A 72,089-nucleotide genomic window follows, 5' to 3' on the forward strand; every position below is an offset into this window, starting at 1 on the left:
TAGTTGCATAATTATTCAACTACTCATTGATCTTCACTTATATCTTTCGGAGTAGTTTGTCATTTGCTCTAGTGCTTCACGTATATCTTTTTAGAGCACGGCGGTGGTTTTATTTTGAAGAAATAGATGAACTCTCATGATTCACTTATATTATTTTGAGAGTCTTTAGAACAGCATGGTAATTTTCTTTGGTTATGAATTAGTCCTAATATGATGGGCATCCAAGATGCGTATAATAAAAACTTTCATATAAGTGCATTGAATTCCATGAGAAGTTTGATTCCTTATGATTGTTTTGAGATATGAAGATGGTGATATTAGAGTCATGCTAGTTGAGTAGTTGTGAATTTGAGAGATACTTGTGTTAAAGTTTGTGATTCCCGTAGCATGCACGTATGGTGAACCGTTATGTGATGAAGTCGGAGCATGATTTATTTTTTGATTGTCTTCCTTATGAGTGGTGGACGGGGACGATCGATGGTCCTTTCCTATCAATCTATCCCCCTAGGAGCATGTGTGTAGTACTTTGTTTCGATAACTAATAGATTTTTGCAATAAGTATGTGAGTTCTTTATGACTAATGTTGAGTCCATGGATTATACGCACTCTCACCCTTCCACCATTGCTAGCCTCTCTAGTACTGCGCAACTTTCGCCGATACCATAAACCCACCATATATCTTACTGAAAACAGCCACCATACCTACCTATTATGGCATTTCCATAGCCATTTCGAGATATATTGCCATGCAACTTTCCACCATTTCGTTTATTATGACACACCCCATCATTGTCATATTGCTTTGCATGATCATGTAGTTGACATCGTATTTGTGGCAAAGCCACCATTCATAACTAGTAAGCTTGCACGTGCAATGCACATCTTGCTTGCACATGCAAAGGTAAATAACGACAAACCATGATTAGATCAATGGTGGGCATAGGGTCCATTGATTTCTCAAGAAACATACTATGAGCAGAAAATAGATGTTATATAAATGAATAAAGAATTGGTAAGAAAAAATATGATCCGAATAAAGGTTGCATTATGATGGAGAAGAATGTAACATATGTTTTGGATAACAGTGCCCAACCATATTATGAGTTTCATACAGGCACTTGAAATTTGATTGTGAGATATTCTCTATTCCTAGTCGATAATGCATAAAAATACAACTGAAAAGGGGTATAAAAACCAAGCAATAATCAGCTTGGGCAACATTATCTCATCTCTGTTGAGATGTCTTCACAAAGATTTCGTTCTCTGCTTTCTCTTTACCCAACTTAATTACTGGAAAGGTATTTAAGTTGCTCATTGGTCAGCACACTACGTGGGAGATCAATAATGCTACCACTACAAATCACTAAAAGGAGAGGACACTTCGCAAACATGTCTCATATTTCAGTATACTACTTTAGTACTTAACGCACGTGTGGGAAGATGACAACAACAATCAAAAAAAGGTTTCTTGTCCCTGTAAAATCAGTGAATTGTTATATCTAAATCACATATTTGCTCCATTCAGTTGAACTAATTTTGACGAAGATCAATTTCAGGTCTAAAATTTCAAGCCTAATGAAAAACAAAATGCAATAGACATAACTGAATAATGGGTACATGATAGTAGGTTAAATAAGCCCATACAACTTGTGGTCTATGGAAATAAGAATTAGAATTCAAGCTCATACAAGTAAATAAATAGATTATCAAAAAGCTATATCAGGTTACAGAGCAACAGTAGTGCTACCATGAGGTTGCAGTGAGGAATAGTGGAAAAGGAATAAAAAAATTGTGTAAGCATGAGAGCAAACTTCCTCCAATAATTTTTGTGTCAGTCACATAGCAGGTGCATTCCTGTTCTGATTAAATCAGATAACCAATGATGGAATAATCCCATTAAAGGGGATAGTTGCATTATTGTTCATGTTTTTCTTCACCGCAAAGATCATATATCTAAGTGTAGCCTCTGCAGCTAACTTTCATCACCTCCCGGACCGTCGTGGTAGGTTGTTGATAACAACAACAGTAACACAATTGCCGCGAGAAAAATGTGTGATGCAGCACAATGGTGACACCAACGCCTCCCGGCCGTGCCCACCTGTGGCAACTGCCACACCCCACTGCCACCGGACGGCGCCCCATCAAGGAGTACACAAGTTGCCCCACGCCAAGCGAGATCTTTCAAATCTTCTCTATCGTTGTCATTGCAAAAGGACTTTCATCAGTGGCTCGCTGACAATCTCCCCCAAACCCTAGAAGAGATTCAAGTAAGTTTAAACTTCCATTTTGCACATGTGCAATTGAGTCACTCACCTTGCTAGATTAGGTCAAATCTATTATCCATACCCAAGCCCTCCGAATTATTGTATTTTCCTGGCCAGATAATGGATCAACAAGCTTGTCCCTTCATATTGTCAAACACGGGCTGACTGGATCATCTACTTTGGTCATTCAAATTATAAAACACAATCATGATATTGAAATATCATCTCATTCCATCACGTGAGCTTTTCCCAGTTTTTTTAAAGAGCTTTTCTCAGTTTTGGACAAACTAAATGACGGTGACGATTTGTATATTGTAGCTTTTTCTTTCATACGCTTCACTGGGTAGATGGGAGAGCATGCTCTGCCCCTATGTTCAACCACAAAAACCTTGATTCAAGGTTTGTAGGTCATAGTAGTTGTCATCACTCGCAAGCTTGCTTGTGCACTTTTAAAAACTGCATGACGAAGCACATCAAGAGCAGCAAAGGTGCTCTCAAGTTGTTATGCATATGATATGGCACATGTTGGACAACAAAATGACAGTCATCAAGGAAAATATATAATTACCAAATCAACCCCAAATCAGCACTCGCATCTCCATCTATGTATCAGACTACTTGGAACTGAACTGAATGTAAAGCAAGATTTAGTGTTGACCATTAGTCCTCAATGTCCCAAGTGTTCTCCATCCTGCTCCTGATTTTACTGTCCTACTCTAGTTCGTAGTCTAAATTTAGTTACTGGTTGCACTCACCCCTAAGTGAACACTAAAAGTTTTAACAGGATAAATCACACAGATATATCATTAATTACCTTAGTCAATAGAGTCCTGGAATTGGGTTAAAAGATCCTGACAAAACTGACCGGAGTTTTCGTAGTTCTCTGAAACTTTTCATGTCTGGTTCGCTACTACTCACAGTTCTTTCTTGGATTAAATAAGCCCCATGAAAGAAAATTTTCTTGGGGTATACGACTGAAAAGAAGGTTGTAAAATTCATCAAAATCATCTAGAACAAAACAGTATGACATACTTTTTGCGCAAGTATTGTAAAACAAGTATTACCTGTCCTAGCCTTTCTTTCTCAACAGTCTCTGGCTTGTACTGAAAAAATAGTATGACGTACTTTTTTACTCCTACAACTACCTTCGTGATGATCCGAAGAAAGTGTCACAGACACTATGCACATTTATTTTGTTGGATTGTACAGATCCAATTGAGCAGTCCCTAAAGCTGGAAGGACTTGAGAGAATTCAATACACTATTATTAGGAGCCAACAATTCCGTTTCAGAACACAGTTGCTATAGATATATGATGCTGAAAATTCCGTTCTTAAAATATCCTTCATCTTTAAACTCGACATATCTAGAAAATGAGAGCTTTGGCCTTCTTCTATTAACATGAAAGTAGCAGCTAGCAGCCATGTTGCAACTCCATATTTTAGACGCTTTCAATGAATACACAAGACATGCAAGGACCGCTCATAGTTTCGGCGGCAATGTGAGCAAAACAAGTCAGCAAGCACATAATGATTTCTAGGCTGAGAAGAGTGTAGATAGATGTGCATAACAAGTATTCCTATATATGACCCTTCACCACTTATCTGCTTCTAAAACAAACCATATACTAAAAGATGGAATATAGATCACGAAAATGTTGCGATAATTCTGATTTTTGCAGTTGACAGAACAGTATTAGTAGAAGGTAAGTAGTATTGTTCTGGAAATTTAGTGAAACGGAAGCATGATTAGCATATCAAAATACCGTATTAATCGACCCATTGTATCTGGAAGAATAGGGAGGCATGTCTCACGGGGTCATCCATGATCGCAGTGGATGTAAATCGCTTGGTGATCGGTGATGAACTGGGGCGAGATGGATGCACCCGATGGACGTTTTGAGCACAGTACTTGACACAATAGCCTTGATCTTTGCGACTCCTCTCCAAAGCTGCCTTTCTATCCTGAAATCTCCCGAAAAAACCAAACTCTGAGACAGATGTTAGCCGGTGAGGTGAACTGACCACATGCTTCTGAAGTAAGCCTCTGCTTTTTATGTTCCGAGAGGTCAAATTTCAGGCTGGTTCTAGTGATACTTATCAGCCTAAAACTACTTGGTCACATATGGACATGAAGTCCAACTGATTGTCCGGTAGCTGAATAGTTCAAACTTTTTCACTACACAGTTTGTGACTAATAAGTCAGTCATATGTTAGTACTACACGGTGGTTAATGACATTTTAGTTTTTTTGCAAAAAAAAATAATTATAGCAATTGGAGTTCACTTGTTTGCTTTTTCTCTAACTAATGAGAAACAAATAGGATCTGCTTTCTTGCTAAAAATTCTTTAAGCAAGGGATCAACATAACTTCCGTCAAATTCTATGAAATCATGTGATGCTAGATAACAATAACAGCATCAAACTCTACAAAATAAATGCCTCGGCATTTAAAAAAATCCATGATGAGCTCATTGATGAGAAGCAGACAAACACTATGCCAATAAATAATTACCACTACCTAAGCATCATTGAGCTACATACTATGACACTCTTGTTTATTCAGTAGAAGAGCAAGAAAAGTCTTCCTTTCAGCGTGATAATTGGAAATATTTCAGATGCAGAAGAGTAGGAAAAGAATTTACCAATGGACGAACAGTTTCAATATGAAAATACTTATGTGCATTATAAAGATTATTCAGTTTATGGAACTTTAAAAAGTAATAACATGGCAAAAGCTTGTATATTGTCTTCAGAGGATAAAACAACCATGCATGTTTGAAAAAAGTTCAGAATCATGTTGTAAACCAGATACCTTTCTAGTTGCAATACCTCCTTCAGCATCCTCTTTCTTGTTGTAGGAAAAAATAATCTTGAATAATGATCCAAGAGCAAAGGCGTTGGGACTATCAGTGCCACCCATCAGCAGCATTGTCGACTTATATTTCTTCCTCATTGGACCATCACATACTATGTTCTTCTTAACTATCACCTACTCAAGGAAGTTGCAGAGATTTGCATATAATTTCATATTATTTCAACATAAATAGCACAACTTATCAAATAACCCAGTATAAAGAGATATGCATGAATTTCAGCACAACACAAAGATCTAAACTTCATGCTTTTACAAGGGTAGTAGTAGATGAACACTATACCACTACAATAACTGACAATAGTATCTGAATTGTGGAGCACGACCACAATGTTCATAAAAGACGCATGACATTTACCTGAACATGGATAACCTGTTCATCAATCAAGAAGGCATGTCTCTTCAGAGAATAATATTCAGTTTCGCTGGTTAAAACTGCTTCTTGCTTTTAACTGCATTTCGCTCAAATTAGCCTAACCTCAAAACTGAGGACAGACCAGTCTACTGCTATTGTAGCAAGCAAAATGAAATTCATTCAAAGACAGAAGATAACATAGAGAGCAAGCATGACATGGTGGATAAAATGCGACAGATCAGTAGCTGGTACACCCTCTGTAAACTAATATAAGAGCATTTAGATCATTAATATAAAACTGGTTCAATGTGATACGAATTGCAATAGATGTCAACACCTATGAAGCTACAGATGGGAAACTCCCAGTTCATTGAAGTATACCACAACTGTATATATACTGCTAAGGACATACAGAGATTAGAACCAAGAATAGGAAGTGGTGGTAACCTGACTGTAGTTGTGACTGCGGCGGTTTCAAGACGGCCTAGGCGAGGCGGCGGAGAACCGGCAGGCATCGTGGGGAGTGTGGTCGCGAAGGGTCGGCGGTGGGGCGTCGTGGTCGCTGTTCGGGGATGGCCTGAGTTGGGAGAGGCGTGCATTTGTGGAGTGCGACTGGGGGTGGGCAGCAGCCGGCGTCACCGTGCGCGCCGCAAGGAAGCAGAACCCGGCGGCCACCTCGACCCTCCTCGCCGCCTTCCGTCTCCGCCTCCACCTCGACCGCGCGCACCGTAAGGAAGCAGAACCCGGCCTCCACCTCAACCCTATGCACCGCAAGGAAGCAGGACCCGGTGGCCATCTCGTTACTCCCCCGCCTCCACCTCGCCGCCTTCCGGGACACCGCGCTCACCCTCCACCTCCTCGTGCACGGTGGAGGAGGCCAAGCTGAGCGGCGGTGGCGGAGGAGGGCGAAGATTTAGGGCGGCGGGCGGCAGCGGAGGCCGAGTGGAAGGCGGGCGGCGGGCAGCGGACGGGGCGGATGACGGGGGAGGATCGGTGTCCGCTGGGAGGTGGAGCGGGCGAGGTCGTGGTGCGGGTGTGGTACGGGCGTGGCGTGCGGAGCAGTTTTTGTTTTTCGAAGCAGCGGGTACGATTAGCGATCGATAGTGTGGGTGTGGCTTAATTCTGTGGCTTGCAGCGTTAAACACGAAATGATTAGGAGCCATTAGATCTTGTAGATGAATGGATCTGATTGTTTGGATCTGCCTCTGTCTTCCTTTTATAGGGGTAGTAGATTCTTTCATACATGTCACTCTTGATTCATCGCATATCCCGGTACACCGCCTGAGGCACTCACATAGAGTCATATTTTTGTTCTAAGTATCGAGTTTTAATTCTTGAGTTGTAAGTAAATAAAAGTGTGATGATCATCATTATTAGAGCATTGTCCCATGTGAGGAAAGGATGATGGAGACTATGATTCCCCCACAAGTCGGGATGAGACTCCGAACGAAAAAAAGAGGCCATAAAAAAGAGAATGCCCAAATAAAAAAATAAAAAAAATGAGAGAAAAAGTGAGAAGGGGCAATGCTACTATCCTTTTATCACACTTGTGCTTCAAAGTAGCACCATGATCTTCATGATAGAGAGTCTCCTATGTTGTCACTTTCATATACTAGTGGGAATCTTTCATTATAGAACTTGGCTTGTATATTCCAATGATGGGCTTCCTCAAAATGCTCTAGGTCTTTGTGAGCAAGCGAGTTGGATGCACACCCACTTAGTTTCTTTTTGAGCTTTCATACACTTATAGCTCTAGTGCATCCGTTGCATGGCAATCCATACTCACTCACATTGATATCTATTGATGGGCATCTCCATAGCCCGTTGATACGCCTAGTTGATGTGACACTATCTTCTCCTTCTTTTTGTCTTCTCCACAACCACCGTCTATACCACCTATAGTGCTATGTCCATGGCTCACGCTCATATATTGCGTGAAGATTGAAAAGTTTGAGAACATCAAAAGTATGAAACAATTGCTTAGCTGGTCATCGGGGTTGTGCATGATTTAAATATTTTGTGTGATGAAGATAGAGCATAGCCAGACTATATGATTTTGTAGGGATAGCTTTCTTTGGCCATGTTATTTTGATAAGACATGATTACTTTGTTAGTATGCTTGAAGCATTATTATTTTTATGTCAATATTAAACTTTTGTCTTGAATCTTATGGATCTGAATATTCATGCCACAATAAATAAGATTACATTGATAAATATGTTAGGTAGCATTCCACATCAAAAATTCTGTTTTTATCATTTACCTACTCGAGGACGAGCAGGAATTAAGCATGGGGATGCCTGATACGTCTCCAACGTATCTATAATTTTTGATTGTTCCATGCTATTATATTATCAAGATTGGATGTTTTATATGCATTTATATGCTATTTTATATGATTTTTGGGACTAACCTATTAACCTAGAGCCCAGTGCTAGTTTATGTTTTGTCCTTGTTTTTGAGTATCGCAGAAAAGGAAAATCAAACGGAGTCCAATTGACCTGAAATTTCACGGAGATCATTTTTGGACCAGAAGAAGCCCACGTAGTACTGGAGATGGTCCAGAAGAGTCCCGAGGCCACCACGAGGGTGGGGGGCGCGCCCTACCCCCTGGGCACGCCCCCTACCTTGTGGCCGCCTCGGAGACCCCCCTAACTTGTCCCCGATGCCAACACCTCTTATATATATAGAAACCTCCAGAAAATAACCTAGATCAGGAGTTTCGCCGCCGCAAGCCTCTGTAGCCACCGAAACCCAATCTAGACCCGTTCTGGCACCCTGTCGGAGGGGGGAATCCCTCTCCGGTGGCCATCTTCATCATCTCAGCACTCTCCATGACGAGGAGGGAGTAGTTCACTCTCGGTGCTGAGGGTATGTACCAGTAGATATGTGTTTGATCTCTCTCTCTTGTGTTCTTGATTTGGCACGATCTTGATGTATCGCGAACTTTGCTATTATAGTTGGATCTTATGGTGTTTCTCCCCCTCTACTCTCTTGTAATGGATTGAGTCTTCCCTTTGAAACTATCTTATCGGATTGGGTCTTTAAGGATTTGAGAACACTTGATGTATGTCTTGCATGTGCTTATATGTGGTGACAATGGGATATCACGTGATCCACTTGATGTATGTTCTGGTGATCAACTTGCGAGTTTCGTGACCTTGTGAACTTATGCATAGGGGTTGGCACACATTTTCGTCTTGACTCTCCGATAGAAACTTTGGGGCACTCTTTGAAGTTCTTTGTGTTGGTGGAATAGATGAATCTGAGATTGTGTGACGCATATCGTATAATCATACCCACGGATACTTGAGGTGACATAGGAGTATGTAGGTGACATTAGGGTTTTGGTTGATTTGTGTCTTAAGGTGTTATTCTAGTACGAACTCTTGAATAGATCGGTCAGAAAGAATAACTTTGAGGTGGTTTCGTACCCTACCATAATCTCTTCGTTTGTTCTCCGCTATTAGTGACTTTGGTGTGATTCTTTGTTGCATGTTGAGGGATAGTTATATGATCCAGTTATGTTATTATTGTTGAGAGAACTTGCATTAGTGGAAGTATGAACCCTAGGCCTTGTTTCCTAGCATTGCAATACCGTTTACGCTCACTTTTACCACTTGCTACCTTGCTATTTTTATATTTTCATATTACAAAAACCTATTTCTACCATCCATATTGCACTTGTATCACCATCACTTCACCGAATTAGTGCACGTATACAATTTACCATTGTATTGGGTGTGTTGGGGACACAAGAGACTCTTTGTTATTTGGTTGCAGAGTTGTTTGAGAGAGACCATCTTCATCCTACGCCTCCCACGGATTGATAAACCTTAGGTCATCCACTTGAGAGAAATTTGCTACTGTCCTACAAACCTCTGCACTTGGAGGCCCAACAACGTCTACAAGAAGAAGGTTGTGTAGTAGACATCAGTATTATTCTTTTAGTACCAAAAAAACCGAGTTTTCAAATAACTATTAAACTGCTCTGCCTTTTAAAATTAAACTTCTTGGTTTAATTCTTTTGTATAGAGAAAACATTGAGTTTTTAATATGCATTGAACTACTCCATTTTTTAAAAATTGAACTTCTTGGTTTTATTCTTTCGTATCGGAGAAAATCTAAGATTTTTATAAACATCAAACAACTTCATTTTTAAAGGACTTCTTTGTGTTATTCATTAGTAAAGGGAAAAGTGCTAGCTATGTAATAAACATCGACCCACTCACTTATTTAAATTTGAACCTCTAGATCTTTAAAAAGAAACAGGGGAAGATCCATGTTTACAAACTTTTTAAATTGCTCATTTTTTATTTGAGCTTCTTGGTTTTGGAATAACATTTTGAACTTCTATGTTATTTAAAATATTATTTCACCATCTTTTTAGTAATATGTAGAAACACCTTTTTCTATAAACTTTTTGAACTGCTCCATTTTTTATTTTTGAACTTCTTGGTTTATTCTGTAGTAACGAAAAAAATCACAGGTTTGTAATAAAAAGTGAACCGCCCTATTATTTAAATTTGAACTTCAAGGTATTTTTTAGAATGGTTAAACTTACAAAACAAAATTATGGTTTTTGTCCACTTTCTACTAACTTACTAGGTTATACTATCTTGTGAATTTTTTTTGTCTCGCGGTATTTTTTGCTGTCGGTGAAATGGCTGAGGCGGTCCTTTTTCTCATTGATGAATTTTTCGGTATGTGGTACATGTGAACTTAGGAATTTCTGAAACATGAACTTCACATGCTATTGAAATTCAAGAAAATTACACACAACAATACATACACCTCGTGTGCTACATGCACAACCCATCATCAAGTGTAGCACACCAATACATCATCAAGCTTGGTACCAACATGAATAAGTAGCATCACACTAATTTTATATTGTTTTTGTTCTGATCATTCAGAATGCTGAACCTTCCAAGGGGATGGAGAATGATATATCGTACTCTAAGGACAATAAAGCGTACGACAAAAACTCTGCTCTGTTTCACGATTGACATAAACGACGACAACACCAAGCAGTGCCGAACTCCAAGAGGGTTGTCGAGCAATGGGATGGCACTTGACCTCGACATGGACACCACGGCAGTCTATGGGCAACGTCGACGTCGTTTTTGTGTAGCTCCTCCATGTTGCTTATCTTTTTGTTCTAGAGTATGGTGAAGTTTGATTTGTCCTGCAAATTTGTAGTAGCATAACAAGGCAAGCATCAACAACCATCATTGCTGAAATAAAATAGGTGAAAATTACAAAACATACAAAATCAAACGTACGAGGCCTAGATCCTTCTTAGTTGGCACGGGAGCGGTGGGATTCGGGGTCGCTGCGACTGCGAACCTCCGGTTGCCGCGTACTTGACGGCCTGAGGCGGCGGCCCCTAAGGTTCAGTTTGCTTTCATTAACGACTGAAGAATGCAGAACAAAAAACTCAGAGTTTAGAAACAAGAGATGGGATTGCCATACAATGCTTTCTACTTTGAGAAATAAATACAAACATCTTGCGGCCACACATACCACGTTTTTCAGCTACGAACGATGATTGGAGCAACGATGAAAGGAAAATGTAGGCTCACTCGTCACTCCCATAGCACCTCTGTATGTCCCCTGCCATTTATACTCTGTGCACAACAAGGAGGAGCAGCGTCAGAATGGCCTGCCTGCCACTCGAGAGGATGGAGCAGGTGGGGAGTTGGCTAGGTTGGGGCAGTAGAGGAGTTCGCAAGCTGCTCCATGGGGTTGCTCGAGCCGGCGCAAGGTGCATCGTAGGATGACGCTAGCTAACTGAAGATGGGGCGTGGCAGAGGATGGCGCTAGCTAACTAAAGACGAGAGCAGCTGCTGCAGTTTACACGCGCGCGAGGTAGCATGGAAAGTAGCGCAGGCTGGAGGGCCATGTCGGGTGCATACCGCGGAGGCGCGGGGCTGTGGCTACCATTGGTGGACTTGCGCACACGATCGAGTTGAACTACCGTGCAGCGCAAAGGCCAGCGGCACCCCCATGGCGAAGAGCGCGCTGGAGCAGAGTGTGGCCACGTTGTAGGAGAGCGGGTGGGAGAAGAAGACGGGCCATGCCGGGGGAGAGGTTGGGTGCGGCTAGCACGTAGGTGGACGGGGCGGAGGGCGACGATGGAGGTTGTTGGGGCAGGCGATGGCGGAGGTGGCCGAGGTGGCGGTGGAGAAGCTCGACCACAGCGGCGGGCGGCGGAGCGCGGCGCACGGGGAGGCGGTGGCACGCGGAGGAGCTGGGGTTTGGCGGTGCACCAGGGAAGAGGGCAGGTCCGGCGGCGCGCCGGTAGGAGGCGGGGACGAGGCGTGCCGGAAGGAGGCGGGAGTGCTCAGTGGTGGCGCGCCGGTAGTAGGCGGGGTAGGCAGCAGCGGCGATGGGATCAGGGGGAGGTTGGGGATCGGGGGTGGACGAGCGGTCGTGGGTGGGATTTATTTATATTTTTTTGCAGTGCGTCGGGGAGTTCGGGAGGGAGCAGTCAGGTACTTATAGGGCTAGCTGTGATCCAAATAACTATTCTAATGCTGGGATTAGAATAGTGGTGTCATATGTGTGTTATTCTGTATGCAATCCTACACACAACACACACGCCTTATTATCAGCAATCTTCTGTGTTATTATCGATCTTCGCACACATTTCTGATTACAGACCTGTTTGCCGTGTAACTCACACACATCTTGTTATATTGAACCGTTTCAATTCTCTTGCCTCAACGCAAACAGATCATCCGAGTGAACCGCATGCCGTATATTGCACACACCTTAATCTGGCTGACCATTTCATTTGTTTCGCCTAATCACAAACAGTTCATCCGAGTGAACCATATGTTGTATATCACACACACCTTCATCTGGCTGCCCATTTCTTTTGTTTCTCCTCATCGCAAACAGATAATTGAACTAAAATGTATGCCCTGCATCGCACACACAACTAAAATCTAAACCGTGTTTGATGCATCGTCATCGCAAATGTTTTGCACCTTTTTTGACATTTTTTACACCACCATTTACAATTATTGCATCGTACACAGTTTCGTCGAAGGGTCTCTGATCGTAGTGTCGCATTAGCAGCATTCTGCAGTAGTGTGAGGACAACTAATTTGCATCGAGTAGTATAAAACATAAATAGATATATTCTATAAACATAACCAAGTAGTTCATATCAGCAAGTGTAAGAATAAGTGTTATAGGAGATGGTGTATCTTCTCATAACACATTGAGATAACAGACAATTGGAAACGATGTTCTGGAAACATCAACATCAACGGTACCTTATAGATGATCATTATTGATAACTCTACTTTCTCTTTCCAAGTTTTGAGGCAAAGCTAATTAGTAGTGGATAATACTTGACAGGCTTCATCATCCTAATGATAAGTATGAAAACTCTATAAATAATATCAGAATTAGCTCATGAACTTAGGCACTATGCATGCTCCACCTCCGTTGTTGGTGTTATTATCGTTAGCTGAACCTGGCAAAGTCCCAAACATACCAGCTGAAGACAACGAATCACCTTACCAAGGTAGATAACATTTGAAACCTATCTCTGTGACTAAAGTTAAAATCATGATAGCTCACCAAAGTCTAACTACAAAATCAGTAAAAATGAACGTTACCACAAAAATGATGTGTAATTCCACCATAAAAATAATGCATGTAAGTACAACTCAGGGGACCTCATACGTCAGTCTTAACCAAAGCAAGCATTTCTCTTCAAAGAATTATTGCAGAAGTTGCACATCACATATATCGGAGGAATGCATAGAACAAGTGGGATGTGAAAAACTATGTGATACGTCTCCAACGTATCTATAATTTTTGATTGTTCAACGCTGTTATATTATCAATCTTGGATGCTTTATAATCATTTTATAGTCATTTTATATCATTTTTTGGTACTCGCCTATTGACATAGTGCCAAGTGTCAGTTGATGTTTTTTCCATGTTTTTTACATCGCAGAAAATCAATACCAAACGGAGTCCAAACGCAACAAAACTTTACGGAGATTTTTTTGGACCAAAAGGAACATAATGGGCCCTGGCTGCGCCTGGGAGTGCTCCGAGCAGAGCACAACCCACCATGGCGCGCCAGGAGGCCCAGGTGTGCCCTTGTGGGTTGTGCCCACCTCGCCCCCCCCCCCAGACCACCTCTTTGCTCTATAAATACCCCAATATTCCCAAAACCCCAGGGGAGTCGACGAAATATTAATCCAGCCACCGCAGAGTCCAGAACCACTAGATCCAACCTAGACACCATCTCGGATGGGGTTCACCACCTCCATTGGTGCCTCTCCGATGATGCGTGAGTAGTTGTTTGTAGACCTTTGGGTCCATAGTTAGTAGCTCGATGGATTCCTCTCTCTCTCTCTTGATTCTCAATACAATGGTCTCTTGGAGATCCATATGATGTAACTCTTTTGCTGTGTGTTTGTTGGGATCCGATGAACTTTGATTTTATGATCAGATCTATCTTTTTATACCCATGAAAGTATTTGAGTTTCTTTGATCTCTTTTATGCATGATTGCTTATAGCCTCGTATTTCTTCTCCGATATTTGGTTTTGTTTGGCCAACTCGATCTATTTATCTTGCAATGGGAAGAGGTGCTTTGTAGTGGTTTTGATCTTACGGTGCTTGATCCCAGTGACAGAAGGCGAATCGACACGTATGTATCATTGCTACTAAGGATAAAACGATGGGGTCTATCTCTACATAGATGGATCTTGTCTACATCATGTCATCGTTCTTATTGCATTACTCCGTTTCTCCATGAACTTAATACACTAGATGCATGCTAGATAGTGGTCGATGTGTGGAGTAATAGTAGTAGATGCAGGCAGGAGTCGGTCTACTAATCTTGGATGTCATGCCTATGTAATGATCATTGCCTGGATATCATCATGAGTATTTGAAGTTCTATCAATTGCCCAATAGTAATATGTTCACCCACCATTTTCTATTTTTCTCGAAAGTAGCCACTAGTGAAACCTACGGCCCCCGGGTCTCTTTCTCATATATTTGCCTTTGTGATCTACTTTTCCTTTGCATTTATTTTTAGATATATTAAACCAAAAATACTTTGCTGCACTTTATTTTATTTGTGATCTATTTATTCAATCTACTACAACTTTCTCACGTCCACGCACCAATTTCTGGCGCCGTTACTCGAAAGGGATTGACAACCCCTTTAACACGCCGGGTTGCGAGTGGTTGTTATTTGTGTGCAGGGGTTGTTTACGTTGTGTTGCTTGGTTCTCCTACTAGTTTGATAACCTTGGTTTCATATATGAGGGAAATACCTACCGCCGATGTGCTGCATCATCCCTTCCTCTTTGGGGAAATACCGACGTAGCTTCAAGCGACATATAACTATGGCTCGCGGAAGTTCAGGTAATAAAAACACACGGTTTGACAGTTCAGCAGCTGATCAGATAACCGAATCATCTACTCTACCCACAACCTAGCGCTAGCAGTTGGCAGCTAATGCTATTTGCAGTTAACCAAGAGAGTATCTTGTGAAAATACATTAATAGCATGTCAATGATAATGAACTTCTGACGATATCAATTAGGCATCCACACTATATGGGCACACTACATGAAGTAAATTTTGTGTTTATATAGATAGTCATCGAAGAAGAAACATGGAGGAGGAGAGAGTTGTACCTGCTTGAGCCTGCCCCTTCTCTTGAAGAGGATGATGATCTGGTCATTGAGCTTCTTCTAGGCGCCATTCATGAAGCAGATCTCGATGATCGGTGGACTTCCTGCCGCTGGCCAGGTGGCACTACTTATCTGCGCTAATGAGAGACTTGACCGTCGCATCAAGGCTGCTGCCCTCCTAGTTACACGACACTTTGGAAGTTAACATATATTACATGAAGGGTTACAACGCAAGTACTAGCATTTCACATAACAGAGAAGGCCACACATTGCAGTACTGCACATGAATAGCCAGCCATGCACATAGTGATACCTCAGTAATGGTATTTGGTGGACTAATCCTTGGGAGTAATCACTAGAGCTCAGGCAAATACTTGTGATGGTAAGGTGGCTCAGCAATAGTACTGCAAATAGAAAGTGGCACCGTCAGAACATCAGTTTTCAACTAATTAAGCCAGGTGAGAACGAACAATTAGATTGTAATGACATACTAAGATGAAAGAAGAAACGAATATTATGCAAGAACTACATAAAATTAGATAGCAACTAATGTTAAGCTTGTAATGACATACCAAACCACAATATCAACTCGTCTTCCTTGAGAAAATTCCTAGTTGCATTGAGCATGGCCAACATCATGAGAGTGATCCATCGCTCGGCTTCGAACATGATGGATGAAATATGAATGATGCCTTCATCACCCTTGGCCGGATCTGCCAATTAAGCAAACGACACAATTGCTGAAGCAACATACCATAAGATATGAAAAATGAACTTAAGTAAGATGGGAGCACTTTAATTAACCCTCCATCTAAGTACATGTACTTTTTGTGACCTATAACACACTATGGCAGTAAGATCCTTCATGCTGAATACCTCAAGTAGCTCATGGAAACAAATCAATAGATGGAATGAAAATTAAGATAACTAATTAAGATCCTTCATGCACAATACCTCAAGTAACTCCTTGGATCTATGTAGACCTAAGATTCTCTTCAGCAGGTAGAAAATCCAGCACTGAAACAAAGGAACCTAACTAAATCCAAGGATCTACTCCATGGTAAGGCATCATCAAAACAAGAAAGTCCCCCAAAAAATTCCTGTGGCACAAGAAGAAAGCCAAGACATTTTTACAGCAACCTAGCTAGTCCTACCAAATGGTAAATGAACATAAGAGGGGAAGGAGCTCACCCAGCATGAACATGACCGGTGCAGCCGTCGACGGTAGAGGCAAAGGAAATATTGCACAAAATCGCCCGTGAAAGGAAGAACCCAACAACACGACATATGCGAGTAGCACTGGCAAACAAACCAGTAGGTTACTTCCAGGACAAGCAGAAAGGGTACAAAAGAACCAAGGTCCTACCAGGATCCAACGAAGGAACAAAACACACACATACCTATATTTCACCAAAAAAAGCAAAGATGAAAAAGAGGGCACACAAATACAAGAAGGGAATACTCTTAGACTGTCATCTACCACCCATTGACCAGCCTGCGCACCAACAGGAACGGCAAGAAGAAATAGACTGAATCTTACATGAACTACAGATAATCAAGCTGAGAAAATGGCTGCAAAAATGCAAGCCTTGTCCTAGAAAGCAGAGAACATGAGAAGAAAAGGGGTCAACCTGCAAAGTGGTGGACAAAGATGCAGTAGGCTGGCTCATATGGAACTACGAACTGACAAGACCAGCAAACAAAGGACCAACACGGCAAATCAGACAATGAGAGGTTGGACCTGACAGACGACAATGAGAAAACTACTGGCAGAGGCGATGGCGCGCGTAAGCAAACATACGGACTTGTTTCAGAAGTGTGGCTGGTGCGTGAGGGTGGCCTCGAGCCCGGCCAGCACGGCGGCCAGGTCGACCCGCTGATACGTCTCCGACGTATCTATAATTTATGAAGTATTCATGCCATGTTTACAATGATTCCATAGGATTTTGGTAAGATTTGATTAGAACTAACCCGGACTGACGTTGTTTTCAGCACAATTACCGTGGTGTTGTTTTTGTGCAGAAATAGAAGTCCTCGGAACAAGCTGAAAATTAACAGAGGATTTTTCTAGAAAATATGAAAAATACCGAAAGAAAAAGATACGGAAGAGGAGTCCCAGGGCCACCACAAGGGTGGGGGCCTGCCCCTCTACCTTGTGATCGCCTCGTGGGGCCCCTTGACGTGAAACCGACGCCAACTCCTATAAATCCAAAAAAATAGAACATAAGAGAGATCAGAAGTTCTATTGCCGCAAGCCTCTGTAGCCACGAAAAACCAATCTAGGCCCTCTCTGGCACCCTACCGGAGGGGGCCAACATCACTGGAGGCCATTGAGGAGGAAGCCGGAGGGGTCACCATCGTCATGGAGGCCAAGGACCAGAGGAAGAACCTTGCCCCATCTAAGGGGGAGGCCATGAAGGAGGAAGTATAAAGGGGAGAACCACTCCCACTATCTCTTGGTGGCACTAGAGTGCCATCGGGGGAATCATCGCCGCGGGGATCGTCTTCATCAACATCACCTTCATCATCACCATCCTCATCTATTTTACGCGGTCCACTCTCCCGCACCCCGCTGTAATCCCCTACTTGAACATGGTGCTTTATGCCACATATTATGATCCAATGATGTGTTGCCATACTATGATGTTTTGAGTAGATTTCTTTTGTCTTTTGGGTTGATTGATGATCTAGATTGGTTTGAGTTGTATGTTTTATTTTGATGCTGTCCTATGGTGCCTTCCGTGCCGCGCACACATGAGGGATTCCCGCTGTAGGGTGTTGCAATAAGTTCATGATTCGCTTATAGTGGGTTGCTAGAGTGACAGAAGCTTAAACCCGAGTAAGGGGATTGTTGCGTATGGGATAAAGGGGACTTGATATGTTAATGCTATGGTTGGGGTTTACCTTAATGATTTTTAGTAGTTGCGGATGCTTGCTAGAGTTCCAATCATAAGTGCATATGATCCAAGAAGAGGAAGTATGTTAGCTTATGCCTCTCCCTCATATGAAATTGCAATGACGATTATCGATCTTGTTAACAATTGCCTAGGACAATCCCGCACACAGACCCATCATTATTCCACACTCGCTATTTATAATATATTCTAACTTTATGTTAACAGCAACTATTTATATTTTAGTTCTCCGATATCATGCAAAGTTATCCTCTTCATACCCACAATGTAGTTTTATTTCTCGTTTCTAGATGGAAGCAAACGTTCGGTGTACGCAGAGTCGTATCAGTGGCAGATAGAACTTGAGAGAATATTGATCTTACCTTTATCTCCTTGTGGTTTCGACACTCCATACTTATCACTTCCACCTTTGGAAATTGCTACGATGATTCCTTGCACCTAGGGATTATCAAGCTCTTTTCTGGCGCCGTTGCCGGGGAGCAATAGCGTGGGATTGATATTCTCGTGTATGCTTGTTTTCTTTCTTCACTAAGTAGATTTTATTTCCCCTTTTTGTTTTTGTTTATTTGTGGGTGAAAAAAACAAAAAAATACAAAAAATTTACATGCCTCTTATGCCTAAAAACTTTTTCAAAAAGAGAAGTGATTGGAAGGTTATGCATTGGAGAAGTGAGGGTCGACCTTGTACACTTGTGTTCATGCTCATGGAAACAATGTAGAATTTTTCATGGAAGTTTCTCAAAAATAAGTATCCCCTTGTATATATCCATTGCATTAAAATAATGTGTCATGGTTTGGCTTTAGAGTGTTTAAATTGCTTGTTTGGTGTGTGCAGCAGAAAAACAGAAACTTCTGCTGTAGTCTTTTAATTTTCAATTTTTACTGGAGCACGATAAAATCTTGAAATTTTGACACAATTCTGCTCTGCAAATTATTTAGATTTTCCTAAGTTTTTAGAATTTTTGAAGTTACAGAAGTATACGAAAGTTCCAGATCGCTACAGACTGTCCTGTTTTTGACAGATTCTGTTTTCTATGTGTTGTTCGCTTATTTTGATGAATCTATGGGTTGTATCGGGGGGTATGAACCATGGTGAAGTTGGAATACAGTAGATATAATGCTAATATGAAATTGGAATGAGTTTACAACAGTACCTAAAGGTAGTGATTTGCTTTATTATACTAACGGATCTCACAAAGTTTTTTGTTAAGTTTTGTGTGGATGAAGTGTTCGAAGAACGAGGAGCTACCGATATGAGAAGAATAAGGAGAGGCAAGAGTTCAAGATTGGGGATGCCCAAGGCACCCCAAGTAAAATATTTCAAGGATACTCAATCATCTAAGCTTGGGGATGCCCCGGTTGGCATCCCATGTTTCTTCTTCAACAATTATCGATATACCTCGGTTTTTGTTTTGTTCACATGATATGTGTCTTTTGAGTTTATTTTTCCTTTCTTTTCTTTTATGCTCCATGCTAGTGTGAGATAGCCCTGCATTTATTTGTAGAATTCTCTTTGTGTTTCACTTAAATATTTTGAGTATGTCTTCATATAATGTTCTTTGTGCTTCACTTAAATCTTTTGAGCATGGCTTTATAGAATGCTTCGTGTGCTTGACTTATATATTTTGAGCTTGTATGTTGTTAAATCTATATTAATTGTGGAATGCCCCATGAACTTCACTAATATATTTTGGAGTATGAATAAAATTATCATCGGAATTGGGCTTGAAAGAGTATCATTAAATTATCATGCCTAGCTAAAAAGGCATTAAAGAAAAGCGCTTGTTGGGAGACAACCCAACACCATTACCTACTGTTTTTGTGTGTTCACATGATTAAGCTACTGTAGTAATCATGTTTTATAGCTTTAGTTTCAATAAAGTGCCAAGTAAGCCCTTTGGGATGGCTTACGGTGATAGTTGATTTGATCTTGCTGAAAAACAGAAACTTTTGCGCTCAGGAATACAATTCTCAGTTTTAACAGAAGCATGATAAAATACCGATTCTTTTTGCAAAAGATAATAGAAAATTGCTTAGGCTTTCTTAGTTTTTCAGAATTTTTAGAATAGCAGAAGTATGGTTGTTGTTCAAATCATTACACACTGTTCTGTTTCTGGCAGATTCTGTTTTCAATGCATAGTTTGCTTGTTTTCTAGTTTCTATGGCTTATATTGCTCAATATAAATGGTGGAAATGATATGGTATAGTAGGCATTGTGTGAAAAAAAATATGAATCTTGTCTTTGACAGTACCAAAGTGAATTATTTACTCTTTATCATACTAACCCATCTCATGAAGTTCCGTTAAGTTTCGTGTGATTGAAGTTTTCAAGTTTTGGGTGAGATATCAATACAAGGAGAATAAGGAGTGGAAAGACCCTAAGCTTGGGGATTCCCAAGGCACCACAAGGTAATATTCAAGGAAGACTCAAGCGCCTAAGCTTGGGGATGCCCCGGAAGGCATCCCCTCTTTCGTCTTCAAAACCACTGGTATACCTTACTCGGAGCTATATTTTTATTCGTCACATGATATCTATTTTTCTTGGAGCATATTTTAATTTTACCTGCTGTTTGAATAAAATCATTGGATCTGAAATCTTGAATGAGAGAGAGTCCTCCCATGGCTAGTTAATTACTTGACTACTCATTGTTCTTCACTCATATCTTTTTGGAGTAGTTTTGTCATTTACTCACGTGCTTCACTTATATCCTATGAGTAAATGTTTGAATGAATTGAATTTCATAAATCTGAATTTATATATGCTTCATATTCTTATACCATGGGGAGTAATGACTTCACACATAATAAGTATAGGTGGTAAATTTATTGAAAGTTAGCAAACATAGTATTGGTCACTTGAACAATTCATGAAAGAATATTGAAGGAAGAGAGATTTCGCATATAAATATACTATCTTGGACATCTTTTGTAATTGAGAGAACTAATTAAAATATGACATGCTAAAAGGTTGATGTTGGACAAGGAAGAGAACATAATGGGTTATGTTTTCCTATATCTGAATAGAAGTTATATTGTCATGGATCCTCCAACATGTTGAGCTTGATTTTCCCTCTCATTCTAGCTAAATTCTTTGCACCAAGTAGAGATACTACTTTGTTGAGGAACGCAGTAATAATTCAAAATTTTCCTATGGGTCACCAAGATCAATCTAGGAGATTCTAGCAACGAGAGAGAGGGAGTTCATCTTCATACCCTGGGGAAGATCCGATCCAAGCGCCGAACGGACGGCGCCTCCGCGTTCAAAACACGTACAACCCTGGGGACATCTCCTCCTTCTTGTTACAGCAAGGGGAGAGGAGAAATTGAGGGAGAACTCCGGCAGCACGACAGTATGGTGGTGGAGCTCGTGGTTCTCCGGCAGAGCTTTGCTAAGCACTACGGAGGAGGAGGAGTTGGAGGGGGAAGGGCTACGCCAGGGGAAGGGGTGCGGCTGCCCTCCCACCCCCCACTATTTATAGGGTGAAGGGGAGAGGGGGCCGGCCCCCCTAGATGCATGATACGTCTCCAACGTATCTATAATTTTTTTATTGTTCCATGCTATTATATTATCTGTTTTGGGTGCTTAATGGGCTTTAATATACCTTTTTATATTATTTTTGGGACTAACCTATTAACCAAAGGCCCAGTGCAAATTGCTGTTTTTTTGCCTATTTCAGTGTTTCACAGAAAAGGAATATCAAACGGAATCCAAACAGAATGAAACCTTCGGGAGAGTTATTTTTGGAACTAACGTGATCGAGGAGACTTGGAGTGGACGTCAAGAAAGAAGCAAGGAGGCCACGAGGCAGGAGGGTGCGCCCGGGGGGTAGGCGTGCCCCCCACCCTCGTGGGCCCCTCGCAGCTCCACCGACGTACTTCTTCCTCCTATATATACCCATATACCCTGAAAACATCCAGGAGCACCACGAAACCCTATTTCCACTGTCGCAACCCTCTGTACCCGTGAGATCCCATCTTGGGGCCTTTTTCGGCGCTCCGCCGGAGGGGGAATCGATCACGGAGGGCTTCTACATCAACACCATAGCCTCTCCGATGATGTGTGAGTAGTTTACCATAGACCTTAGGGTCCATAGTTATTAGCTAGATGGCTTCTTCTCTCTCTTTGGATCTCAATACAAAGTTCTCCTCGATTCTCTTGGAGATCTATTCAATGTAATTCTTTTTACGGTGTGTTTGTCGAGATCTGATGAATTGTGGGTTTATGATCAAGATTATCTATGAACAATATTTGATTCTTCTCTGAATTCTTTTATGCATGATTTAAATATCTTTGCAAGTCTCTTCGAATTATCAGTTTGGTTTGGCCTACTAGATTGATGTTTCTTGCAATGGGAGAAGTGCTTAGCTTTGGGTTCAATCTTGCGGTGTCCTTTCCCAGTGACAGCAGGGGCAGCAAGGCACGTATTATATTGTTGCCATCGAGGATAAAAAGATGGGGTTTATATCATATTGCTTGAGTTTATCCCTCTACATCATGTCATCTTGCCTAATGCGTTACTCTGTTCTTATGAACTTAATACTCTAGATGCATCCTGGATAGCGGTCGATGTGTGGAGTAATAGTAGTAGATGCAGAATCGTTTTGGTCTACTTGTTGCGGACGTGATGCCTATATACATGATCATGCCTAGATATTCTCATAATTATTCGCTTTTCTATCAATTGCTCGACAGTAATTTGTTCACCCACCGTAGAATCTGCTATCTTGAGAGAAGCCACTAGTGAAACCTACGGCCCTCGGGTCTATCTTCCATCATATTATTTTCATATCTATTTGTTATTTCTATCCTAGTTTATTTTGCAATCTTTACTTTCCAATCTATATCATAAAAATACCAAAAATATTTATCTTATTATCTCTATCAGATCTCACTTTCGTAAGTGACCGTGAAGGGATTAACAACCCCTTTTATCGCGTTGGTTGCGAGGTTCTTGTTTGTGCAGGAACTAGGCGACTTGCATGTTACCTCCTACTAGATTGATACCTTGGTTCTCAAAACTAAGGGAAATACTTAAGCTACTGTGCTGCATCACCCTTTCCTCTTCAAGGGAAAACCAACGCATGCTCAAGAGGTAGCAAGAAGGATTTCTGGCGCCGTTGCTGGGGAGGTTGCACAAGTCAAGACATACCAAGTACCCATCACAAACTCTTATCCCTCGCATTACATTATTTGCCATTTGCCTCTCGTTTTCCTCTCCCCCACTTCTAAAATGATTTTCGAAAACCTTTGCCTTTTCTTCGCCTTCTTCTCGTATGTATCTTTGTTTGTGTTTCCATGCGCCTTCTATTTGCTTGCATATTTTCTTGCTAAAAATCTATTGATATGGATCCACTTAAAGTGTTCTACTTGGATCATCTTTAATCCTTTTGCTCTCGTGCTGAAACCCCAACTAGCCTAGTTGATGGGAAATCTTTAGATGAGCATGCTCATTTTGTGCATCACCGTTTGTCTGAAAAAGGGAGACTCTTATGGGATCAAATAAATAGATTGTTGTGTTATGCTTGGAATCTTTGTGAAATTTATGATTTTACTTGTTGCTCTAAGAACCCTAAAAAACACCTCCCCTACCTATGTGAGTTTAATGATAATGAAATTCTATCTTCTTATGCAAAGGGTGTTTATGGTTACTATGGTATCGAACAAATTGAAGAATTTGTTGCTTTTAAGGGTGCTTATGAAGTTGCTTCTTTGATTGAAAAGTATGATATTACTCTCTACGAATCTGAAAATTTTGACATACGTAAATATTGCTATGAAAACTATGCTCATAATGTCTATGTCAAAGAATTTATTGAAAGAATGACCATTGCTTTGGAAGAAAATAATGATATGCATGAATCTATAGATAATTATGATTCCGATGATTTGATTGAAATATCCCATGATGAACATGATGCTTGCTATTCTTGTGTCCATGATGCCAATATTTATGAAGATGAATTTGCTATAGTTCCTTATGTTAAACATGAGATCACTGTCGTGGTACTAAGTCTGACAGTAGAATGGGGGGTAGGTATGAGGAGGCAAGATCCTAGCTACGGTGAAGTTGTGCATGCAAGATTTACAAGTTCAGGCCCTTCTCAGAGGAAGTAACAGCCCTACGTCTTGGTTCCCGGAGGCTTGATCGATTGGATTATGTGTGAAGTTACAGGGGGTGCGAACCCTTGTCCCTAAGGAGGGGTGGCTTATATAGAGTGCGCCAGGACCCCAGCCATCCCCCGTTACATAGGGTTCAATGTACATAAAGAGGGGACGTTATTGGTAATGTCAGCATTAAAGTGATATAAATGACCCTTAAGTCTACAGAGTGAATGCCCAACCGTTGCCATCCAGAGTGACCTTAGATCTTCTGTACTCCGAGTGGTTTCAGATGTGGTCGAATGATTATATCCTGGTCGAATAGAATTGGGTGCTCCGAGTGGAACTCATGGTCGAGTGGGTTGCATATTGAGGTGATTCCAGTCGGTAGCATTTGCTGTCCTTTGAATGTTTTTGACTGTAGGGCAGTGTCCTTGGGAAGGGTGCTTAGATCGGGTCTATTGCCCTACCCTAGGTACATGTCATCATCATTAGCCCCCGAATGGTTCTAGGCCCGAGTGGGGATGGAGTTGAAGATGGTTCCGACTCAATGTTCATGCTTCGAAAGCTTTTCACTTGGATTGATGAACCATGTAAAAATTCTGACTTCATTTCCAATCACCTTGAGCCATTCAAAGGTTGTCGAGTGAACTTTAGCTGATAAGCTTCGAATGCTGATATGGCATAAAATCATTGGCGTGATCGACTGCATTGCCGTTCTCGGATCTCGCGGGATTCAAAATTTGGGGAAGCGCGCGGGACGGAGAGTGCCGCAGTAAGTGGGGCGGATTAGGGAGGGGCGCCTTGATCCCCGCGCCACCTTTTTCACCATGTATTGATCGCGCGACTGTTGCGGGATTTGACAGGATTACCTGGGTTCACAAGTCAGTCACTCGGGGAATGGGGCCGTATAACGCGTCTGGACCGGGGTCTTTGCAAAGTATGCCACATTTCCCCCCTTCTTCCTCTGCTTCTCTACTACTACATCCTCCTCTACCCTTGGTGCCGCCGCCCAGTCCGAACTCAACCCGCGACAATGGGGAAGGACAAGACGGTGTCTCCAGAGCACGCGAAGAAGGTGACGGCGAAGGTGAAGGGCAAGAAGATGAGTCGGGCGGGGTCGTCGTCGAGAACCGGTCTGCCGCACGGATGGATCCAGGGCGACTGGATCCGGTCGATGATCCAGCGAGAAGACATGGAGGATCTGGTTGACGGAGGATTGATTCCCCACAAATCTTGGTGGCTTCCGGAGGACGAGACCGAGCCGCGACCGCAAGAGGATGAGTACGTCCTTCTTGTGACCCATGTCGACCGCGGTTTCTCTTTGCTTTCGCATCCTTTCTTCCAGGGTTCTCTGAACTTTTTTGGAGCCCAACTTCATCACTTTTCTCCCAGCACCATCACATACCTTGCCGCATACGTGTCCATGTGTGAAAACTTTCTGGGTTGTCGACCGCACTGGGGTCTCTTCAAGCACATTTTCACATGTCATTCTCAGTCTATAAAAAAGGCCAATCCGAGTGATGAGAGGACACACGTGATCCACATGTGTGGAGGTCTGGGGATTCAGATGAGAAATAAAATCACTTTCCCCGCCATGATTCTTCCTGAGTCAGTCAGAGGGTGGCAGTCGACCTGGTTCTATTGTAAGGACCAACCGACCCCGGGTCAGTCGACTGGCCTTCCCCTGTTTTCCATAGAGCGAGTAGAGAAGCCTTCTCCTTTGAGAGTGACTCCAGCTGAGAAAGCGAAGGTGAATATGTTGGTTGAGCGAGTACTCCAACTTGTCCGCGATGGTGTGACTGGCATGGACTTGCTAGAAGTTTTTCTCAGTCGACGCATCCAGCCACTCCAAGCCCGTGATCACCCAATGTGGATGTACTCGGGTGTTGAAGACAGCACCCGGATCCACCCGGAGGAAGTCGATGAGGGGACGATGGCGATGTGGCTGCAAGGTATTACTGGCAACAAAGACAACCCCAGGGGGTCTAGGAGGGTTCCTCCACTCGACAACACCACCGAACCCGACAAGGTCTGACCCTTTTCTTCCGAGTGTCTTTTGCTCTGATAGGTATTTGTTCTCGAAACTGATTGATATCCACTCGCCCCCATGTCTTGCAGATCTACACTGATATGTACTCGATGCCCAACGGAGAGCGGGAGGAGGAGGGAGAGGCGAGTGGGGGCGACAGTGGCGATTGGCATTCTGACGGACGAGGAGACAAGGAGAGTGAGGACTTGAGCAGTGGTGAGGAGGTTGACTCCCCTCCTCGCACGGAAAGACGCTCCAAGCACAGGCATGACCCAGCAAGTGTCCGTAGCAAAGCGACTCCGCCGACTGAACAGACCTCCAAGCGCAGTCGAACATCCTCTCCTATGCCGACTAAGAAAGCTCTGAAGCAGCTCAAAGTCGTGCCATCGAAACCCCGGAAGGCCTTGCCCAAGATTAAAGTGGACGTCCCTATCGCTTCTGGGTAATCATTGAGCTCGACCTCCTAGTTTTAGCATGACTCGATCTTTGGTCAACTCGCTTTCCTGTTTTAACCGAGTGAATTCTGAAATTTGCAGTGCTGCCTCTGGGACTTCCATTTACCAAGATGATGATGAGGAGGAGATGGAAGACGCAGTCACCTCCCACGCGGGTATAACTTTTTTCATTTTGTCTTTACTTTATCAGCCATTTTGATGGTCGACTGAACTCTTGTAATTGATTGCTTTGTAGCTCCACCCAATGTCATTGAACTTCCAGATGACGATGAAGATGTGCCACAGAGAGCCATGGGAAGGAGGGGCAAGACTTCGAGCAGGAAGGCACTAGCTGGCAAGACGTCCCAGTCGACGCTAATGACGGAACCAGTGATTCAGCAGTCTGGAGACGTGAACCAGGCTTCTGTTACTTTTGTTGTTCTAGTGTCGAGTGAACGCCCTTCATCGTCGACTGTACAAGTCCCTGTTTCATTTGTCCAACACCACACCTCGGATCCTCAAGCTGCCGCGATTGGACCCACGTCTCCGCTGTTCGTCACCCATCATGTTTCGGAGGACCAGGCAAGCGCTGCTACGGAAGCTATACGCCAAGAAGGTCTGATGATGGAGCAGATGAATACCGTGCACGAGACTAGCCAAGCTGCATATGATGCCAGTGCAGCCCTCCGAGCCAATGTCCAGGTTAGTTGGTTTCCGACTGATCTCATATCTTGACGCTTGTTCTGTTAGGATATGCTACCTAAAAACTTTTCATTGTGCATCCATTTGTCAGTCTGTTCTTCGCATCTATACACCCACTGGGTGTTTCAATTTATGCTGAGTAATTTTTCCAGTTGAGTCGACTAGGTTACGTCAATTGTAACTTTGGACTAGTGGGGGCACGCAGAGTGCACCCACTGGGTGTAGTCCCCGAGGCCGCCGTCGAATGTGTGATTCGGCGGGGGTCTTGATAAAAATATCTTGTTCTTCCACTCGGTCTGGGCGGACCATGTCGAGTGGAACTTGAACCAGTGGGGGCACGCTGAGTGCACAAACTGGGTGTAGTCCCCGAGACCGCGGTCGACTGTGGGCAGTCGGTTGGGGTCTGAGAATAATTGTCGCCTTTCTTTTTCCTTTTTTTCTTCCACTCAGTCTGGGCGGACCAAGTCGACTGGAACCTGGATCAGTGGGGGCACGCTAAGTGCACCCACTGGGTGTAGTCCTCGAGACTACTGTTGAATGTTTGATTCTGCAGTAGTCTTAGAACTCTTTTCACTCGGAAGCGAATAATCTTTGATGTATCTTTTACTGTCTTCAGAAATCCTGTGAGCTCATCTCCAAGATTTTGCTGAATTCAAGGAGAAGCAGAGACAGCTCAACCTTGACTTGGAGTTCGCCAAGCAGAACTTGCAGAAGGCCAAAGGCGAAGCAGCTGGTATGGAAGGTAACAAGTTGTCGACTATGGAATTGGATTGTTTCTCCAGTCATCTCCTCATTCTTCTCTCTGAACCGAGTGCTTGTTTGTTGTATATATATATATATATATAGAGAGAGAGAGAGAGAGAGAGAGAAAATGAGGCAGTCTATGGCACAGAAGGATCTTGATCTTGCCGCAGCGCAGAAGGAGGCTCAGGAGAAAGCAACACTTGTCGATAAGAAGCTAGCTTCAGTCGGGGCGCTAGAGGAAGACAACGCCAAGCTGAAGACATCTCTTGCTGAGGCCAATCGAGAAGTGACCCATCTGAAGAAGGACAAGGTAGCTTTGAATGACAAGATTGAAGACATTTCTTGTAAGAGAAATGACCTGGAGGCCTATCTGGGAGCACTTGCCAAGAAGTTATTCCTTATGCTTGAAGGTATCTTTCCTTGTCTGACTGTTTTGCTATCGTCGAGTCACCATAAATCAGTCGACTCATTAGTTCTTTGTGGTTGTAGAATTCTGTCAAAACTTTGAGGAAGAAACTGGGCGAATCAAGACGAGCTTGGACCCCATCCATTCCCTTGTCAATGATGAAGCTGCCATGAACATGCTCCGACTGGAATCCCATCTTGCCAGCGTTACAGACTACCTCGCTCGCCTAAAGGTTGTGGTGTCATGGATCGACACGGCGCTTTGGCCAAAGGAGACGCTCCAACATGACCTTGAGTCCTTGATGACTCGACTCAATGAGATCCCTGGTCGAGTGCAGGAATGGAAGAAGTCGTCTGCTCGATGTGTGGTGCTGATGTTGCTCTGTCTCTTGTTCGAGTTCATTACAAGGAGGCCAAGGAAGAAAAGTTAGCGGCGATCAAGGTTGCCAACACCAAGAGACTCGACTTCCAGTCTTTTATGGAGACCTTCATTGCTACCGGTACTCGAATTGCAGATGGAATCGACCTGGATGAGTTCGTCAAGCCTGCCAGTCCCCCTCCTGCGGAGTGAACAAACTTTTTATGATCCCATTAAATTTGCCTCGGTATGTCGAGTGGTTTTGTAACCGTTAAAACTCCTTCAGGCCGGATGCCCGAGTACTTTAATCTGTTGTCTGGAACCTTGTAGGATTTATCTGAACTTTGTTGTTTTTGAATCTCTTGACTCTGAGTGGAATTTGATTCTTCAGACTGAATTGTTACTGACTCTGGGATGCAGCTCATTCGAGTGGACCATGAACAAGGGCACTTGGTGCCGTCCATGACCTGCACCTTGTCGTCCTTGCGGATCAGGATGGAGCGCACATTGTACTTGTGCCGCAACTTTAAGAATAAGGTCGCCATCGACTGGCACCTCGTCATCCTTGCAGATTAGGATGGAGCGGACATTGTATTTGTGCCGCAGCTCTGAGGATAAGGTCGCAGTCGACCTGCACCTCGTCGTCCTTGTGGATCAGGATGGAGCGGACATTGTATTTGTGCCGCGGCTCTAAGCATGTTTTAAACTTAGGCGATTACAGGATAGCGGCTAAACCCCCGAGTGGGAGGTTTCCTCTCCACTCAGTAGGATTTTTTTAAACTTAGGCGAGTGCGGGACTGCAGCTAAGCCCCAAAGCAGGAGGATTGCTCTCCACTTGGCAGGATTTTTTAAACTTAGGCGAGTGCAGGACTGCAGCTAAGCCCCCGAGTGGGAAGATTGCTCTCCAACCGATTGGATTTTTCAAACTTAGGAGAGTACGGGACTGCAGCTAAGCCCCCGAGTGGGAGGATTGCTCTCCACTCGGTAGGATTTTTAAACTTAGGAGAGTGCAGGACTGCAGCTAAGCCCCCAAGTGGGAGGATTTCTCTCCACTTGGCAGGATTTTTCAAACTTAGGCGTGTACGAGACTGCAGCTAAGCCCCCAAGTGGGAGGATTGCTCTCCACTTGGCAGGATTTTTCAAACTTAGGCGAGTGCGGGACTACAGCTAAGCCCCCAAGTGGGAGGATTTCTCTCCACTTGGCAGGATTTTTCAAACTTAGGCGAGTACGAGACTGCAGCTAAGCCCTCGAGTGGGAGGATTGCTCTCCACTTGGCAGGATTTTTCAAACTTAGGCGAGTACGAGACTGCAGCTAAGCCCCCGAGTGGGAGGATTGCTCTCCACTCGGTAGGATTTTTTAAACTTAGGCGAGTAAGAGACTGCAGCTAATCTCCCGAGTGGGAGGATTGCTCTCCACTCGGTAGGATTTTTTAAACTTAAGCGAGTATGAGGCTGCAGCTAAGCCCCCGAGTGGGAGGATTGCTCTCCACTCAGTAGGATTTTTCAAACTTAGGCGAATCGGATTTGCAGCTAAGCCCCTGAGTGAGAGGCTTGCTCTCCACTCGGTAGGATTTTGTTTTTGAAACTTAGGCGAATTGGATTCGCGGCTAAGTCACCCACTGGGGGATTTCGGACACATGTAAAATTAATAACAATCATTTAGGAGACTTTAAAACCATATCTTTGATAAACAAACTGAAAGGTACTTCTTATTACATCTTGTCAGTCTGACTGCTTAAGTATTAAAATGGCGGAGAAGCTCCGCATTCCAAGCGCGTGGCTCGTCTTTCTTGTGTTCCACATTGTACAGGTGATATGCTCCATTGTGGAGCACTTTGGTGATGATGAAGGGGCCTTCCCACGCGGGAGCAAGCTTGTGTGGACGTTGCTGATCCACTCGGAGAACCAGGTCCCCGCTCGACCTCTTACGTTCCTAGCATGGAATCGACGAAGGTCTTGCTGATAGATGGTCGGCCTGATCAGGGCCATCTCTCTCTCTTCTTCTAAAAGATCAACAGCGTCTTGGCGGGCTTGTTCTGCTTTGTGCCTCTGAGAAGAGCTCCACTCGCAGGGCATTATGGAGTAAATCAGTTGGCAGCACGACCTCGGCTCCATAAACCAGAAAGTAGGGAGTCTGGCCAGTCGACCGATTTGGCGTTGTTCTCAGACCCCACAGTACTGATGGTAACTCATCTACCCAGGCACCAGCCGCATGCTTGAGGTCTCGCATCAATCTGGGCTTCAACCCTTGTAATATCAAACAATTTGCTCTTTCTGCTTGTCCGTTTGACCGAGGGTGAGCGACTGAAGAGTAGTTGACTCGGGTGCCCTGGGAAGCGCAGAAAGCTCTGAACTCATCTGAATCAAATTTTGAACCATTGTCTATGATGATGTTGTGTGGGACTCCATATCTGAATGTTAATTCTCTGATGAAGCTGACAGCGGTTCTCGAATCGAGGTTCTTGATGGGTTTGTCTTCAATCCATTTAGTGAACTTGTTGACTGCAACAAGCAGGTGGGTGAAACCACTTCTGCCAGTCCTCAAGGGTCCAACAATATCCAACCCCCAAACAGCAAATGGCTAGACGAGTGGAATGGTCTTCAAGGATGAAGCGGGCTTCTGAGACTTGTTAGAGTAGAACTGGCAGCCCTCACACTTGTCGACTATTTCCTGACGACAATTCTTTGAATCACCGAATACCACGTCAAGAGTGATCTGGCCGAGTGAGTCGGCTTTCTTCCAAGTATAACTCCGTGGAACCGCATGTTGCTCTCGCTAAGCTTGGACATCGGAATGCCCATCCCTCGGAGGGTCTCAGCATACAAAATGTTCAAACCACTGCCGCCATCCATCAAGACTTTAGTCAATCGGGTGCCCCCAACAACTGGGTCAACCACCAACGCTTGCCTCCCGGGGGTGGCTACGTGCGGTGGGTGGTTAGACTGGTCAGATGTGATGGGAGTCTTTGACCATTTCAGATACGTCAGTGTTGCCGGAGCAACCATGTTTACTTCTCTGTTGATGACTTTCAGTCGACTCTTACTTTCAATGTCAGCAAAAATCACCAAAGTGGAATTGACATTGGGAAATCCTTCATCATCCTCTTCTTTGTCCTCATCCTTATCAGAGTCCTTCTCTTTCTCACTGGGTTGTTTTTCTCGGAACTGCTGTATAAGGACTCGGCACTGCTGAGTGGTATGTTTGGGATAAATCAGATTACCCTCCTCATCCTTCTTGATGTGAATGTAACATGGTGAATCCATCACATCGTTCCCTGCTGAATCTTTCACCTTCTTGGGGATCCAGGGCCCCTTAGGCTTTCCCTTAAATTTTCCTTGGGTTGCGACTACAACCTCTCCAGGACCCGCAGGTTCCGCCTTGCGCTTCTACTTCCGATTGAAATTACCTCCTCCAGTATCCTGACCGACTGGTTTGCCCTTGCCGCTGCAGAGTCGGTCTTGTTCTTTGTCATTTGTGTATCGAGTGGCTATTTCCATCATTCGGGTCAGGGTCATGTCCCCTGTCTGACCGAATTTCAGGTTGAGCTCCCGATACCGAACACCCTCCTTGAAGGCGCAAACTGGTTGATACTGAGACACATTCTCCACAATGTGATGCAAACTGGTCCACCTCTGGATGTAATCCCTCAAAGTTTCATTCGGTTTTTGCACACAATGCTGCAATTCTGTCAGCCCTGCAGGTCGTTTGCATGTGCCCTCAAATGTTCTGACAAACACTCGGGATAACTCCTCCCAACTGAATATACTGCCTGGAGCCAACTGATTCAACCAAGCCCTAGCTGACCCTTCAAGCATCAGGGTAAGGTGCTTCATGGCCACCTCGTCGTTTCCACCACCGATTTGAACAGCCACTCGGTAATCCTCAAGCCAAGTGTCAGGCTTCGATTCACCGTGAACTTACTAACTCCAGTAGCCAACCTGAAGTTGGGAGCGATTTCTGTAGCCCTAATGGCTCTGCTAAAACACTCGGGACCAAAAACATGTACTCTGCTTCCAGTCGGGCGATCTCTGTCCTGCCCTTCTCTGTGTGCTCGATTTCTGTCCACCAGTCCTTGCACCAAAATTGACCTCGCATCAAACCCTGGCTCCCTTGGGTTGACTGGCCTCCTCCGCCCTTCGCTGTACGGGCGCCTATCATCATAATGTCGGGGCACATATGATTCGCCCCTTGGAGGGGGCATAGGCACTCGATGGCGGTCATCACGGTCGAGCCGATGATCGCGCTGCTCGTGGTTCCGACCCAAGTTCTGCCATCGGCGATGCCCTCGTCCCTCACGCCGTGGAGGCGATCTTGGGCTGTGAGCCGACTGCACTATGTCAGCAAACACAGATCTGCTATGAATTCTATTATGCGACTGAGACACTGTAGTGTTTTGCTCTCCTACTGCTCGGAGCAGCGCTCTGATCTGCATTAAACCTCTACCAGCTTCCGACTGGGACGACTGAATAGATTCTGCTATGCGGGCTGTGGCTATAAGGTTCTGAATCGGAGTGCGGTATACCTGCAGTTCAGGCGGGAACAGCTGCCACTATCGTCGACTGGATTCGGGGATCTGCTGCCGAGCGTGCTCGTCGAGTGTGTGCTGAAGGTTCTCCAGTCCAGTGCGCTCAGCCAGAGTGGCCAAACGCGTCGCCTCCACAGCCCGAGCCTCAGAGGTCTCTTCGACAACAGGCGTGTGGAGTGCCTCAATATTGCGGCGGTGAAATTCCTCCCTCTGCTGAGAAGAGAGGGTTTTGGGGTGGTACTCCTCGTGAACGCGCGATGGATCGCCGCCGCCGTTGCCACCGCCATTGCGACGCATGCCAGGCGGGATGCGTGGCATGTTGACCATTAGGACCTCCACTGCGGGGTCGCTGTTGTCGCACTCAGATAGAGTCTCAACAGAGCTAGTCGACAGATCGAACAGGCCGTAGAGAGATTTGTCGGGCTCGGTTTCCGCGACTTGAGGGGTGGCCGACTATCGCACCACCGCATGCTTCACCCACCGCTGAAGCCGCGACCGACTAGATCTCTTGTGACGGCGAACACGGGGAGCGAAGACACCGCGGGAGCCGGCCGATACCACTACAAAAAAATACACTTCCGTGATGATACGTGTTTGTCACAGTAGGTCGCTTTTTTGTCATGCATGTACATCCATGACAAATTTATGACAGAACCAAGATAGTCATACATGTGTTGTCGTAGAAGTGTTCCATGACATTACCAAAATTATCATCACGGAAGTGTCCACTTCCATGACAATAAATCGCGCGTCACAGAAGTGCTTTCGTCAAGGGTGACCGACACGTGGCATCCACCGTAACGGAACACCGTTAAGCTATCGGGTCGGGTTTTGGATCCGATAACCCGTTAACAGCCCCGACCAATGGGGATTTTCCACGTGTAAAATCATCATTGGCTAGAGGAAACACGTGTCAGCTCATCGTTGGGACAGATGTCATCCACTCACTGGACAGAAGGCGCCTATGATACGTCGACACGTGGCATGGCCCAACAGTGGCCCATTCCTGTGAAAAGGTCGGCCCATTTGACTTGGTCAAAAGCTGGCGGGCCGGCCCATGGAAAGCCTGTTAATGGCCTGTTCGCATATAGCCCATTTACAGCCCGCTAACCCAAGGCCCGTTATGCCCTATCTGAATTAGGCCCGGTAGCGTCATCTGGGCCGTCCAATATGATTCCAGCCCGTTTTCACTTCTGGCCCATGTATAGCCCATGATGTCTTTCGGCCCATATGAGGCCCTTTGTAACTCTTGGCCCATTAGCGGCCCGTGCTGAAACTGGTCCGTAATGAACAGTGTATTAGTTTACACCCATTAACGGCCCGTGGTGAAACTGGCCCATAATGAACAGTGTATCACTTTATACCCATTAATGGCCCGTTATTCCGTTGGGCCGTTTCCAGCCCAAGTTAACTTTCGGCCTTCCGAGGGCCCATTTATTCTTGGGCTCATTTGCAGCATTCGGTTACTTACGGCCCGTTACTGTCATTTTCTGTTTGTGGGCCAAATTCAGCCCTTCGTTACAGTCGGCCCGTTTGTGGCCCGTTAGTCTGTTGGGCCATTTTCATAACATCACCAAATACAGCCTATTAACGGCCCGTTATGGTCAGCCCATAAAACTTACAATTTCCATTAAAGGCCCGTCTACGGCCCATTAAAGGCCCGTACAAGACCCATAAATGAGCCGGCGGCCCATGGATCCTACGAGACGTACAAGGCCCATGGATCCTACGAGATGTAGAAGGCCCATGGATCCTACAAGACGTAGACGGCCCATGGATCCTACGAGACGTAGAAGGCCCATGGATCCGACGGCCCGTGAAGGGCCATGGTTGGGCGAATTGGCCCCCGTTTGAACGATATAGCATATTCAAAGAATTATCCTACTCAATACTATCACCTCTAAAAAGCCTACACTATTACAGCAAAGAGATCAAGGCATAGAAAGGTAGAATAATCCTAGACTATACAATAAAGAAATTATAGCCGATTATACCCACTGGGCAAATACAGCTCATACATCATGGACGCGCATCAACTTAACTCCATTTGAACTATAATCTCTTCAAAAAATAGGATTGGCCGGATTCAGATAGCACAAATTTCAGTCTGCAAAATCTCCAATTCCTTCATGGTTGCCTCAGTGTCTTGTTTCATTTTTTTGACTCCTGCATCTAATACCTGCATGTCCAGTCTCAACTTGTTGATTATACGTTGACAATCATGTACACATTGTCTTGCCACCTCTAGTTGATGCTCGAGAACATCAGCACATTCCAATTCCAATCCATAATCATTCGGTAACGGCCATGCCGCACTGCTCGCAGATCTTTGTGTTGATGTCACTTCATCCTGAAATGTTTCTATAAGTACACATGACTAGGGCAAAAATATAGTTACAACAGTGAAGCGAACAAGACACTATTTTGTACTACATGGCAAAATAGGACTAACAATAATGTTACACGTCACTTTCAAAAAAAATGTTACACATCATGAAGCATAAGCAGGTGATATTTTAAAAATTATAAAAAAGATAGTTTGTGCAGCCTGCATACAGAAATCCCTCTTAGCTCACCAGAGGAGCATGATGTTGGGGCCAATCGAAAACACAGACAAGTTACAAATTTAGACAGTACGTTGCGTATAAGTAAGCAAGCAGTTGGCCATTCTGTGCCTCAATTAAAGTCTTAGGGAACATAATGAACAGCAGAGGGTTTCATACAAACATACTACAGCAGGCAAAACTATGCAATCATTAGCATAGTATAAACTAGATTGTGAGCCTCATGCAATAATAGTTGGTTAATAGACTTCAAAGCTTCAGACACACTTTGGTAGAGTAATTAAATGGTAAGGCCCTTAATTATGTCAACTAATAGGGATACAAGTACCGAACATCAGGCATGATTATTTGGGCATCTCATTAACTGAGGACAAATAAAGCAATTGAAAAGAGAAAATTAACTATGCCTGAAATAAACAAGGAATTAAATTATTGAGTTGCATACAGTGACTTACCTTAGCAGGTTGAAGAGGCTCAGCGCAGCTCCTACTTCTCTTGCAAGGCTCCTTCCGAACATATTGTACTTGGAAATCCTCAATCTTATCTTCATTGCACCCCCTCTTCAAGGTGACACAAACTAGCTACTCGTCTCCTTGGAAGATAAATATGCATACTTTCCAGTCTGTGAACACAAAAGAATGAGATTATAACAAAACAACACCACATAATGAAACATACCGCATCTCTTGCACTAACACAATGAAATGAGCATTTACTATGTCTGCACTATGTAAAAACTAGGCATACCTTTGAACTGGATCTCCAGGTACTCTTGGAGAGCCTACTGTAGTGTACAACCAAACCTTTATGTCACCTATGAGTTAGACAAGGCCCCACTACAGCAGCCCTTAGTGTTTAAATCATTGACAAGCTCTGTTAGAGTGTTATGTCAAGAACAACAAGTAATCAAAGCAAACAGTCCTAGTATGGCTGGCTGATGCAAACAAGCAATTGAACAGATGTGTGAGCAAATCTTATATATCAAGAAAAGAAGCAAAGAAGGAGGCTTAAAGACCATCACTTGACTGATCAGATTTAAGGGGCATTTAAACATCATGTGCAACGTATGAACTAACATAAACATTGCATATTCCAGATTCTACAATGGAATGCACATGTATTAGGTTATGCCATGTATGATGATGCCTAAATGTACAGATAGCAGGCAGGAGTGATTCATCATTGCACGCACAATTGAATTGCATGTTAAGGGCCAGTTTGATTCCGCCTTTTCAGGGCATATTGTCAAAATAAGCCATAAAAGATGTAAAGAAGTCATTTTTGAGTTATGGGCTTGGGCTTAACTAATTTCGCTTTGGAGGGGGTGTTTTGGGTAGAACCTCACTAAAAATTGAAGGGAAGGGGAATAGTGAAATGACTTTGTTGTCTGCCTATATTACACTCAAAATGCAACTGTCGACGCCCGTGTCACACCTAACCCTCAAGTAAAAACAAACACGCAAGCATTCATTTCCCTGCCCGCTTGCATCTCCTCTCCCCTTCCCCTCTACCTCGATCCCCTGCCTGCAGCACTAGGGTTCCTCCAGCGAGCCATCGCCACTGGTCCCATCTGGCCTTGTCCTCGATGATGCTATGTCCAGCTAGGCTACACAGCCAGCGGGTAGGGGCAAATCTCCCTGGCTTCTCCTCCCTCTGGCGCCGCCCCTCATTCTCATGGTCTCCAGCAGCTGCTCCACTGTGGTTCGTCCAACACACAACTCCGGCGGGCGCTGCACAACTACGGCTGATGCCACACTGCCGCAGAAGGCACCTTATTCCCCCTCCCCTCCTCCCAGGCCATGGCCTTGAGGTGCTGTTGAAGGATGAGCCCATCCAACAAGGTGAGGATCTCCTCTAATTTTTGCCAAATTTTCATTCTAATCCACTATACGATGAGTTGCTATGAGCTGCTTCTACTGCTGCTATATGATGCATTGCTATGAGCTGCTCCTGCTGCTGCTATATGATGAATTGCTATGAGCTGCTGCTGCTGTATGATGAGTTGCTATGAGCTGCTGCTATATGATGAATTGCTATGAGCTGCTGTTGCTGCTATATGATGAGTTGCTACAAGTTGCTCCTGCTGCTGCTATATGATGAGTTGCTACAAGCTGCTCCTGCTGCTGCTATATGATGAATTGCTATGAGCTGCTCTTGCTGCTGCTATATGATGAATTGCTATGAGCTACTCCTGCTGCTGCTATATGATGAATTGCTATGAGCTGCTGCTGGTATATGATGAATTGCAGACTGTTGTTGCTGTATGATGAGCTGCTATGAGCTGCTACTGCTATACGATGCTTTCAGGTGGTGCTGCTATACAATAATAACCAGCCACTTGGACCATCGAATTTCAATAAATAATTGTTCTTCATTTAAATGTGTGTCATGCGTTCTTCGTTTAAATTAGGCAATGGGATCTCTATGGAAAACATTGACCAAAGTAGATTGTGCCAAGTAGATGGTATCTTTGTATTTGCATTTTGAGCAAATAGTGATGGTCTGTTTTCCTATCATATTAGTTACTGCACTGGGTTCAATTTGTGATGTTTGCAAGTTAAATTAATTTCCATATGGGAAGCAAAATGAAAAAAAAATGCAATCTAGACTTTCCACTGATCATACCAAAGATAAGCTGAAAACGCAATGAAAAGAACTAGTTGGCTTATTACATGGAGCTTATATTCACAGCTGCTTATTTTCTTAGGATAACTCGTAATAACTGTCCCTAAGAAACTTGGCTAATAGAACTAGCATACAAATAACATGTCATGATGATTGCAATGGAGGAGTGACGTACCATGGCACACTGTATAGGCTCACCGCTTCCTCTCCTTTTTTTGCGATGTTCCATGAAATTGCCACATAAATCTTGTACCTTTTCATTGTGTAACCCTATCTGCAAGTTGACACGGCTAATTTCAGACATCTCTACATGATACTACATTGCATATCCCTTGCGCATATTTAAACCACCAATTAACGATTGTGTGCGTACCATAAACTAGCCATGACTCTGTATGCTAGACTAGCAGGCACTCTAAGGGAGCCTAATGTAGTGCACTGGAATTCCTACATGCCACCTACGATTTTGTGTAATGTACTGCCCCTGTTCCTAAATATATGTCTTTGTAGAAATTCCAGTATGGACCACATACAGATGTATATAGATGCATTTTCGAGTGTAGATTCACTCATTTTGCTTCGTATGTAGCCTATAGTGGAATCTCTAGAAAGACTTATATTTAGGAACGAAGGTACGAGGTAGTATCATGTATGACATCTACATATCTAATTTAGCAGCCAGTAGTAGAAATCATTGTCTGCACCAAGGGATTACTGGTCGAAAATCTTAGCAAAGCACGCTGGCAGGCACAAAACAATACAAGAGAGAGAGACGCGCTTACAAGATCATAGCAATGCCTCAGTCCAGGATCTTGGTTGGCCAAGCTGTTAGATCCAGAAGAAACATCGTCCTTGTAGATTTTGCCAGCTGCATAACTGGTAACACCGACCAGTTAGTATATTTGAAGTACATCGGGCAGGTGATGCTCGACGGGTTTAAAGGTGACAAGTACCTAGGCCGTGGCGGGTGCTTGGCATCTCTCCAGACTGTGGGAATTATGTTAGAAACGTCGAGGGTGATGACGCTGCGCTGGTTGTCGGGGTCCGGTAAGGAGATCTAGAATCGTCGAGTAGGGTGTTTGTGGAGCGGCTCCGGTGGTTGGGTTAAGGATGGTGTCGACGATGCGGAACTGCGGCCGTGGACGGGGCGTCAGAAGCTGCTCCGGTGGTTGGGTTAAGGGTGGTGTCGACGATGCGGATCTGCGGCCGTGGATGGGGCGTCAGAAGCTGCTCGGATGGGTTAAGGGTGGGTTAAGGGTGGTGTCGACGATGCCATGGAGTCTTCTAGATTATACATGTGGCAGAATCTGGTGGATGATATCCAATGGCCAGTAGTGCTCGGATTTGCCATCTTTGTACCATCGGATTGGCTTCATCCAACGACCAACTTTAAAAGTTTTTCACACACTATATAGGGGGTATAGATATAGATGTGTCGGTCCGTTGCAATGGATCCAAAAAATATATATCTATTTAGGAACAGGGGCAGTACATTACACAAAATCGTCGACACCACCAGAGCAGCTTCTGACGCCCCATCCACGGCCGCAGATCCGCATCGTCGACACCACCCTTAACCCAACCACCGGAGCAGCTTCTGACGCCCCGTCCACGGCCGCAGTTCCGCATCGTCGACACCATCCTTAACCCAACCACCGGAGCAGCTTCACCTACGCCCTCGTCCACGGCCATAGATCCGCTTCACTCTATATTTGGAAGTAGTGAAATCCTGCAATGCTTACCATGTGTACATACCTATATTTGCCCTTCAGCAATCAATGGCTAGAATAATATCCTCACAAAAATTTTGCCCACAGAACACGAGTATATAACAATGCATGGTCTGTTAGTTACCTTGAAGAATTTGTTTGTGAGGACAGAACATGATTACATAACATGCATGACATGGTAGTTTCCTGTGAAGAATCGTTGCGAGATACATGAGTATAACCATGCATGGCACTTCTATATTTTCAAACCCAGTGTACATTTCCCTGTATTTTCCTCCCAGTTCCAACAGGGACATATCAATGCTGTTTCTTGCATTAACCTACTCATACTCTGAACAATGATGATCTTACATTAACAATGCCTGTCCTTTTTGATATGATGCAGTGTCCCTACAGTTACTGCCCTTTGTAATCACACCACCTTTGCCAAAAACAGGGAAGCACAACTGGTTCCTCGCTCGATCAGACGACGGCAAAAGACCGATGATCATTCGGACACATGATCCAGAAAAGTTATATTGCAAAAAACCCACTGTATACAAGCACCGTGTAATACGTGAGTATCCAGACAGTGGCTGTTACGTCTATGAGCAGGATACCAGCTTGTTGGGGCCTTTAGGATTTTTTAGTTGGAGGCGGGTAAACAGCCTTGGTTCACACTCTCTGTTTCTCGGATTCAATTATCCGATTAACCAGGAGATCACCATTGGTAAGGACCTTGATGGCAGAGGGGCTCTGTTTGCTATGGAAAACTGTGTCTACATGGCGAGCCCTAGGAGTTCGGGAGCAAACCCCCCTTATTGTCAACGATACAGCCTGCAGCCAAAAGAAGGTGAGAATGACAAAGGCATCCGGATTAACTTTGATCCTTGGATGTCTCAATTATGACAGGCAGTGATGTTGTTTGAGCCTTCAAGTTGATAGGTAATTGGGCTATTGCATCGAAAGGGTGGAGTACTGGTGTCTCTGGATCACTGGTCGCTGAAGCGGGGCTGCATATTATGATAGTGTTGGATCATCTCTTCGAATGACTTTGTTGTCTTTGCTGTTGGTTCTGGATGGGTAGTTCTTTCTTTTGTTATGCATATTCCTTGTCATTTGGTCATCCTCGTCTATGTCACTCTTACTATGTAATAGTTGCTTCTGTTTAGAATGTCATTCTCGTCTGGATCACGAGAGTCTGAGCGCTGCAGATGGGTGCGTTTTGGTGGTGTAGCAAGACTTCTTATGAACTATCATGTCTTGCTGTTTATGTCAGTAGAAGTCACTAGTTAGTGTTTGAATGTTGTATATATCGTTGTTTCGAACTGTTTATTGTCTCGAACTACTGGTGGGCTAAATGAGGGCATCACCATTCTCCAGTGTTCAGAGTATATCTCCTTTTTTCAAGTTATATAATTTGAGCTCAGTGTCTTTTCGATGATGTACACTTGTTTGGGCCAGTGAGGTGTCGTTGAATATGGGCCGAGTAGTAACGCAATGCCAAACAGGTCAATTATGACTCTGAGGTCGGGCTCTCAAAAGATCCTGATAAAAAGGCCGGGCTCTCCAAAAAAGAATGAATAAGGACTCTTAGGCCGACATGTGGGCACCGCCGGTGTTTTCGTGCGCTTGCGCGCCGAGAGCATATTGGTGTGTGCTCGAAATTCATGCTACCTTTTCATCCGCAGTCTCCCGCCCCTCCCCCACCTCTGGAATCTTGATTCCTACTCCAGTTCCCCCAAATCCCCCTCTTGTACTCCCTGTACTCAAGCGCACTATCATGTCGCCGGTCAACGCAGATCTCCAAGCCGGAGATCCTGAGGTCCGTCCTGCCTTCGGTCGCTGCATGCTGTCGCTCAACAGTGGCATGGCGGCGCTTGACGACCAGTTTGCCGGCGAAGTGCTGATGGTAACCATCAATGGCGACCGGCCTCCCGTCTCGCCGGATGACCTTGTCAAATCTCTTGGCATTGCGCACGACATCCAAATAAGTGACTTGCTCATCGAAGTCTGTCTGCCACCGGCTGATTTCTTCATCAGGTTCCGGACAACTTTTGACTGCAGTCGTGTGTTCGAATCTTCCCGGCGTTTGTTCTGCGATGGCGCGCTGGTGAGCTTTGATCGGTGGCACCCAGGATGGGGCTCAGTGCCCTCTGAGCTTGAGTTTTTAACAAAGCTTACCTTCCACGGCATGCCTTGGCATTCTTGGAACAGGGAGTCCATGAACGAGCTTATCAACGACCTTGGAGGTGAGCTCGTAAGTATGTTTGTTCTTCCAGACAGCTGGGCTCTAACGGTTATGGCATGGATGAAGAAGCCGTCCACCATACCGAAGGTGATTGGTGTTGCGATACCGGTGCAGGAACCGGGGTTGTACTATTCGTCACCACCAAGGCCACCGCGGACCACGTTATGGATGTACCTGTATCGAGTGTTCGTGCATGTCGTAGAAGTGGTCAATCCATCAATCGAAGTCCTGCCGCCGCCGCTGGTGCCAGGGTCCGTCGACGATGTCCATTACAGGAATCAACGTCAGACTTTCCCCGTGTTGCTCAGAATGATGGATGGCACAGGGCCTACTGCATCGCACGGCGGAGGCCAGTGCTTCTTTGGGAGAAGAGGCAGGGCTGGCTGCCTGGATGTGCTCTAATTTGAGGTAACAACTGAATCTTGTCAGATACTAGTTAAATCTGAGCTATGGGTGTGAAGCACTGATATGCCAGTACATTTGATTGTGACCTATTCTAATTTTGTACCTGAACTTTTTTTAGAAAGGGTTGTATGTCAACTTAATGTGGTAGGAGAACTTATTGTGTTGTCTGTCTGTTTTCTTTGCACAACATTCAAGATATTTCCCCATAATTGATAAAGACGATGAACCGTTATGTACGACTTCATTGGTTTCAACATAGCCCTTCCCGTAGCGATTCACTGCTTCCATCCTAATTGTGCTGCCTGCGTGAAATTTTTGTATGCAAGTTCAGTGTGCTATGATGTTCTATATGATTGTGTCAACTATATAAGTTTTTACTGAGCATCAGCAATGCATATGGCTGAAAGATGTATTTACGAGCATCGGCCGATGGGTCTCTATCTCTCTCTCTCTCTCACACACACACACACACGCACACGCACAAGTGGGACCCGTTGAATTATTTATTTTCTCGTGACAGCTTTTAATTAGGTTCCACTGTAATCTAACTTTTTTCTTAAGTTATTAATTGAGCTCAGTGACTTCAAAAGGTTGTACAGAAGCCTTGTTTGGGCCTTTCCGGCGTCGCTGAATGTGGGCTGAGTAACCATGTTAGGTTGTACTGTACTACACAGGCCTTTTTCGCTATTTTTTTAAATAATAAATTTTTTATTAATTTTCATAAATATTACGTTGGGTAAATTTTTTTCAAAAATAATACACCGTCCGCCTGCTGCAGGCCAACTGGGCCTAGTCGGCCCACAGTAGGCCGATTGGATTCCAGTCGGCCTACAGCTGGCCGACAGGCCCCTGTCGGCCCACTGTGGGCCGACTGGAGCTAATTGGCTCGCTGTGGGCTAACTGTTTTTGCAAAAGTGTTAATCATGTATTTAAAAAATATGTGTATTGTGACCTCCTCCGCTCGCTGTGGGCCCACTGTTGACTAAAAAATATGTTTTAAAAAGTGTTAATCGTGTATTTAAAAATTGTTAAATGTGTGTATAAAAAATGTTCCTTATCTATACAAAAAAATTAATGTGTGTATAAAAAATAGCTTTTTTCAACATCAGCAATGCAACTGGGCCGGCAGTTGTACACAATATCCGGGTCAACTTGTTATTCTCCGCCCCGCTGGGCTGCAAACTTTCCTAGGAGGTATGCATTAGGCTTAACAAGAAAATGGACTTTAAGAAATAATAAATGGAATCTAATTATAATAACTAGACACTTAATATGCACCAAACACGTAATTAGTTTGAAAAATATATTATTTTTGGAATTTGAAAATTTTAATTTCATTACTTGTTGCGCGTGCAATATTTCGTTGGATTTAAACGTAATACCACTTTATTTTGAAAATATATTTAACCTAACTAGAAATTTCGGATACAAATATTTCGGATCCCATCAAAATGTGGGAATTTTTTTTGAATTCTGTTTTGAGCGGTTGTTTGAAATTATTAATCGTTGTCCTAGCTAGAAGTTGGGTTGTACTTTTAACAAACTATAAATGGGCCGTAGTAAATTCCATTAGAATTAAAATATGGGCCGTACATTCTTACAAATGGCAAATGGGCTATATGTTCTTTGCCAAATCCGAGCTGTGGGCCTACTAAGTTGACGCGTACCAAGGGCTTTGTCAACTTAGTCAATATAAACGATTCTAGCTGCAGTGATCGTACGATGTCCATCCAATGGTCGTAGTGCTTCTTCAACCTCTGGTCTTCTTGCTCCAACCGCCCAAAGCAGCGCCGGTCGTGTCGCGTGCTCCTGCCTCTCATGGCCGGCTGTGATGCCACGAAGGCTTCACCGCCCCGTACTACTCCCACCGCTGGCCAGGCCATCCCTCTACTCACCCACACCCCCTGTTATTTTGCGGCGACGACAGCCTCACACCGTAGCCGAACCAGTGAACCCTCGTACTCCTCTCCGCGCGGGTTTCCACTGCTGTGTCTTCCCCGGCTCCGCGTCGTCCCCTTCCTAGGCCTCGCCATCGTCCAGACCACCGTCCTGGTGCTCTCGATGCAGCGTGGTCAACGTGGTCAACGACCAACTTCCATCGGAAGAGTACTGTACGTGGAGAGGCTGATAGCTGGGTCCATGACAGCCGCACGGAAGTGCCTCCTTATTACGTACAAAATAATTATTCCTCCACCTGACAGCGGGGACCCACCGGACGGGCCACCGTATTTCGTGAAAAAAATGATTTGCCCCCTGACTGCTGGGACCCACGAGCTACATCTTCGCACGCAAGGAAGTGTGTCCGAAAAAAACGATTCGCCCCCCTGACTGCTGGGACCCACCAGCTACACCTTCGCACGCAAGGAAGTGCGTCCGGGCAAAAAAACAAAACGATTCGCCCCCTGACTGCTGGGACCCACCAGCTACATCTTCGTAGGCAAGGAAGTGCCTGACAGTCGGGACCCACCTGGTCGAAGCGTATGTAGTGTTGTCATTCTGGTCGCGAACATGTACGTACATACTGGTCGATGTAGAGGCGCGCACGTGTCATAGTAGAGGCGCGCACGTAGCATGTACACGTACGTGCAGGGGCCAGGGTGCAAGAAAGAAAATATGGCCACGTATGTGTACATACGGGCGGCGTCTCGAACGCCTACTCGCGCATACGTACGGCCAGGGCTCGTGTACATGGCTGGGTCGGAACGGAGAAACAACGTCGTCGTCGTGTTCATGGGGAGGCAACGGAATGCGTCGTGTTCATGGGGAGGCAACGGAATGTGTCGTGTTCATGGGGAGGCAACGAAATGCGTCGTGTTCATCAGGAGGGCTTGGACGGAACAGGCGATGGAAACGAGGCCTAGCGTACCGCAGAACGGAGGAAACGGCCTTGTGTTCGACCGGCCACGTTCGAAACGGGATCCTGTTCATCGGGAGGGGTCTAGCGTACCGCAAAACAGAGGAAATGGACCTCCTACAGTCGAAATGGGGGGCCTGTTGATCGGGAGGGGTGTGGCGTACTGCAAAACGGAGGAAACGGACTTGTGTTGGAGCGGTACGGTCGAAACGGGGGTCCTGTTCATCAGGAGGGGTGTGGCGTACCGCAAAACGGGACTCCACGGGATACTGTTCATCTCCACCGTCGACCTCCTCCAGCCTCCACGGGCTCATGTTCATCCAGCCTCCACCGCGCGCTACTCCACCGACTACTGTTCAACCACCCCTCCACCGTCTACTGTTCATCCAGCCCTCCACACCACGGGGTCCTGTTCAACAACCCCTCCACGGGCACCCCTCCACCATCTACTATTCATCCAGCCCTCCACACCACGGGGTCCTGTTCAACCACCCGTCCAAGGGCACCCCTCCACCGTCTATTGTTCATCCAGCCATCCACACCATGGGGTCCTGTTCATCCACCCCTCCACGGGCACCCCTCCACCACACCATGGGGTCCTGTTCATCCAGAGGCAACGCCACCGCTCACTATTCATCCAACCCCCCGCAACGCTCACTGTTCATCCCATCGATCGACTCCAGTTAGCAGTAGTAGCGACGGAATCGCTCGATCGGGTTCAGTTAACAGCCATCGATCGATCGCTCAGGTTCAGTAACGCGTAGCCTGCAGTGCAATCGCTCGGGTTCAGTTGGAGCCCAACGCCTCGCTCGGGTTCAGTTAGAGCCAACGCCTCGCACACATGCGCGTACGTGTACGAGAGAAACGCGCATCGCTCAGCCCCCGACCTCCCACCGTAACCGGGAACTCCCCAAAATTTTCCTCCCCCTCACTTCTACCATGGTTTTTTCCGTCATGAACGGCCCAAAGAATGTCATGCAGCTGCGTCTCCGGCCTGCCCAGGATGAAAAGCCCATTTTCTATCATGATTTTTTGTCATAGAAGTAGGAGCTAGCCCATCACATCTATGATGATACCGGGTTTTGTCACAATTATCGTCATAGAAGTGTCATATGTATGAAATAAGAAAATTTGGTTCGGCCAAAAATGTGGCACGGATGTGTCTTTTTTTGTAGTGTACTGGGTTGACGGCTGCCGCAGTAGGACGCCGCGAACGCACACGCGAAAGTGCGTCGCCCCATGGACGGGGAGTGCCTCGATGTCGAGGGGAGCTTCCTGAAGCCAAGTGGAGTCATCGACGATGAAAACAAGCGCGCCGAGACGGATCTCACAGCCCTCAGCCAAACCTCCACCAGAAACCATGATGATAGGACTCGGAGAAATTGCAACCTCAGCGGAAAGTCGCTAAGACACCTGCCCCACGGTGGGCGCCAACTGTCGTGGTACTAAGTCTGGCAGTAGAATGGGGGTAGGTATGAGGAGGCAAGATCCTAGCTACGGTGAAGTTGTGCACGCAAGATTTACGAGTTTAGGCCCTTCTCAGAGGAAGTAACAACCCTATGTCTCGGTGCCCGGCGGCTTGGTCGATTGGATTATGCGTGAAGTTACAGGGGGTGCGAACCCTTCTCCCAAAGGAGGGAGTGGCTTATATAGAGTGCGCCAGGACCCCAGCCATCCCCCGTTACATAGGGTTCAATGTACATAAAGAGGGGGCATTACTTGTAACGTCAGCATTAAAGTGATATAAATGGCCCTTAAGTCTACGGAGTGAATGCCCAACCGTTGCCGTCCAGAGTGACCTTAGATATTCTATACTCCGAGTGGTTTCACATGTGGTCGAATGATTATATCCTGGTCGAATAGAATTGGGTGGTCCGAGTGGAACTCATGGTCGAGTGGGTTGCATCTTGAGGTGATTCCAGTCGGTAGCATATGTTGTCCTTTGAATATTTTCGACCGTAGGGCAGTGTCCTTGGGAAGGGTGCTTAGATAAGGTCTATTGCGCTACCCTAGGTACATGTCATCGTCAGTCGTTGCTATTGCACCCATACTTGATAGTTCCTTCGATGAAAAGCATGATTGCAATGATGTTATTATAATGTCTATTAATTTCAATTGTGCTAATAATATGCAAAACCCTAAGCTTGGGGATGCTAGTTTTGTTATGTCCTCTACTTGTTGCAATGATCATGATTGGGGCGATTCTTCTTTTGATCTTGAAAATTTATTTAAGCCCCATGATGAATATGATTTTGATAATAGTGTTTGCAATAATATTGAAAGTGGGTTTGGAAGAGTGTCGACTTTAGATCCCACATGTTTGGAGAATGTTCAATCTTATGAAGTTTTTGATAAAAGTCCGTTTGGAGAGGTCATGACTTTAGTTAATTTTAATCCCACTATTTTGGAAGAGTGTCAACTTTGCATACATGTGGATCATGTTAAGAATATGTTTTGTGACAGCTATATTGTTGAATTTGATTATGATCCTACATGTAATTATTATGAGAGAGGAAAATATGGTTGTATAAATTTTCATGTTACTAAATTACCTCTCGTTATGTTTAGATTGCTATTGTTTCTTTCCGCTTCCTTGCATATGATAGTTTTTGCTTGCCTTGATAATTTTTTTGCCTATAAGATGCCTATGCATAGGAAGTATGTTAGACTTAGATGTGTTTGTCACGTGTTTTATGATGCTCTCTTTGTGCTTCAATTCTTGTCTTTCATGTGAGCATCATCAAATTTGTCAATGCCTAGCTCGGGGCGTTAAACGATAGCGCTTGTTGGGAGGCAACCCAATTTTATTTTTGTTTCTTGTTTTTTGTTCCTGTTTAGTAATAAATAATTCATCTATACTCTTTTTAAATGTGGTTTTATGTTTTTAATTAGTGTTTGTGCCAAGTAGAACCTTTGGGAAGACTAGGGGGAAGTCTTTTGCGATCTTGCTGTAAAAAACAGAAACTTTAGCGCTCACAAGATTTGCTGCCATTTTTTACTGGAGAGTGAGATTAGGTTGATACTTTTTGCAGATGATTAATAGACAAATTTCTCACGTCCACCAATTTATTTCAGAATTTTTGGGGTTACAGAAGTATTCGAAACCTACAGATTAATACATATTGTTCTGTTTTTGACAGATTCTGTTTTCCGTGTGTTGTTTGCTTATTTTGATGAATCAATGGCTAGTATCGGGGGTATGAACCACAGAGAAGTTGGAATACAGTAGGTTTAACACCAATATAAATAAAGAATGAGTTCATTACAGTACCTTGAAGTGGTGGTTTGTTTTTCTTATACTAACGGAGCTCATGAGATTTTCTGTTGAGTTTTGTGTTCTGAAGTTTTCAAGTTTTGGGTAAATATTTGATGGATTTTTGAATAAGGATTGGCAAGAGCCTAAGCTTAGGGATGCCCAAGGCACCCCAAGGTAAAATTCAAGTACAACCAAGAGCCTAAGCTCGGGGATGCCCTGGAAGGCATCCCCTCTTTCGTCTTCGTCTATCGGTAACTTTACTTGAGGCTATATTTTTATTCACCACATGATATATGTTTTGCTTGGAGCGTCTTGTATGATTTGAGTCTTTGCCTTTTAGTTTATCACAATCATACTTTATGTACACACCTTTTGGAGAGACACACATGAATCGGAATTTATTAGAATACTCTATGTGCTTCACTTATATCTTTTGAGCTAGATAATTTTGCTCTAGTGCTTCACTTATATCCTTCTAGAGCACGGTGGTGGTTTTATTTTATAGAAATTATTGATCTCTCATGCTTCACTTATATTATTTTGAGAGTCTTATAGAACATCATGGTAATTTTCTTTGGCTATAAAATTAGTCCTAATATGATAGGCATCCAAGATGGGTATAATATAAACTATCATAAAAAGTGCATTGAATACTATGCGAAGTTTGATACTTGATAATTGTTTTGAGATATGAAGATGGTGATATTAGAGTCATGCTAGTTGAGTAGTTGTGAATTTGAGAAATACTTGTTCTGAAGTTTGTGATTCCCATAGCATGCACGTATGGTGAACCGTTATGTGATGAAGTCGGGGCATGGTTTATTTATTGATTGCACTACAAAAAAAGACACATCCGTCACATTTTGGGCCGAACGAAATTTTTTTCTGTCATACATATGACACTTCTATGACAATAATTGTGACAAAACCCGGTATCATCATAGATGTGGTGGGCACCTACTTCTATGACAAAAAATCATGACAGAAAATGGGCTTTTCATCCTAGGCGGGCCGGAGACGCAGCTGCATGACATTCTTTGGGCCGTCCATGACGCAAAAAACCATGGTAGAAGCGAGGGGGAGGAAAATTTCAGGGAGTTCCCGGTTACGGTGGGAGGTCGGGGGCCAAGCGATGCACGTTTCTCTCATACACGTACGCGTGTGTGTGCGAGGCGTTGGCTCTAACTAAACCCGGGCGATGCGTTGGGCTCTGACTGAACCCGAGCGATTGCACTACAGGCTACGCGTTACTGAACCCGAGTGATCGATCGATGGCTGTTAACTGAACCCGATCGAGCGATTCCTTGGCTACTGCTGCTAACTGAAGCCGATCGATGGGATGAACAGTGAACGTTGCGGGGGGATTGGATGAACAGTGAGCGGTGGCGTTGCCTCTGGATGAACAGGACCCGGTGGTGTGGTGGAGGGCTGGATGAATAGTAGACGGTGGAGGGCTGCCCTTGGAGGGGTGGATGAATATGACCCCGTGGTGTGGAGGGCAGGATGAAAAGTAGACGGTGGAGGGGTGCCCGTGGAGGGGTGGTTGAATAGGACCCCGTGGTGTGGAGGGCTGGATGAACAGTAGATGGTGGAGGGGTGGTTGAACAGTAGCCGGTGGAGTAGCGCGCGATGGAGGCTGGATGAACAGGAGCCCGTGGAGGCTGGAGGAGGTCGACGGTGGATGAACAGTAGCTCGTGGAGGCTGGAGGGGGTCGACAGTGGAGATGAACAGTATCCCGTGGAGTCCCGTTTTGCGGTACGCCACACCCCTCCCGATGAACAGGACCCCCGTTTCGACCGTAGCGCTCCAACACAAGTCCGTTTCCTCCGTTTTGCGGTACGCCACACCCCTCCCGATCAACAGGACCCCCGTTTCGACCGTAGGAGGTCTATTTCCTCCGTTTTGCGGTACGCCACACCCCTCTCGATCAACAGGACCCCCGTTTTGACCGTAGGAGGTCCGTTTCCTCTGTTTTGCGGTGCGCCACACCCCTCCCGATCAACAGGACCCCCGTTTCGACCGTAGGAGGTCCGTTTCCTCCGTTGTGCGGTACGCCAGGCCTCGTTTCCATCGCCTCTTCCGTCCAAGCCCTCCCGATGAACACGACCACGCATTCCATTCCGACCCATGAACACGACGACGACGATGTTTCTCCGTTCTGACCCAGCCATGTACACGAGCCCTCGCCGTACGTATGCGCGAGTAGGCATTCGAGACCCCGCCTGTATGTACACATACGTGGCCGTATTTTATTTCTTGCACCCTGGCCGCCTCTACTACATCACATGCGCGCCTCTACATCCACCACTATACATGTACGGACATGTTCGCGACCAGAATGAGAACGCCACGTACGCTTCGACCAGGTGGGTCCCGACTGTCAGGCACTTCCTTGCCTGCGAAGATGTAGCTGGTGGGTCCCAGCAGTCAGGGGGCGAATCGTTTTTTTTTGCCCGGACGCACTTCCTTGCGTGCGAAGATGTCGTTGGTGGGTCCCAGCAGTCGGGGGGCTGGTGGGTCCCAGCAGTCAGGTGGGCGAATCGTTTTGGTTTTTTTTGCCCGGACGCACTTCCTTGCGTGCGAAGATGTAGCTGGTGGGTCCCAGCACTCAGGGGGGCGAATCGTTTTTTTTGCCCGGACGCACTTCCTTGCATGCGAAGGTGTAGCTGGTGGGTCCCAGCAGTCAGGGGGAAACGTTTTTTCGCGAAATACGGTGGCCCGTCCGGTGGGTCCCTGCTGTCAGGTGGAGGAATCATTATTTTCCGCGTAATAAGGAGGCACTTCATTGCTGCCACCGTGGACCCAGCTGTCAGCCTCTCCACGTACAGTCCATGTCCGATGGAAGTCGTTCCTTGACCACATTGACCACGCCGCGCCGAGAGCACCAGGGTAGTTGATGACGACGAGGCCTAGGAAGGGGACGACACGGAGGCAGGGAAGACTCGGCAGTTGTTTCCCACGCGGAGGGGAGTACGACTGTACGAGGGTTTACTGGTTCGTCTGCCGTCGATACTCCCACCACCGCTCCCTCACGATCGGATTCGGTGAATCTGTTTGCTCCATGGCCCAGAGGAGCAGCTCTATGTACTCCAGCGCGACTCCCTCTGGGAGTATCACCGCCTTTTCGCTCTGTTGCAGATATTTGGCCATGGATATCACCGTCGCCGCTAGTTGGTCCTTGTTGTCAAACCAAGACTGTATCTCCAACATCCTAGCTAGCTTCACAGGGTCGCCGTCTGCGATCCTCATGTATCGGTTGTACTCCTCCATCGATCTACTTCTCCACAGCACCTTCACTCGTCGGCGGTGGTTTTTGAATGGAAGAGGAGAGGAGCAGCGCTAGTTTTGGATTAGAACGGGAGAGGAGCGACACTGGTTTTGGACTGGAAAAGGAGAGGAGGGGCGGTGGTTTTGAAATGGAAGAGGAGAGGAGCGGCGCTGCATTTAGATTGGAACATGAGAGGAGCGGCGGTGGTTTAAGAGGAGAAGAGCGGGAGAGCAGCGCTGGTCCTCGAAGTATTTTTTTTGTTGTTTCGCGTATTTTGGGTCAAAGTTTAACCACGTACTGTATTAGACAAGCAAAATGTGAATGCGTGTCACCAAAAATTGTACCGTTTGGTTCGTATCTGAATGTACTTCCAAATTATACTCCCTCCATTTTTTATACAAGGCCACAAACTCATATTACAGGTACCAAGGTAAAAATCAATGATATGTTTAAGTCAATGTTGCTAGCTAGCTTGTCACCTTGATTGTTGTGTTAATTAATGTGGTTTTTCTCTCCCAAGCACAACAAGCCAACCCTCTTACTCCTCATTGGTTGATTAATGTTGGGAATGCAAGCTAACCTTCTCACTCTCGCATGCACACAAGGGATATTAATGTCCTCGGGTGCTAGTACGAGGCAAACGCCATCAATTTTGCCTCGATTAATGTTAGTGGCCTTGTATAGTTGCAAATTGTAATTTTGATAGTGGCCTTGTATACAACATATAACATATATTTTATGTGCGAAAATCATGGTCAATTATGACCCAGAATAAAAGGGAGACTAGTTAATGTGGGGTCACTTTCTTAATTGAAGGGTAAATTGATTTTTATTTTGATCCAGTCGGAGCGCGCCGGCCCTCTCGTCCAATCCTAAATCGCTGCCGCACGCTCCTCTCCCTCTTCTCCATTGCAAAACCACCTCCTCTCCTCTCCATCATCTCCATTCCAAAACCACCGTCTCGCCTCTCCCTCTTCTCTATTGCAAGACCACCGTGTCTCCTCCGTTTTCTAGACGCTTTGCTCCATGGCGCGGGCGCAATCCATGGATACAAAATTAGTACACTGTATACTATTTAAAAGTCGAGGGCAGGGCTTTTCCTGCGCGATAGGTGGCGGGGCAGTTCCGCCTAGTCGGTTCGACAGAGACGCGAGAAGATGAGGGAGTAGGCTACTGCAAACGTAGGGTTATGTGATTTGACAGCAAGTTACTGCTGGACAGGTGGGGCCCCGTGATTTGACTTGCCATTATCATTTTAACTGCGGCTCTACGACCGGCGTGAGTCTCCTAGATTCCTGACCACCTCCATACAGGTGCCTCTCCCAATGCTCCACCATGTAGTAGAGGCTGGCTCTTGCATGAGCGCCCACTTCTCCACTTTTTCCTTGCCTCTCTTTCCTCCACATATGCAAAAATGCCATGTAAAGTGCACTATTATACTTACTTTTACTTGCTCCTACAGGTGCTTAAGCTTGCCACATAGGCATAAAGTCTGATGTGGCAAGTTAATCAAGAAGAGAGAGACTAGTTTGGTGACCCAAGGAAGAAACGGTGCTAAGCACGTGTACCTAGGTGAAAAGACAATTTTGAATTTATAGCTAATTAAATGAAGTGAACTTAGCAACACCATTTCATTGGAAGAGGTCACTCCTTGGCAAATGCAATAAATACACGCGCTTACTAGCACCGTTTCTTCCTTGAGTACGAAGAAAGAGATAGAGAGGAGTAACAAAAAATACACTTATAGTCAACCTTGTTGTAGTATGAGTGACTAAGTTATGACTATGTATGACATGCCAACATCAGATAGCCTAACGCACCGTGTTAAATCTCCAAGGGCGCAACAGCGCGAGCGACGCGACGGTCGTGGTAGGCGCGACCATGATACGGGCTGCTGGCAGCCCTTGGATCTGAGATCAAACGGTCGCATGCTAAGTTGCTGAAAATTTGCAGAATAACCCTCCAGGATAGGATATTCACCCATAGGTCTAGAATCACGCCATGCAACCGTTCGATCTCAGATCCAAGGGCTCTCGGAAGCCCGTATCATGGGAGAATGGAAAGCCACTACCCTGCCGTTCGCACGCTGGCAGTTCGCTCCTACTCATCCCCGCACGTCCTTCAATACTACGGCGGTTCGCTCCTAGTCATCCCGTCCATTCACATTACGGCAGTTCCACTAATCCTAACCCTCCTCCCAAATCCATGGTGTCCCAAATCTCCATGATCGGCGGTGAGTACAAGGTTAGAACCATCACCGGCGATGAGTTCGACGTCATCTACACCCGTTCTTCCACGACGGTGAAAGGATGCCTTTCTCGCTTTAGACGCATGTTCGAAAACTTAGATGATGAGTGGGTCGTTGGGCTAGATGTTGAGTACACCACAGTCCTAGGACGAGAGAAGGATCTAAAGGACGGAGAGAGGAAGAAGCCCTCCGTGATCTAGGTTTGCGTGCATGACTTATGCTTGGTCTACCACATACGCCATGCCGATGTTGAGTGCCAGGATTTTAAGGACTTCCTCGGGAGCAACCTAGTCAAATTCGTTACTGTAGACTTTGGTAACGACAAAGAAATCCTGGGTCGGATAGGCCTCGTTGTAGGCAACCCCTTCGACCTCCAGAAGAATCGGTTGGTGCCCTCTCGTCAGCCTTCAATGCTGACCCTGGCAGGAGCCATGGTTCATCCTTCGTACGGTAAACTGGTGAAACCTCCATACACGTTTCATTGTCATGCATGGCAGCGGAATGTACTAGATATAGACCACATCTAGTACGCTGCAGTGGATGGCTACCTTTGCTTCAATATCTACAAGGGTTGGATGAAGAGCAACAGCCAAGTGTGCGGTTCAAGCAAAGAAGTATCGGCCAAGAGGAAGAGGGACAAGGACGAAGTCGAGGACGTGGATGAGGACTCCGAGGTAGGTGGCAGTGTCGTTGCTCATGGTGGTTCTAATGCAGTGTCTACCGGAACAGTCGCAAAGTTTAATTTCAGGTGTGCTTATTTTAATTTGAGGGGTGTGTTGTGCTGAGCCCCCATCAGAACTATGTTATGTTTCTTCTCGTTACTTTAACTCTTTAGTACGTACATACTAGTATTTCTTACATTTCATCTTTTAGTTGGTATAGTACTACCACTCGTTTCTTCACATTATATATGTACAATATATATGGCCAACATCATATAGCCAGCAGTTTGGTTGTCAAAGAATTTCAGGGTGCTTAGTTTTGTCAAAGAATTCCAGGATGCTTAGAGGGTGCTTGGATCCAAGGGACTTATTTTAGTCTGACTAAAAATAGTCTCTTTAAGAGGCTAAAGTTCCAAGCACCCGTGACTAAAGAGGGGCTAAAACTAGTCTTAAGACTAAAAAAATTTAGTCAGGGGTACCCCTACTAAAATGTGGATTAGTCCTCTCTCTACTCATTTAAATCCTCTCCTTTAACACAGGCGAGTTTTGAATTGGAGGGTTTGGAGGATAATAAATGCTCATTAACTTGATTTTAGCCTTTTTAGTATTTGGATCCAAGCATGGGTGAGGCTAGCATGTTTTAGTCCCACTACTTTTAGTCATGGGACTAAAACGTATCCAAGCACCCTCTTAGTATTATTTGAGGGGTGGGTTGTGCTGGACACCATTATTGTGACTAGCCTTTTTAATAGTACTATATGCATAATTTGGCGACGAGCGCTCTCTATATGTACCACCTTTTTTAATTTCATGTTTTGCTCCATGGTGCAATCCATCGATACTACTGTTGTACAAAAGTATACATTTTTTAAAAGGCTAGAGGGCGGGGCAGTCTAGCTTGGTCGGTTTCATGAGAGGCGAGGGCCTTTGTGATTTGACGGCTCATTACTGCTGGAAGGCGGGGCCTTGTGATTTGATTGCTTGTATAAATGTGCCGACGACCTGATCGAGGAGGAGCAAAGAACCGTGCGGTATACTCAAGTTGTCCACTAGAGTAGTACTGCGATGGAGGAGCACGAAACACGGCAGCCCAGTGCCATATGGCGATAAAAATGATCTAATTTGCTAGTCATCTAATTGTTAGCATTGTTCTATTCATTCCCTCAAAAAACATTGTTCTATTCATGCCTCGCAGAGAATGTGACACGTGCGGCGAAACACCCGAAGCAAAAGATGAAACACAGGAGCAAAAGAAGAAGGAAGATTATCACCCCAAATGATCGAATTCGTCGTGGAGTCGTAACTGCTTCTTCATCGCCTGCACGACCTCCATCTCCTTGAGCGTCTCCTCCGCCATCTTCATCATTGTGTCCATGACGCGGCATTTCTTGACGCGAGCCTTCATCATTTGTTCCACGGCTATATTACGTACCTTGACAGAAGCCGGGTGCTCGATGCGGAGCTTCACCAACTCTTCTTTCTGTTCCATGGTGAGGGCCTACAGCATCTTCATCGAGGAACTACTATTCTCATGCAGCTTCTTCCAGCCAGCGTTCTTCTCCTTCAACAGGTCGATCTCGTGGCAGAGCTTCGCATTGTCCTCCTAAAGTCGTAGGATTTCGCCGGTCGCCTTCTTCTCCGAGGCAATGCTCTTCTTCAGCAACATCACCAAGCCAGCGGTCAACTCCCCCTGCTGATTGAGCTCAGCGGGCATGTCGTCGAGGCTCTCCTTCAGCAACTCCATCAAGCCTTGGATGAACTCCTTCTGCTTATTGAGCTGATCGGGCATGCCGTCGAGGGATAACGACTCCAGCTCCGCCGGCTCGGCATGTTCGCCTCCGTGGCTAGGGCGCTCCTGGGATCCATCGCCTGCCCGTGAGAGATCTTTCGAGGTCTCTGCGTGGCGGTGAGTGTTGGTGTCAAAACTGGCGAATCTCGGGTAGGGGGTCCCGAACTGTGCGTCTAGGCCGGATGGTAACAAGAGGCAGGGGACACGATGTTTTACCCAGGTTCGGGCCCTCTTGATGGAGGTAAAACCCTACGTCCTGCTTGATTAATATTGAAGATATGTGTAGTACAAGAGTAGATCTACCACGAGATCAGAGAGGCTAAACCCTAGAAGCTAGCCTATGGTATGATTGTATGTTGTGATTGTTGTCCTACGGACTAAAACCCTTCGGTTTATATAGACACAGGAGAGGGTTAGGGTTACACAAGGTCGGTTACAAAGGAGGATATATCCATATACGTATTGCCTAGCTTGCCTTCCACGCCAAGTAGAGTCCCATCCAGACACGAGACGAAGTCTTCAATCTTGTATCTTCATAGTCTAACAATCCAGCCAATGGAGATAGTCCAGCTGTCCGGAGACCCCCTAATCCAGGACTCCCACAGTAGCCCCTGAACCAGGCTTCAATGACAACGAGTCCGGCGCACAGTATTGTCTTCGGCATTGCAAGGCGGGTTCCTTCTCCGAATACATGACAGAAGAAGTTGAATACGAGGATAGTGTCCGACCCTACAAAATAAATTCCATATTCCACCGCAGAGAGAATAACGTTTTCGCAGATCTAATTTGCTAGCTTGTTTTGGTAGCATGACGTTACGTCACGACCCGGTGATTATTCGAACCGTTTCTTTTAACCAGCTCCACACATAATGTGAGGCGGTTTCATGACACGTCTTGCCGAAGCGGAGCTCATGTTCCCCCAATTACGGGATTCTCATTAATGCGGTCGTGGGTAACCCAACCATGTCTAGGACTCCTAGATTATAGGCAAGTCCTAAACGGCTACGGAGAGGATGCTTGATATTCACCCTCTTTATAAAGGGACGAGGTTTTTGCTTTTTCTCTCTCGTGCTCAATCGAACCCTTCCTCCGCCTCGAGTTCTAACACCCAAAGCCCAGGTTAGGTGCTCCGGATCTTCAATCATGTCTGGATCCAGCCTTCAAGGCCGATGGATGCCCTCCTCCGTGATGGAAGAGGACATTAAGAAGTTGAGGGAGGCCAGATACCTGACCGCCGAGGTTTCGCATCGGCTGCCTGCTCGAGGGCAGGTCGTCCCTACTCCCGAACCCAACGAGAATGTTGTGTTCGTCTCCCACTTCCTCTGAGGTCTAGGCCTCACTCTGGATCCTTTCGTCAGGGGTTTGATGTTCTATTACGGGCTAGATTTTCACAATCTAGCTCCGGAGTCCTTTCTCCACATCTCGACGTTTATTGTCGTGTGTGAGGCCTTCCTCCGCGTTACCCCTCACTTCGGCCTGTGGCTCAAGACCTTTGAAGTAAAGCCGAAGATGATCGAGGGGCAACAGGCAGCGTGTGGAGGTGAATCAATAGGCAAGATGGCAGGAGCTCCATGGCCAGAAGGTTCCTTTCCAGAGGTGTCCGAATTATGGCAACGGGAGTGGTTTTATGTCACAGCTCCCCGAAGTGCCAAGTGGGTGGCTGCCCCCGCTTTCCGTTCGGGCCCCCCACCACAACTGATGTCATGGGTTAGCGGAGGCCTGAGCTGGGGTCCAGCCAAGGACGTGCCTATACTGCAAAGCCGCATTCGAGATCTCTTCGAGGGAGATTTTAATTTGGTTGTGGTAATACAAGTTATGCTGGTTCGGCAAGTCCAGCCTTGCAGACGCCGGCCCCTTCGCTTGTGGGAGTTCAACCCAGAGGGACCGCGTGCCATTCAAAGTTTCCTCGGCCTGACGCACGAGGAGATGTACAAGTCATTCTTTGGATCTCAAGTGGAGTGTCCGGATATTACCGAGGACATGGGCCTGAGCAGTAACCGCGCCGCCGAACAAGTAAGAAATCCTCTGGCCGAAGACACTGTCTTTTATTCGAAGTTGTTTCTGAGTTCGCTTTTTGACCAGGACTGGCTAACGAAGGCGAAGATGATTCGGTGTTTGGCCCCCCTCCCTGAGGGTTTGGAAAATCCGGTATTGGAAAAGATGCTTGAGGTCGCACCCTGCCCAGAGCCCTCGAAGGAAGATACCGAGGGGATAATACGGGCGGACGTGGGCCCCCGTTGCTGCTCGTTCCAACCGAGGGAATGAGCGTCTCCATGAAGGAGGACAACCGGGGGAGGAAAAGGACTGCTTCCGAGGATCCGGAAGCCGAAGCCTCCAAATGGGAGAAGAAATCTCCCACAGAGGGTCCCGCCTTGGGGGGTGCTCCTGCCGCACACAGTCCGTGGGGGGATCTACCCTCCAATGAGTAGTAAGTGATCCCAAAATACTTTAACGTATGCTATCTTTCTTCTGAGGAAATAACCACCGCATATATCTTGCAGTTCGGGCCTTAGCCCCTCTCAGATGAGCTCGTCTTTGGGGGATCTTCTTCCAGAGATGATGGAGAGCGAAACGCCTCCCCCAGACTCCTCCGCTCCAGAAGCGGGCGACCCTGAAGTGTCATCACGGAGGGCCTCTCCGAATCCGGTGAGGCCAGAAGATAATCCCATAGACCCCCGAAGTCCCCAGTGTCCGGCTCCCGAGGAGAGCAGACAAAAGAGTCCGGCACCATTTGGTGTGCGGTCGGACGTTCTGAGGGAGTTGGTGGGGCGAGCGGCCATCTCAGAAGAACATCATGTGCTGATGGGTACGGTGATGGAGATAATTTCGTCCGCCGAAAGCGGATTACATGAAGCCTTTATGAGTCTACTGACATGCTTTGAGGTACGTAAGATAATATGTGATAGTACTGCACATGTTAGGTGTGCCCTGTGTAGATAGTAGCCCCTGAGACTCTGGTTGCCATCGAGAACAGCTGTGGACAGAGGATCATATTCTCAGGCAATAACCAGACTACCCTTACGTGCAGGTGTTGGAGGCTCCGGTGGCTAGCCGGACTAGTGAGTTTGCCAAATTAAAACGGCAACTGAATGCGGGAGACGCCGACCTCGAGCTTGTTAACAAGAGGCTTGACGAGGCACAGGGTAAGTGTTATTATCTGGTGAACGCCACATAGTAAGAGCAGCATAATGCCAGTATCTTTAATATGTTGTGGCTGCAGATGGAGCTGCCTCCGTGGAAGCCTTGCGGGCAGAACTTGCCCGAGCAAAGGAATAAGCGAGGATTAGTAATGCCGTTGCTTTGAAGGCGGCCGAAGAGTTGATGGCCGAGAAGGCCGCACATTACGAGAGCCAAGAGAAGATGGCCAAGATGGCCGTGGAATTAAAAGACACTGCTGATCGTTGCCGGGTCCTTGAAAAGGAAAACCGAGCAAAGGCAGCTGACCTTGAGAAGGCCACGGCGGGGAGAAGGACACCTGTTCTGCTATGAGAGCGAAGAAGGAGGAGCTGCGGGAAGCCGGGGATATTGCGGCTGGGAAACCCTTCATGTTGCGGAGGAAGTTCGGAGATCCACGGTATGCCCCTCTGGATCGGCTGTGGAGTTTGGCAGATGCGTATATGGATTTGGCGGCGAGTGCTGCCGATGCTGCCAAGTACTTCCAAGGTCAGACAGATCATGAAGTTGACAAGTTGTTCTGGTCGTAGTTCAACGTTCCAAAGCGTCCGCTTTCATTGACTGACCAGCTAGCCGAATGGGCCAAACTGAATAGGTTGTCCGGACTCGCCATGAGGGCTGTTGTGGATCAGCTGTGGCCGGAGAAGCAAAAGCGGGATAGCTATTTCAGCTTAGTGCAGCAGTTCCTTGGTGTGGGGCCGCGCATTAATGCAATGAAGAGGTCGGCGTGCATAGAAGCCCCTGGATGGCCCTTGCCCGTGTTAAAGCATACTGGGCGGAGATGGACGCTTCCGTAGTCGCGGCGCAGGGTTCGGCCATAAGCCGAGTGGCAGCCGAGCATTATTTCGAGGAGGTTCTCGAGGGTGCTCGTTTGATAGAGGCACAATGCTCGAAGAATATTATGTTTGAGTGATATGTATTCTCATTGTAAACACAATGCTTCTATGAAGTTTTTATAAGGCTATGTTTATACTTTTGCCTAAAAGTAGTATGATGCCTCTTGTGCGGCTGTTTATGTATACGTGTGTATAACCTGAAAGATTGCAGCCGTCGGCTTCAACCCCCACGCATATAATGCGGAGGTGCTCGCAAAAACGCGTGTTCACACTTAACCCAATGTCTTGGTCCTAATAAGGAGGTGATAGCGCAGCGAGCGAGGCAACCGCACTATAATGCTTTAACACTTTCACTTAGCCATAGGAGTTTGATAGTGGGGCTACTAGATAGCCCCTGGTGGCTCCGCACTCTCCCGATCGCGGGGTGCGTACATGCCTGGCCGGAAAACGGCCCTTCGTTAAGGCGGAGGAATTCTAACATTCTGATAGGTCATCGAGTGGTTGACCAGTCTCATGCTATATCATGACAGTCAGTTTTCGGCTTTCTCTACTGAGGTGCTCGTCCGGATGAACCAGGGCAAAATCGCAGTAGTTCTCCTGGTGCTACCTTAGCCGGTAAAGCGGAACGTAAGGCACCAAAACACAAGAGCCAGGCAAACCCAACATTTGACCAAAGACAATGATTCGGAGCTGATGCATATAAGGCCAAACTCGCGACGCCGAACACTCCCTAAGGTATTCGGTATTTTATGGTATAAACCTGGCCGAAATAGTGCCGTTTGTAAGAAGTCCCTTGTGTCCAGGTACGTGCATTATTCTGACGTGGCCACATGCCAAGACATCAGCATCCTTCTCAACTGTGCTGAGAATTCAGTGGATATGTATCAACAAGAGACAATAAAAAAAGGTTTACGCAGGGTCTTAATCTAAAAAGAATCCTTGGAGCGGGTCCCTGCTGCATGTCTGCGCCTGTGTCTCCGTTGTGCCGTATCCTGGACGGGTGTAGCACGATGATTATCTATAAAAGAGAGGAGCTTAGGTGAAAAAGTTGTCGTGCAAAAAGATAGTTTTTAAAGAAACCATGTATAATTCAAGGTGAGTAAGAATTGCCACTTGTCTGCACACGTTGAGCCCCTTGTATTTGTAATAGGGGTGTGATCATCGATCCGGCATAAATTGCATATATCTGCGCCGGACTCGTCGAACCGTGTCTAAGGTCGTGATGACCTGCTAAATGCTTTAGTTGGTGAGGCCGTTTTTAGTGTGCGGCTGCCAGGGCAGCGGCACGCTCTTCAGCGTGCAAAGATTGCTTAATACTTCCGTTCACTATAATGATGCCACGTGGACCGGGAATCTTGAGTGTGAGGGAAGCGTAGTGTGGTATTGCATTAAAGCGAGCGAAAGCTTCGCGTCCGAGTAGCGCTTGATAGCCACTTCGGAACGCAGCGATGTGGAAGGTTAAATTTTCGCTACGAAAGTTATCGGGGAAGCCGGATATAACTTTTAGTAGCAGGGAGCCCGTGCAATGAGCCCATGGGTCTGGCGTTACTCCTTTAAAGGTAATATTGATATGGCAAATTTTTGTTGGGTCTATCCCCATGTCACGGATTGTATCCTGGTATATCAGGTTTAGACTGCTGCCACCGTCCATCAGGAATCGTGTGAAGTGGTATCCGTCAATTATTGGGTCTAATACCAGGGCAGCCCATCCTGCACGTCGGATACTTGCTGAGTAACCACGATGGTCAAAGGTGATCGGTTGATCACACAGACCTTTGACGGGCATTCTGCTGCTCCGGGTGCCTGTCCGGCGTTGTGTCGTTCGGAATATTATCTTTGACAGAATTGGTTTGTTCGGTTTGATTCTCCGTATTGCCGTGGTCCGGCAGTGGTTCTTCCTGCTCCAACGCTGGGTCTGTGTGATTGTTATTTCTGGCAAGGCGGGATTTGGGGTGGCGCTTGCGCCGCCGCTTTGACTGCTTCTCGAGGGAACAAGCCTTTGGTGCGTCCTTCCGTTCCTCGTCATCATCTTCTTTTGGTGTGTCCACCATGTATACATCATATGATGAAGTGGACCTCCAGCGCCCTATGGGCGGTGGTTCCTCATCGCCTCCCGCATCGTTGTCCATACCGTCGATGTCTTCAGAGTCGAAGTCGAGCATGTCAGTTGAGTCATCGACAGTGGCTATTAAGTGGGTGGTGGGTGGGCGTCGAATTTCTTCGTCGTCCGTATCCCAATCCTGTTGGCCATAATACGGCCAGGGCTCTCCTAACAGAGAGACCTTAGTGAATTCAGAATGTCGCCGAAGGGCGAGTGCTGAAAGATACTCGCGGTGGTAAATTCCATGATCGGCGCCCAATCGGATTCGATCGGCAGGGGCGCGGATGGTTCGGAGTCCGGAAAAGAGTCCGGCACCTTGGAGTCACGGGCTGCGCAGAGGATTATGCTGGTGTTTGGCTCGATCACCGTCAACACTGCAGCCCTTGAGGCAGTGTCTAGCCACCCGTCCTCGATTGGCGCAGTCGGCACCGAGCTAAGGGTCGGAGCTGATGCGGGCGCGGCCTCTGGGGTACCGTCCGGTGGCAGAGCTAGGTCATACCTGTCACGACAGTGCGGCGCGCCCGGCTTTGGCTCGGATCCGTCGAAGATCAAGTCCCCATGCATGTTGGCCGTGTAATTCAAACTTCCAAATCTGACCTGATGGCCAGGGGCGTAGCTTTCAATCTGCTCCAGATGGCCAAGCGAATTAGCCCGCAGTGCAAAGCCGCCGAATACGAAGATCTGTCCGGGGAGAAAAGTCTCACCCTGGACCGCATCGCTATCGATGATAGTAGGAGCCATCAAGCCTAACATCGACGACACAAAGGAACTCTCAATGAAAGAACCAATGTCGGTGTCAAAACCAGTGGATCTCGGGTAGGGGTTCCCGAACTGTGCGTCTAGGCCGGATGGTAACAGGAGGCAGGGGACACGATGTTTTACCCAGGTTTGGGCCCTCTTGATGGAGGTAAAACCCTACATCCTGCTTGATTAATATTGAAGATATGTGTAGTACAAGAGTAGTTCTAACACGAAATCAGAGAGGCTAAACCCTAGAAGCTAGCCTATGGTATGATTGTATGTTGTGATTGTTGTCCTACGGACTAAAACCCTTCGGTTTATATAGACACCGAAGAGGGTTAGGGTTACACAAGGTCGGTTACAAAGGAGGAGATATCCATATACGTATTGCCTAGCTTGCCTTCCCCGCCAAGTAGAGTCCCATCCGGACACGAGATGAAGTCTTCAATCTTGTATCTTCATAGTCTAACAGTTCGGACAATGGAGATAATCCGGCTGTCCAGAGACCCCCTAATCCAGGACTCCCACAGCGAGCCCTCTCTTTCTTTCCGCAGCCTTGGTTGCCGCTCCCTTGTTACGAGTAGTTCTCGACCTAGAGCTCCGCTCACCGGCCATGGCAACGACGGACAAAGAAGAAGCACTTATGAGGAGGAAAGGTAGAGTGATTTTCGGTTAGGTAGTTCCCCTTTTTATAACCTAAGTACTAGTACTAGTACTAATACCTGCATAGTGGGAACACGTTCAGGTTTGGTACGTGCTACTAGTAGGTGTGAGCAGGCTTTCGAATGTGACAGGAACAAGGTAAAGATTAATTGATGGTTTTGGTTTTGAGGCCCGAAACGGCTCCCGGTGAGTTTAGCGGAACATAAATTTCAAGTACTACACTGCTCAGAAGCGTAAATATTGAGTAGTATGTTACTGTCAAAAATTGGCACAAAATACGAAGGAGACCAATGGAAGTACTACTAGCAACCCACGATTTAACTACTCGCATGCGCGCAGTGGAGTAATAATGTCTTTCTTCCGCCCTCACATCCACTCAATTTGCATGCGCTGTATTAGTCGACCATCAATGAAGTGAACGACTTTACACGCGTCAAATTATCACATGGGGTGGATCTTGGTACAAAATTGCGTCCGCCTGTGTTCCCGCGTGTGCGTGCGAGGAATGAGTGTGTGCATGGCGTGCGTGCACATCTTCGCTTCGTGCATGTACCGCCAGTATGGCTTAGGGAGGACGAGTACATTCTTTTGGAACCAGCAGCATGTCACTGTGATCAATCCACGCAAGGAGGTCGCGAGAACACCTACACATGTGCCACGTGGCTTCATGAACTGTAAGAGAGACACTGTGTAGCGTGCCATTGGTATTCTAGTTTACGTGTTTTGCACAAACTCGAAATACTAGTAAGGTACACGTGCATTGCACGCATCAGATTTTGCAACCAAATTATGAATAAATACAACACTATAGCATGTAAGCTCTGAGTCATATATGCCTGATGTATCCCTTCGTTTAATTCTTATAGTTCATCTCATTCAAAATCAATTAGTTTTTATAAAAAAGCTAAGAACGCGGGAATAGGAAAAACATGGGATTATAGTGGAATGTCGTCTTGAATCCTACAAGATTGTACGAGTGTTTGATTGTGCATAGAAAAAACGCAGAATTCTTTCAAAGAGGTTTGAGTGGATGGGATGTTTCCTATGAAATCTAGTGCAAATGAATCATATGGAAAAATTCCTATGGTTTACAATCCTACGAATCAAACAACCAAGATAGGAAAAATTCCTAATGATTAGAATCCTCCAAAATTCCTTTGAGAATCCTATGAATCAAAGAAGCCCTTAATATATTTTATGATTCATGGAATTGTGCATTGTAAAGCATAAAGTAGAATTAAATAATGGCAATTCAACTAGAAAAAAAGTTTGGGCAGTTATGATACGGAAGAATCTAGAACAAAAGAGAACCACTGTTGTTTTGAGGTTTGTGCATTATGCTTAAGTTCAACCATGGAGTCTGCTAGATTGTACATGTGGAAAATCCGGTGGGTGGGCTAGAAGATGGTGCGAGGGGCCGAGTGGAGGGAGACTATGAAGGAATGCACAAGTGGAGATCGATATTTAGAGAGAGGGGGCGAACACGTGCGCTGATGCGCGCAGTGGTGGAGCCATGAAAAATAAATGAGCTATGGGGCCAAGCATTGCTAATCCTTTACGAGGAGGGTCAATTCATGAATGTCGGTGTCAAAACCGGCGGATCTCGGGTAGGGGGTCCCGAACTGTGCGTCTAGGCCGGATGGTAACAGGAGACAGGGGACACTTTGTTTTACCCAGGTTCGGGCCCTCTCGATGGAGGTAATACCCTACTCCTGCTTGATTAATATTGATGATATGGGTAGTACAGGAGTAGATCTACCACGAGATCAAGGAGGCTAAACCCTAGAAGCTAGCCTATGGTATGATTGTTGTGTATGGAGTTGATTGCCTACGGACTACAACCCTCCGGTTTATATAGACACCGGATAGGGTTAGGGTTACACAGAGTCGGTTACAATGGTAGGAGATTTTGAATATCTGCATCGCCAAGCTTGCCTTCCACGCCAAGGAAAGTCCCATCCGGACACGGGACAAAGTCTTCAATCTTGTATCTTCATAGTCCAGGAGTCCGGCCGAAGGTATAGTCCGGCTACCCGAACACCCCCTAATCTAGGACTCCGTCAGTAGCCCCTGAACCAGGCTTCAATGACGACGAGTCCGGCAAGCAAATTGTCTTCGGCATTGCAAGGCGGGTTCCTCCTCCAAGTCCTTCATAGAAGATTTGTAAACACCAAGAGTAGTGTCCAGTTCTGCAAAATAAGTTTCCACATATTGCCATAGAGAGAATAATGTTAACACAAATCAAATCTGCTGACGTATTTTGCAGTGCGCCATCACACTACAGCCAAGTCCTTTACTCGAATCATTTTTACTTTTCCACCTCAGCATGTTTTGTGAGGCGGTTTCCTTGGCACGTCTTGTCAAAGCAGAGATTGTGTCCCCTTTACTTACGGGATTCTCATCAATACGGACGTGGGTAACCCAATCGTGCCCGTTAGCATGTTTTCTCGATTAAAGGCGAGTCCCAAACGGTTACAGGGAGGGCTCCTGGTATTCAACCTCTTATAAAGAGACCAAGGCCTTACTCCTTTTTCCAATCTCAAACGAGTTCGCCCATCGCCTCGAGTTCCAACACCCCGGGCTCCAGATTCCAGGCGCTTCGGACTCTCGACAATGTCCAGTTCCGACCTTTAAGGCCGATGGATGCCCTCCTCCGTCACGGAGGAGGATGTGCTAAAGTTGAGAGAGGCTAAGTTCTTGACCGCCGAAATTCCGCATAGGTTGCCTGCTCAAGGGCAGGCTATTCCCAGTCCCCAGCCCGGTGAGAGCGTAGTGTTCATGTCTCACTTCCTTCGGGGGTTAGGCTTCCCGATGGATCCCTTCGTGAGGGGGCTGTTGTTTTACTACGGGCTGGAATTTCATGACTTAGCTCTGGAGTCCATCCTCCACATTTCCTCATTCATTGTTGTGTGTGAAGCATTCCTCCGTGTTACTCCTCACTTCGGATTATGGCTCAAGACTTTTGGATTGGAGCCAAAGATGATCGAGGGGCGGCACGCAGAGTGCGGAGGCGCTGTCATAAGTAAGGATGCTGATGCTCCATGGCCCGAGGGCTCCTTTCAAGAAGAGCTCGGCTTGTGGCAATGAGAATGGTTCTATATCACCGCTCCCAGGAGCGCCAAGTGGGCGGTGCTTCCTGCCTTTCGCTTGGGTCCCCCATCACGGCTAGCGTCATGGGTCAACAAAGGATTAGATTGGGGTTTTCCCAAAGACGTTCCCCTGTTACAGGGCCGAATTAAGGATCTCCTGGAAGGAGACCTCAGTTTGGTCAAGGTGACGCAGGTCATGCTGATTCGCCGAATATTGCCCGGCAAACGTCGCCCCCTTCGCCTTTTGGGAGTTTGATCCAGAGGGACCGCGAGCTCTCCAGAATTTTATGGGCGCAACGCCTGCGGAGATGTATAGAATGTTCTTCGGATCACAAGAGATGTGTCCGGATTTAACCGAGGACGCAGGCCTAAGCTGCCATCGCCCGAATACTCAAGTAAGCAACCCTGTGCCCGGACCTTCTATCCGTATAATTGTCATAAACTTGCCCCTAAAAGAGCCGTCCTTTTAAACAGGAGTGGATAGTGAAGGCGAAGCTAATCAGGTGTCCGGCTCCCCTTCCTGAAACCAGGCCGGATCCCGTGTTGGTCAGGATGCTGGAGATAATGCCTTTGGAGGGGGAGGATAAGGAAGCTATGGCATCCTCGAAGGAGGCTGCTCCGAAGGGAGGAACCGACAATTCCTCTCCTAAGGGGAAAAAGAGAGCCGCCTCTGACGACCCGGAAACCATGGCCTCAAAACGGGGGAGAAAATCCTCGTCAGAGGGTCCGACGCCAGGGAGTTCCTTGGCCGGACTACGCCCTCAAGGGGATCAGCCCTCCAGCGAGCCGTAAGTGGAGAAAAGATTTTCCTTTTGAGGGATGAGAGAAATCCTTGATTTTATATCTGAGAAGATTAACCGAAATTTTACCTTGTAGATCGGACCTCAGCCCTTCTCAGCAGAGCTCGTCTTCGGGGGATCTTCTTCCGGAGATGATGGAGAGCGGAACGCCTCCCCCTGCCATGCCGCCCAGCGAGGCGGGCGACCCTGAGGTGTCATCGCAGAGGGTTTCTCCAAATCCGGCAGGGGCGGAAGATAGCTATGTGGCCCCCCGAGGCTCTCCGCGTCCGGCCTTCGAAAGAGGCCATAGGACAAGTCCGGCACCGTCTGGTGCTCGGCCGGAGGAACTAAAGATTCTGCTGGGGCAAGCTTCTATCTCAGAAGAGCACCGTGCATTGATGGGCACGGTGTTTGAAAGGATTTCATCCGCAGAAAGCGGATTGCATGAGGCCGTCAAAAGTTTACTGACGGGTTTTGAGGTACGTTAGATAATGTACACTTTTGTCAGTTGCGCATAAGTATGATGCGCCCTGTGTAGATAGTACCCCTAAGACTCTGCGCGGTGTCAAGAAATGACGGCACGCAGAGGATCATAATCCCAGGTCTAAGATGTCGCCTTTGAATGTAGGTGGCGAGGTGTCTGGAATCAAGCCGAACTAATGATGTGGCCGAACTAAAGCGGCAACTGGACATGGTAGATGCCGAATCGCGCTTGTCAACAAGCGGCTTGATGAGGCTCAAGGTATTTAATTCTTCGGGCAGCATCAGGTAAGAGGAGCTTCATGCCAGTGTCTTACAATGTGTGTGCTTGACACAGATGGTACGGCCGCCGTGGAGAATCTTAGGGCAGAATTTGCCCGAGCGAAGGAGCAAGCCAGAAAAAGCGATGCGGCTGCCGAGAAGGCCCTTGAAGAGTTGAGAGCCGAACAGGCTGCTCACTGCCGAAGCAAAGAAGAGATGGCCGAGATGGCCGAGAAGTTAAAGAGCGCTGCAAACCATTGCAAACTTCTTTAGAAAGAAGACCGGGCGAGACAGGCGGATTTAGAGTAGGCCGTTGCCGATGCCAAGGATGCTCGCTCTGCGATGAGAGCTGCGAAGGAGGAGCTGCGTCAGGCCGAACAGATTGCGGCTGGAAATCCCTTTATGCTGCGGAGGAAGTTTTGTGATCCGAAGTTTGCTCCATTGGACCAGATGTGGAGTGTGGAGGACACCTATCTGGATTTGGCAGCAAGTGCTGCTGATGCGACCGAACACTTTCGAGATCTAAAAGATCGCGAAGTGGAAAAGCTTTTCTGGTCACAGTTCCACAATCCAGAGCGTCCACTGGCAGTGGACGATCGCCTGGCTCAATGGGCCGAGCTGAATAGATTGTCCGGACTCGCCATGAAGTATGTCATGGGTCATCTGTGGCCTGGGAGATCGGAGCCGAAGAGTTATTTCAGCTTGGTGCAGCAATTCCTTGACGCGGTGCCGCGTATTAATGCAATGAAGAGGTCAGCATGCATAGAGGGCGCAACGATGGCTCTTGCCTGTGTTAAGACATACTGGGCAGAGATGAAGACCACCGTTGTTGCGTCCCGAGATTCGGACAAAAGCCGAGTACCTTCCGAGCACTATTTTCAGGAAGTCCTTGAAGGCGCTCATGTAATAGAGACGCAGTGCTCGAAAGATGCTATGTTATGATAGCATATGTAATTGAAAAGTAGTATTTTGATAAACTGTAGTGGCCTTTTGTATACTTGTGCCTTCAAGTATTATGAACTCCTTCTATGCGGCCGTTTTAAGATATATATATATATATATATGTGTGTGTGTGTACAGAATCTGAAAGATGGCAGTCGTTGGCTTTAGCCCCCACGCACATAGTGCGGGGGTGCTCGCAGAAGACGCATTTTCACACTTAACCCAACGTCTTGGTCCTACAAAGGAGGTGATAGCGCAGCGGGCCAGGCAACCGGACTATAATGCTTTAACACTTTCACTTAGCCATAGGAGTTTGACAATGAGACTCTTTAGGTAGCTCCTTGGTGGCAACTGCGCTCGTCCGAATTCGGGGCGCGTATGTGCCTGACCGGGAAGCGGCCCTTCGTTAAAGCGGAGGAATCCGATAGATTCTGATAGGTCATCAAGTGGCTGACTAGTCTCACGCTACATCATGAAAGTCAGTTTTCGGCTTTCTCTATTGAGGTGCTCGCCCTGGCCGAACCGGGGGCACAATCGCAGTAATTCTCCTGGTGCTACCTTAGCCGATAGAGCGGAACGTAAGGTAGCCGAACTCAGGAGCCGGGCAACCCAACATTTGACCAAAGACATGATTCGGAGCTGATGCATATAATGCCAAAACTCACGACGCCGAACACTCCCTAAGGTGTTCGGTCTTTATGAGTGCGGGCGAAACAACACTCTTTATTAAAAAAGAAAGCCCCTAGTGTCCAGGTACGCGCAAAAATTCTGACGTGGCCACATGCCAAGATGCCAGCCTCCTCCTTGGTTATATTAGAAAGAAAAAACCAGGGGATGTGTAGCAACAAGAGACAATAAAAAAGGTTTACGCAGGGTCTTAATCTAAAAAGAATCCTTTAGGACGGGTCCCTACTGCACGTCTGCGCCTGTGTCTCCGTTGTGCCGTATCCTGGACGGGCGCCGCACGACGTTCATCTGTAAAAGAGAGGAACTGAGTTGAAAACGGGTCGTGCCGACAAAGTTTAGAATAAGCAAGTATAAAGTAAGATATATGAGATTGAGCTTTATTGTCTCTTATTGTATATGCGTGGAGCCCCTAGTGTGGGGGTATATGGCTTCTAGGCCTGCATCAGTGATGATTTTGCACCGAACTCGTCTATCCACGTTCGTGGTCTTGAATGACCTATTTTGAAGTTTATTGGCCGGTGAGGCCATTTTGCTATGGGGCTGTTAAAGTGGCCGCACAGTCCTCCGCTTGGGGAGGCGCACTTTAGTGCTTCCCCTTCAAAGAGATGATGCCTCGTGGACCGGGCATCTTGAGCATAAGAGATGCATAATGCGGTATTGCGTTAAAGCGAGCGAAAGCTTCACGTCCCAGTAGTGCTTGATAGCGACTTGAGAACGGGACGATATGGAAGGTCAGCTTTTCGTGGCGGAGGTTATCGGCAGAGCCGAATGTGACTGTGAGCCGGAGAAAACCCATACAATGGGTGTCCGGACCAGGTATTACCCCTTGAAAGGAGGTTCTGCTGCGGTGGATTCTTGCTGGGTTTATCCCCATGTGCTGGATTGTATCCTGATATATCAGGTTTAGTCCACTGCCGCCGTCCATAAGGACATTTGAAAACTGGAGTCCACCAATTATTGGATCGAGTATCAAGGCAGTCCAGCCTACATTCTTGATATTCCTAGAATAATCTAGCTGATCGAAGATGATCGGTTTTGACAACCAGTGGCGGGACCCTTTGGGGATGGGCCGTGTGGTGCGTACCTTTACGGGCGCCGCACGTTTTGCTATGTGAAGTGAGTTCACTGTTTTTACTTCTTGTGGGAAGTTCTTTTGTTTCCTGGTGCTCTGCTTTTGGGGTTCGTCCTCGTCTTCGCTTGGTGTGTCGAGCCCATTGTGTTCGGCATTGAGTCTGCCGGATTGTTTGAAAACCCAACAGTCTCTGTGGGTATGGTTAGCAGGCTTCCGGGGAGTACTGTGTATCTGACATATCCTGTC

General features: G+C 46.1%; 2 long non-coding RNA genes across 3 annotated transcripts; both read right to left on the reverse strand.

The window, feature by feature from the left end:
• Positions 1 to 10,206: 10,206 nt before the first annotated feature.
• Positions 10,207 to 11,933, reverse strand: LOC125533773 (uncharacterized). Its single transcript, XR_007294353.2, has 3 exons — positions 11,018 to 11,933; positions 10,777 to 10,908; positions 10,207 to 10,679 (listed from the first exon to the last, which is right to left on the reverse strand). It is a non-coding gene; the product is annotated as an uncharacterized LOC125533773 (long non-coding RNA).
• A 23,078-nt stretch (positions 11,934 to 35,011) lies between these two features.
• Positions 35,012 to 39,709, reverse strand: LOC147986205 (uncharacterized). Of its 2 annotated transcripts, none has more exons than XR_015615185.1 (6): positions 39,529 to 39,709; positions 39,358 to 39,451; positions 38,751 to 38,849; positions 36,698 to 36,884; positions 36,406 to 36,572; positions 35,012 to 35,736 (listed from the first exon to the last, which is right to left on the reverse strand). It is a non-coding gene; the product is annotated as an uncharacterized LOC147986205 (long non-coding RNA). The 2 variants fall into 2 exon arrangements; XR_015615186.1 differs by having other exon boundaries at positions 36,698 to 36,797; positions 39,529 to 39,708.
• Between the last annotated feature and the right edge of the window lie 32,380 nt (positions 39,710 to 72,089).

Source organism: Triticum urartu, chromosome 2A, assembly GCF_056163025.1.
Source record: "Triticum urartu cultivar PI428250 chromosome 2A, HENAU_Tu73, whole genome shotgun sequence".
NCBI lineage: Eukaryota > Viridiplantae > Streptophyta > Magnoliopsida > Poales > Poaceae > Triticum > Triticum urartu.